We start from the raw sequence: 61,120 nt of genomic DNA on the forward strand, positions 1-61,120 counted from the left end.
TTATTTACTGCAGTGAAACAACAGAATATTTGTAAGTAGGAAACAAGTGATGGCATTAACAAACTTGATATGGAGGAATGAATGGAACTTTTAATTACAACATGTTTTTCTATATGTGTAATGTTAGTCTTTTCTTTATTCCTGAATCTCCACAGCCAAATTCTAGTAAGAAACAATGTAGTGAGAAGTTTTATAAGAAATGACAGACTGCATCTTTGGTTCCGGGGTCATCAAAAAAAAAAAAGAAGTGACAGACACAGATAAAGTTCACTATAAATTTTAATCTAGGATATAAAATATTACGTAAAGATATAATTGAACATCATGTATCAGAAAATAAAACATAACAATGAAATGCAATTTTGTAAATACTTCTATGGCACAAGGATTATTTTCCTCAGATTCAACCTTGTAATTGTGTTTTGTTTGCTTTCTGAAAATCACTTTATAAAGAACACAAGTAGAGCTTGTTAAAAATGATCATCACAGCTGTACTGTTTACTAATTCAAAGAACACTACATTCATTCATATCAATTTTATTAATTATGAAGAATATAATATTCCATGCTTTTCATGAAATAGTGGTTTCTTCTTCCAGTCTAATCAGGGAACTGATAAATGCTTAGTTCATGGGAAAACTTCCATTTGATTTCCATTGACTTAATTACTTCTTAGGGTCTAGCCTCATCAATGGAGAAAAAGCACTTTTTCTTGAGGCAACAGCAAATTAACAGCACTGATACAAAATATGGCAAATTCAATGGTTGCAGCATTGCTTTAGGAATTTTGAGACTATAAATAAAACTATAACCATAAATAAAAGGGCTTCTTAATATCTGCTTTTCAGGAGAGTGATACATTCTGAAGGTTTCTTGTTATTCTGTTGAATAGCAAGGACTTCCAAACTTAAATTTCTTAAGGCTGAAAATATTCCCCAGATTTTAGCCTTATTAATGAAATTCCAAAAGTATTACAAAATAAGATTCAATTTGTCTTGAAAATATAAATTTGTAACAGATATTTTTCAAAATACATGCCTTCAAACAACTTAAATGCAAAAATCATTCATTGTTAATAATACCTAGCAGTTCATGCCTTGCTTCCCAAAAGTACTATACAAACATGTGAATTTAAAAAATACATTTTCCTGTTCAAAAAATAAAGCTTCTGCCCTTTTAAAAACTTGTCAGTCTTTCACGTGCCACAATGTTGAAAACTGCACATATTCAAACATAGTTCCCATAGGAACACATATTCCTCAACTCTCACACCTTTGAAGACAAAGGAGACGGGCAATAGAAATGTTCCCTTCTTTCCAGCTAATGTTAAATAGTTAGGTTTGCTTCATGAGATTATCAGAATAAAGGGTTAAATTTTCATTTTCCATTACTCTGTCTAGTAAAATTAGACTCAAAAGTAGGTAGAATACTACCAGAAGAATTACACAGTGATTGGTAAACTGGCCTCAAATAATCAGGCTTTTTATTTCTAATTCCCTTTTTAAAGTTGTCATTTGACAATAGCTTTAATCTTTAACAGTAGGCAAAAGAAAATGAGGTGCCATGCTATATTAATTAAAATATTCCACAATAAAAGAAAATACAGAACCTGAAAATAACTTCAGTGCTATAGACATTTAAAAAGTTACAACTTTTAAAACTCTGAATAAAAAGATCTTGAGAACAGGTACATTTCAAAACAATCTTTTATACACTTTGGAAAAAAATAGGTATTTTTCAAATAACTTGATATATGGTTTACGTATTTCATACGGTCTCTTTTTTTTTTTTTCTGTAACACTGTTTTGCATTAAAGTCTCTCATGTTGTTTACCAGTAATTGTTTCCTTATGCTGAAATAAAACTTTGTTTGTTCATTAGTTTTCTGTATATCCCATTTGGTTTTGAAAGCAGCTCTTCATGTTTTCCATATTCAGTAATTTTTCCTTGGTCAAGAACAGCAACCATATTAGCATTCTTAATGGTGGAGAGACGATGGGCAATAACTAATACCGTTCTTCCATCCATCAGTCGATCTAGAGCTTCTTGAACAAGGTGCTCATTTTCAGCATCTAGCGCACTGACTCAGGAGCACACACGAGAAAGCAAAGACGTCAGTGACACCTACACTACAGGCTCATGTGCTTCCTGATACACACACTGCAGCCCTTCCTGAGCAATGAATTTTTACTGTGATCAAAATTTCAATTGTTTGGGACTTTCTGATCTCCATAAAACTATACTGTAATATAAGGAGAAAAGCATTCTGCACAGTTACGGCTTACAGAGTGATTGGGATTGATGGCAACCATGTCTGAAGTGGACCTAGAACCCTCAACTAGGACTCAGACTGCCCACCCCTTTTCAACTGTCACTATTAATTCAGCCTCCCTCACTTTAAAGTAAAGGGGGAAAAAAAGCATTTTCAGTTGTATCACTTTGAGGTACAGAATTAAAATGTTTTGGTGAAGAAGAATTTGGTTTAATATACATAGTCGCATATATTATTAAGATATCCTCACCTGGTTGCTTCATCTAGGAGAAGAATTTTGGGATTCTGAAGAAGGAAAAAAAAGGAAAAGATAAAACAATTTTATTGGAAAACATAAACTCTCAGCAATAAAAAGGAATACAATTCTGACACATGCTACAATGTGGATGAGCCTTGGAAACTTACGCTAAGTAAAAGAAGCCAGACACAAGGATCACACACTGTATGAGTTCACTTATATGAAATGTCCACAACGGGCACTTATGCAGATTGGTGGATACCTGGGGCTGGGTTCAATGCAGGAAATAAGGAAGGGGAGCTGCATGGCTGCTAAAGAGTATAGGGTCCCTGGGGGGGTGATGAAAATGTTCTAAAATTGAGATGATGGATGCACAACACTGAATAAACTAAAAACCAATGAATTATATTTTTTAAATGGGCAAATTATGTAGTATGTGAATTATATCTCAAACTGTTATAAAAAACTCCACAAATTATTAAGTGTCTGGGATAAGTACATAAATGAAAGAATTAGGGACTATTTTAAATGATCATCAGAGTAACCACTAGACCAGCTATCGTTTATAGCACAGTTTTATCCTGCTGGTCAGTGAGATGAGAATCTAAAATGAGTAAGGTGGCCGGGCATGGTGGCTCACGACTGTAATCCCAGCACTTTGGGAGGCCGAGGCAGGTGGATCACCTGAGGTCAGGAGTTTGGGACTAGCCTGGCCAACATGGCGAAACCCCGTCTCTACTAAAAATACAAAAAAAATTAGCCGGCCTGGTGGCGTGTGCCTGTAATCCCAGCTACTCGGGATGCTGAGACAGGGGAATCGCTTGAATCTGGGAAGTGGAGGTTGCAGTGAGCCAAGCTTATACCACTGCACTCCAGCCTGGGTGACAGACTGAGACTCTGTCTCAGAAAATAAATAAATAAGTAAATAAATAAATAAATAAATAAATAAATAAATAAAATGAGTAAGGCTGGATATGGTGGCTCACACCTGTACTCCCAGCACTCTGGCAGGCTAAGAGGGGAGGAGTGCTTGAGCCCAGGAGTTCAAGACCAGCCTGGGCAAAACAGCAAGACCCCATCCCTACCAAAAAAAAAAAGTCTTTTTAATTAGCTGGGTTTGGTATGGTATGCACCTATAGTCCTAGCTCCCCAGGAGGCTTAGACAGGAAGATCACTGAAGCCCAGGAGGTCAAGGCTACAGTAAGCCATGATCACACCACTGCACTCCAGCCTGGGTGACAGAATGAGACCCTGTCACAAATTTAAAAATTAATAAGATAAAAATAAAATTAGAAAGATACAGTCTATAACTTTCAAGGTTCTGCTTATAATTTAAAAATAATAAACTAACTTTGGGAGGCCGAGGCAGGTGGATCACTTGAGGTCAGGGGTTTGAGACCAGCCTGGCCAACATGGTGAAACCCCATCTCCAATAAAAATACAAAAATCAACCTGGTGTGGTGGCATGCGTCTGTGATCCCAGCTACTTGGGAGGCTGAGGCGTGAGTATCACTTGCAACCTGGGAGGCGGAGGTTGCAGTGAGCTGAGATCGTACCATTGCACTCCAGACTGGGTGATAGAACGAGACTCTCTGTCTCAAAAAAAAAAAAGCTAACACGTAAGATAAAAAAAAAAAAAAAACCACTAATCTGATGTCGATAAAACATTACAATTCTAGCTTAGCTTTGCAAATGAAAACACACACCCTCACAAAAAGGTGGCTACTATCCTTCATATATTATTCACAATAGCCCCAAACTGGAAATGACCCAAGCGTTCATCAGCTGGTGAACAAATCAACAAATAGGGATCCATCCATACTACTCAACAGTAGAAGGGAATAAAGTACTGATACAAACTACAAATTGGAGAAATCTCAAAAACACTCCACCTGTACTAAGTGAAAGAAGCGAGATGCCAAAAACCATATATTGTCTGATTCCATTTATCTGAAATGTTTGGAAAAGCAAATCTAGACAGAAAGTAGATTCGTGGCATCCTGGGGCTGGAAACAAGGAACGACTGCAAGTGGGCACCAGAGATCTTTTTAGGGTCATGGAAATGTTCTGAAACTGGACTTTGTGTGCAACCAACTCTTCAAATTTACTAAAAGTCACTGGAAAGTACATTTAAAATAAATGAATTTTACGTATGTAAATTCCACTTCAGTAAAGCTGCTTTTAAAAAAAAAAATCACCTATAAGTCTGAGGAGAACAGTTGTATAACAAAGGGAAGGCTATTGCTTCCTTAAAAAGAGAATGCCTGCCTTTCAGCTAAAATGGCTCTTCCCTTTCCTTCTAGGAATCTTGCCTAAGTACTTCAAGTCTGTACTATTCATTTTAGCAGCTGATTACAGATTGTACAAATATGCATACTTGTGCTGTTTTATATTTTGCACTAATAATCACTGTTTCACTGGCTAGAGTGTATGCTGCTTGATGCAGGGTCCATGTGTTAACATTCTTCTATCTCCAACAACCTTAGCACAGTACTGGGCTCATGATACCTAAGAAACACTTCTTAAATTTGGACAATATACTACACTAATTTACCTTTCACCAGAACTGTCACCCTCCCCCTCCAAGAAAAAAAAAAAACAAGAAAAGGAAGAAGATAAATACTAAATTACAAATTACAAAGTCCGTAATAAAAATAATCCCTAATTTTAAAAACATCCAAGTTGCTTCAGGCTTACCTTTAGCAGAGCACGGGCGATTGCAATCCGCTGTTTCTGCCCACCTGACAAAGACAATATTTAAAAAAAGAAAGCCTTAACAAAAAATCTTAGTAATAGGCTTTTATGATAAACCATATAGCAATTTGAAGGTAAGCTTCTTCTAGTTAGTCATAGCTGACACAGATAGACCAGAAACTTATTTTAAAATATAGGTTTAAAATATATCAATCCCAAAATTAATAATAACAATTATTATCATAGCCAACATTTATTGAGGACTTCCTATATACCAGGTATTTTCTTTTCTTTATTTTTGAGACAGGGTCTCGATCTGTCACACATGCTGGAGTGCAGTGGCGTGATCACTGCTCACTACAGCCTCAATCTCCTGGGCTCAAGTGATCCTCCCACTTCAGCCTTCCAAGTAGCTGAGACTACAGGTGTGCACCAACACACCTGGCTAATTTGTGGTAAAGACAGGATTTTGCCATGTTGCCCAGGCTGGTCTCAAGCTCCTGGGCTCAAGCATTCCGCCCACCTCAGCCTCCCAAAGTGCTGGGATTATAGGTGGGAGCCACAGTGCCCAGCCAACACCAGGCATTTTCTATATGCACTGCATGCATTTATCTCATTTAATGTTTTTATTTTAAATAATTTCAAACAAGGTCTTGCTCTGTCACCCAACTGGAGTGCAATGGCATGAACACAGCTCATCGTAGCTTCAACCTCCTGGGCTCAAGTGATCCTCCTGCCTCAGCCTCCTGAGAAGCTGGGACCACAGGCCCATACCACCACACCTGGCTAATTTTTAAAATTTTTTGTAGAGATGGTCTTGCTCTGTTGCCCAGGCTAGTGTCAAACTCCCGGACTCAAGAGATCCTCCTGCCTTTGTCTCCCAAAGTGCTGAGATTGTGAGCCACTGTGCCTGGCTAATCTTTTAAAAAATCCTATGCAATAGACCCTATAATTTTTCCCATTTTACAGATGATAAACTGAGATACAAAGTAACATGACCAAGATCTCACAGTTGGTAAGTAATGGAACTGAGATCTGAACCTACACAGTGCAAGGGGTATGCTCTTAAAAGCATGTAAAGATCTATGCTGTTCATCGCTACACATACTTCCTCCCTAGCAGAATATCCAATGTAGCAAGGAAACCAGAAACTCAAGATATTTGCAGGTTTCCAAAGTACACTTGAAATGTCTGGGAGCAAAGGACATCAATGGTGCTGAGACTGGTAATTCTAACATTCCCACATTATAGCAGTTATTTTTTATTTTTATGTTTTGAGATAAGAGTCTTGCTCTGTCTTCCAGGTGGAGTGCAGTAGTGCAATCATGGCTCACTGCAACCTTTCACTCCTGGGCTCAAGTGATTCTCCTGCCTCAGCCTCCCCAGTACCTGGGACTACAGGCAGTGCCTGTAGCAATGCCCAGCTAACATAGCGCTTATTCTTTATGATGTTCTTTTTTCCCCCTCCTTTAGAGGAACAAATAGTAGTATGTGTGTATGTATGACACTGAAAATTACAGTAGGCCACTTTAATCCTGTCTTTTTAAGCTCAAATTCTACTAAAAGTGAGGGAACAAACTGGAAGTAGGTGTGGGAGAAGGTGGGATGGAGCTGAGTCAGCAGGATCTGTGTTGATTCCCTCCCTATCTTTGTCTCACCCCATCCTCCCTCCTCTTCTCCAGGGACGCTACTCCTAAGTCACACTTGGAAAGTCTCAGAGCGCTCACTCCTCCCAACTTACATTGTTTATAAAACCCAATTCCACTTCTGGGGATAAAAAACATTCCTTTTTGGTTGATTTTATTGGCTGAAGATACTTATCAACAGTAGTTGCTGGACATCATTTTATTTCCTATAAGAGAGGTTCATCCTCTACATCTGAGGTGTGTGGTGCTGCTAAATGCTGCTCTCAAACAGGAAACCAGTGCACACAAGGAGAGCGTTGAGGAAAACCCTCTCCTGAGCCTCTGATTGGTGAGGATGCCTGAGTGCCCTGAGGTACATCCTTAGAGCAGCCTGCTGATGGCTTAGGTCCCCTCTGAGTCGTCTGTGGTGCCAGTCAGCACACTGGGAATCTATTACTAGGTGCTCTGTCTTCCTCCCAGAAAGTAAGAGCAGACTGGAACCTCTGGTTACTTCACTGAGAAACAGAGCTGGAGGATCCTACCAGAGGGAAAGACATGCAGAATCTGTTTCAAGGGAGGTGATGTGCTCTTGGGACAAGCCTCACACTTCAATGTTCAATAATTTCACCACGAGCAGTTTAAACTGGTTTTCTGCCCCGTTTCTCAGATACATTTCAGAGATGGAGTAGCAGTTCACTTTTACACAGCAGAGAGGAATTCTACTCCTGGAACATCTCAGATTTATCAAAAATGCCTTTTCATCTACTGCTTATGTATGTTTTTTAATCATATACAATAAGCTTAAAACCCTTTTGTATTTTCTGTGGTCTAACTTCAAATGAAAAGTTTAGCATTGGAAAAGACTACTGTTTTAGTCTCATCTGCCAGCCTTCCCTGTGACAAAGAGGCACCCACCCTCTGCTCAAGCAGAGACAAGGAGTTTTTTTTTTTTTTTTTTTCTTTTTAAGACAGGGTCTCACTCACTCTGTCACTAAGGGTGGAGTGCAGTGGTGCCATCTCAGCTCACTGCAACCTCTGCCCCGCTGGGCTCAAGCAATACTCCCACCTCAGCCTCCTAAGTAGCTGGGACCATAGGCGCACACCACCACACCTGGCTATTGTTTTGTATTTTTGGTAGAGAGACGGTCTCGCCATGTTGCTCAGGCTGGTCTCGAACTACTGAGCTCAAGCAATCAGCCTGTCTTGGCCTTCCAAAGTGCTGGAACTACAGGCGTAAGCCACCGTGCCTGGCCAGGAGCTTGTTATCTTGCAAGGAAACATTTCAATATTTGCATTGACCAAAAAAAAAAAAGTGTTTAGCTGAAAATTTATTTCTCTTTAAGTTCTACTCATTGGTTCCATTTCTGCACTTTAAAGAAATACAAAGTCAGTCTTCTCTCTCCTCAAAATATGGCACCCATAATGTGATCCAGAATGATAGGTGTGGTCTGACATCACAGGGAACCACTCACTTTGCCTTACAGCTGCGAGTCCACTTAGCAAATTATGGCCCACAGGCCAGACCTGAACCATGGCTTGTTTTTGCACGGCCCTCAAGCTAAGAATGTGTTTTACATTTTTAGAGTTGTTAAAAAAACACACATACACAAAGAAGAATGTGTGACAGCAATCATATGTGGCCCATAAAACCCATGATTCTTTTTTTTTTTTTTTGAGACACAGTCTTGCTCTGTGTCCCACACTGAAGTGTCATGGCACGATCTCGGCTCACTGCAACCTCCACCTCCTGGGTTCAAGCAATTCTCATGCCTCAGCCTCCCGAGTAGCTGGGATTACAGGCACCCACCACCACGCCTAGCTAACTTTTTGTATTTTCAGTAGAGACGGGGTTTCACCATGTTCACCAGGCTAGTCTTGAACTCTTGACCTCAAGTGATCCACCCGCCTCAGCCTCCCAAAGTGCTGGGATTACAGGTGTGAGCCACCGTGCCTGGACAAAACCCACAATATTTACTCTCTGGCTCTTTAAAGAAAAGTTTGTCAAACCCTGGTCTAGCATGTAGGGAGGAAATAACTCTTTCAGTTTCAGCTTTGTTCCTGATGCACATTCCCCGACTCCCTGAGCAAATCATCCTGCCACTTCTTATCTTACTTTCTTTAATCTTTGAGGGTCTCAGGTCGCAAAGTACAGTTTTTTTGTTTTGTTTTGTTTTTTTCCAGATGAAAAAAAGCTTGCTGTGGCTGAGTACTACTCAGAATTTTTGGAACACATATGGGGTAGAAAGTGAAAAAAAACACTGGGGAGTTTTCCACATGTAAGAGAGCAAGTGGTAAGGCTAATTTCAAAAACTCTAAAGATGAAAACCTAATTAGAAAATAATACTGCAATACAGAAACATGTGGGCCGGGCACGGTGGCTCATGCGTGTAATCCTAGCACTTTGCGAGGCCAAGGTGGGCGGATCACGAGGTCAGGAGATTGAGATCATCCTGGCTAACGCGGTGAAACCCTTTCTCTACTAAAAATACAAAACATTAGCTGGACTTGGTGGTGGGCGCCTGTAGTCCCAGCTACTCGGGAGGCTGAGGCAGGAAAATGGCGTGAACCCAGGAGGTGGAGCTTGCAGAGAGCCGAGATCGCGCCACTGCATTCCAGCCTGGGCGACAGAGCAAGACTCCGTCTCAAAAAAAAAAAAAGACAAAAAACAAAACAAGAAACATGTGAAAAGTTATTTGGATATAGAGATTTTGCTACAAAGCAGTAAAGAAATGCACCTGAGAGGAGAACACCCTTTTCTCCAACCACAGTGTTGAACCCTTGGGGGAAATTCCGGATGAAGGCCACTGCATTGGCCACTTCAGCCACTCTCTGGACTTCCTCAGCAGTCACAGAGGAAGGGTCATCAGCACCATAAGCAATGTTCTCAGCGATTGAGCAAGAAAACAAAATGGGTTCCTACAAATAGGAAATAAAACATATCACGAATTTCAAACAGACTTCCAACATGTCTAATAAATTGACACCTAGCAGTCTTTTTAAAAATTTATGTTTTGCCATAAACAGAATTTTATCATCTGTAGTTCTCACCATGCTGCAGGCAATGAGACCTCACAGCAGGTGCCCGTGAGGCACCTGGCACATAGTAGGAACTTCATAAATGTCAGTCCCCTGCCTTAGGAATCAGGAGGCACCAGGAGACCCCGACTCCCCCTTCATTTTCCAGCTGCTTGCCTTCCACTCAGGACAAAGTGGGGAATCCATCTCCATCCATTACTTTTTGAAATACACACAAACCAGATAGAAACAAACAATTCTGACAGAACCGTATAAAGTAGTCCTAAAAAATAAGCAAACTTCCAGGCTCTTTTCTCCATCACTAATAATATACACCACTCATGTCCCTACACTCCTGAGCACCCATCACTGTCCACCTGCCCTCACCCAAGTGCAGTGAGGAGAGGATGAGCTAATTGCAAAGAGTGGTTCAGAAATGGGGGGAGGCTCAGGTTTGTATGCTGTGTGCACAGCCTGTTAATAAAAATTAAAACAGCTGCAGCAACATTTCCCTGCCCCAAAGGGTCTTGTGAAAATGGCCTTATCAAAGTGACCACATTACATTAAACAGTCTGCTTTGAAATCTGCAAATTCTTTGCAGGGAGGACTCTGGCTCTTGCCAGTCTTTGCTCACTTCTCCCTGAAACTCATTATGCAGAATAGTAGACTGTGGCTGGTGATAAAAATGGGAAGTGGGGAAGAATCAATAAAAGCTAAAAAAGAGTCAATAAAATCTTCTATCATTTCCTCCCCATCCTCTAGACTATCTAGTAATGGCGGTCTCCAGCTTTCAATAACAAGTCAATGCTTTGCTCTTGCTCAAGGGTTTAGGGTTTTCAGGAAACAGTGCTACTTGCAAACCTAAACAACCTGCCATGTGAGATGAGCTTAATACATCCTGAAGACTTCCATTCCTTCTCTCTTGAGAAGTTTGAGACAAAAAAAAAAAAAAACAACAACAACAAAAGACAAAAGTAATTTTAAAAGAAAGTGAAATAGAAATGGAAGCCTCTCTTCTTACCTGACTCACTGTCCCAATCTTGGATCTCAGCCACACTGGGTTTAGCTGACGGATGTCATGGCCATCAAGACTAATATTTCCTTGTTGAGAGGAAAGGAAAGAGTCACTGAGTGTGATGAGGCTGATGATCAACACAGAAAAGATCCGGTGGGAACATTCCAGACTTATTTTTTAAAGATCAAAATGTATGGAAAATCTCCAGATGGACTCTAAAACTAACGTATTTCATGAAATTTCAAAGCTAAAAGGGTCTTTCTGGATTGTCCAACTTATTGCCTCCCTATAGTAGCTGGATGACTATCTCACCTAGTCCATCTGTCCAGCTTGCCTTCCTGTACCCTGGAGGTTGGAGGGAGTTTTCCTAAAACTCCCTAGTGACTTAGGATTCCACCGATAAGATGCACTTGTGCAAAGCTTTAATTAAGAAGGGAGGGGCAAGCCATGAGGCATCCACTTGCTGGCACGAATACTGGCAGAGGTGGCACAGTTCTGAAGCTGGTACTCATGATGGCAACTGCCTAAATTTGCAGCTTCCTGACCATGCAGTGTCAGCAGCTACCTTGAAGGCTTGGTTCTGGGGTGGAGTTCTGGGAACTGTCCTGGACGTACAATCTAGAATCTATTTTGTCACCCCTGTCAGTGATTTTTGAGCTCTTTTATTACTCCTTAAAATATCCCTTTCTGTATAAGCTTAGTTGGTGAGGAATCTGTTGTCTGCAACTAAGAGTCTGGTCGATACCATGGCAGAGCTTTTAAATAATCAGACGCGATCTCTACGACTTTCAGTAACGTAATTCTTCACATTGAGGGTGCTCAACAATACTTGGGGATGATGACAACAGTGACAGCGTAAGAAATGCCATTTTTTTCTCAGTTAATGTTGTGGAATTATAGCAGCCAGGGGGAAAGTTTCACAAACTGGCAAAAACTTGAGGTCTTCGATGAAAAAGCACAACGCTCTCTATAGACTACACGTGGCAGGCATTTAACTGCAGCTTGCTTTGTCCTGGATTTATTCATTGTGATGAAGAAACTAGAGACTCAGTATTTTTACTTAAATTACAGCAACCTAAATAGGCTTGTTTTTTGTCTTTTTTTTTCCTTTTTGTGGAGAACAAAGTCTCACTATATTGCCCAGGTAGGTCTCAAACCCCTGGGCTCAAGCTATCCTCCCACCTCTGTCTCCTAAGAGCTGAGATTACAGGTATGAACTACTGTGCCTGGCTAACTAGGACTTTTTTATACTCCAAATTTTATAGCAAGTCAATGGTGAACCAAGAAAGTGATTCCAGAGGCAAACAGTGTAGTAAGCCCCATTTTAACACAGGTGGTGATTCCGTGGGTCAGGATTTGTAAGTCACGTATTTATCTGACATGTAACCAGTTCCCACATTATTTTAACCAAGAAGCATAAGCACAAAGACACAAAAATTCTTTTCATTTTTTAAATTAAAGAATTTTTTTTTTTAAATAGAGACAGGGTCTCATTATGTTACCCAGGCTGGGCTCCAGCTTGTGGCCTCAAGTGATCCTCCCACCTCAGCTTCCCAAAGTGTTGGAATTACAGGTGTGGGGCTCCACATCCGGCCAAAATACTCTTCTAAATTCATGATTTGATTTTTACTAAGAGTTGTTTGCTTGCTGATATTGTTGTCTACTACAGGGAAGATATAAAGAAGTAAAATCATGACAATCTTTGTTCTTAAAGATCTTATAATCCCGTTAAAAATAAAATAAAAACCAGAATGAGAGAAATCATCCATTATGAAAATCCCTACTAGCTCAAAATAGTTTCAATGGAAGAGTCACATAGAAGCAAATCACTGGCCAGGCATGGGGGCTCACGCCTGTAATCCCAGCACTTTGGAAGGCCAAGGCGGGCAGATCACGAGGTCAGGAGATCAAGACCATCCTGGCTAACATGGTGAAACCCCAACTCTACTAAAAATACAAAAAATTAGCTGGGCGTGGTGATGGGTGCCTGTAGTCCCAGCTACTCGGGAGGCTGAGGCAAGAGAATGGCGTGAACCCGGGAGGTGGAGCTTGCAATGGATCGCTCCACTGTACTCCAGCCTGTGTGACACAGTGAAACAAAAAGAAGCGAATCACTCATTGCCAAGTTAACTGTGTTATAATAAGCACTCGATGGGTCACAGGCAGAGGCAGAGGTTCTCCAGGAGCTCCCCATCACTCCTGCGCCTAGCACGCAGGCTGGCAAACGGCGGTTCTCCAGGGTGCTGCTGGTGTGTAGGGATGTCCAGCAGCAGCCCCGGCACCTTCTCCTGGCTGCTGAGCACAGCCTCGTCCACCTGCTCCCAGTAGAGGGCATATCCAGAGGAGATACCCACATGGGAGATGAGGACGTAGAACTGGGGAAGTCACTCTGGGCATGAAGAGGTAGGACACATTATATACAAAATGCTCTAAAGGCCTCTGTATGAGCTGTCATGCCCCTGCAAATGACACCTTCTGTTTGAGGGATTTCTTTCCATTGGCACTTAGAAAAGAAAGTACTCTCACAAAAGAAGGTATCTGCACGGTTTGAGCATCTCCCAGGGCACAAAAGTGGGAGCAGAGCTCGGGACAGTCCCCTGGTGCTACAGCGTGGTGAACCACTTACCAGAAGCAGGGTCGTACAACCTCAACAGGAGCGAAAGCACTGTTGATTTGCCTGAACCACTTGGGCCAACCAGTGCCGTGACACATCCTGATGGAATGGAAAGGCTGAAATCCTGAAATATGGGCACCTCTGGGCGAGCTGGATAGGCAAAATGCACGTTCTTAAACTCCAAAGCACCCTGGAAGCTTTTATCATTTAAGATGACCCCCTCTGAAACATAAAATGGAATATTAATTACTTAAAGCAAAAAATTAAACTCACAGCTGAACTCGGTTCTCCTACTCATCTGGCTATGGATGGGTGACTCTATCACAGCTAGTCCTGGCATATGAGCTCTTAAAGGGCAAGTCAGAAGCAGGCTAAATGCTTACCATGCACCAACTCCGCACCTACTATATTCAAGGTACTACACATAGATGGTCTTATTTGATCCTGACAACCCTGCAAAGTAGAAATTGATTCTAATTTTGCTGATGAGGACACTGAAGACCACAGACAACAACCTGCTTAAGCTAACAAGCAGTGGAGTTAAGATCCACCCTTGTAGTCTGGTTTCAAACCCAATGGCCTTCTGTCTATGCCACTGCCTCTGTGTAGCTCCAGAGTTTATTTTACCTACCCCGAATAAATATTTTGAAAGTTATGATGAATAGGGGAGCGCTGCACAACAGCTGCAGAACTGGAGGGGGTCAGAGGTCTGTTCTGCCCTGGTGTTCACCTGCTCTGCTTTGGCAGACACCACTCAAACTCTCTCAGTTGGGCCTATTTCCTAGGCCTATCACATTGGAGAATATTTGGCTTTCACTTATGGACCTGGGGCTACCTAACAATGTCCTAGGAAGTCAACAAGCAGTTGGGAGTGGTTACTACTTAGCCATTTCTCCTGATTCCTGGCTAGTTGGTCTACACCCTACAGCTCCAGGGAAGTCACTGGTAAAAAGGAGATGGCTCCAGCCAACGAGCACCAGCCTCCTCTACCCCACCCCAAAAAGCCAAGAAACTTAGATATTTTCTTATGTCTGATTCCTCCTCCCTTCCTCCCACCCTAGCTCTCCTAGATGTCAGAATCACTAGGGAAGATCAATTTGGTGGACTAGCCGGGCCCCTTCCTAGTCACAGCCCTGGGCCACAATGACTTCCATCCTGCCCTTGGCAGTAATGCCCAGATGCAGGGAGGGGAACAGAGGGCAGCACACTATGTGGCCGGCCCATGCATCCAGGGGCATCCTGGCCCACAACAGCGCCACAGCAGCTGTCCCTCCCCTTCTCATAGAAAACCTGACCAGCCCCCTGCCCGGCCCGCCATGCAGCAGGACCCACACCTTTATTGTGGCTCATCCCTCACTCCCTTGCAGGCAGGGGAAGAGCTGGTTTCATTGTTCGAAGCCACATTTGTTTCATCCTAGCAAAGAAACAACCCATTTTGAGACCCACCGTTAAAAGGCAGCTTGGGCTCTCTCTCCAGGAGCTCCCAGAGGCGCCCCCCGGCACCCAGTCCTTTCATCAGCTCCGAGTAGAAAGAGCTCAGACCTGAGGACGAGAAGAAGAATCCACACACATGTCCACCACTGGCACCGGCACTGACCACCACTCCTCCGAGAGGAGTGACAATGATTGCTTTTAATATGAAATCTGTTATTAATATTTTCAAAAAAACAACTTGAAGCAGCTTCCTGGGAACTGATACTCAAAATTCCCTTGTCTCATACTCTAGTTTTCCTTTGGCTTTTCCTCCTCCAGTTTCATTGATTTTTTGTTTTTTGTTTTTTTTTTGAGACAGAGTCTCACTCTGTCACCCAGGCTGGAGTGCAGTGGCACAATCTTGGCTCACTGCAATCTCTATCTCCCCGGTTCAAGTGATTTTCCTGCCTCAGCCTCCTGAGTAGCTGGGATTATAGGCGCACACCACCAGGCCTGGCTAATTTTTTTATTTTTAGTAGAGATGGGGTTTCGCCAAGTTGGCCAGGCTGCTCTCAAACTCCTGATCTTAGGTGATCCACCCCTCTCAGCCTCCCAAAGTGTGGGATTATAGGCGTCAGCCACTGCGCCCAGCCACATTTCACTGATTTCTAATAAGGATTTAATGTTTGATCAGGGATTGAAAAACATATATAGTCATACTCATCAACCACTGGATTAAAATCATAATGCTGCAGAGGAAGTCTACCTAGTTAAAAGCATAGCAATTTAACTGTAATGCTATCTCATAATTTAAAAAAATACAAAATACTTCAATGCTGATTTTAAAGACAAATCCACAAAATAATACCTCACCTTCAGGCGATCAATAAATACAACTTTGATAAGCTACTCACATTCTCCCATATACTTCAAGTAATCTCTAGATTACTTATAATACCTAATACAATGTTATGTTATGTAAAATAAATAAATAAATAAATAAAATAAAAATGAGGCCAGGCAAAGTGGTTCCTGGCTGTAATCTCAACACTTTGGGAGGCCAAGGTGGGATGATTGCTAGAGCCCAGGAGTTCACACCACCCTGGGCAACACAGAGAGAACGCTGTTTCTACAAAAAATAATTTTAAGGCCAGGCCTGTTAGCATGTGCCTATATTCCTAATCAATTGGGAGGCTGAGGCAGGAGGATCACTTGAGTCCAAGAGGTTAAGGCTGCAATGAGGTATTACTGCACCCCGGCACTCTGGCAGCACTCAGGGCAACAGAACGAGACCTTGTCTCAAAAAAAAAAAAAAAAAGACTTTCACAGTAGCAAACACGGAAATAAATTTGGTTAATGTTAAACATTCCAGCAATCTCTTTATTTTTATTTTTTTTGTGGAGACAGGGCCTCACTGTGTTGCATAGGCTGGTCTTCAACTCCTGGGCTCCAGCAACACTCCTGCCTTGGCCTCGCAAAGTGCTGGGATTACAAATGTGCGTCTCCTTCCCTGGCCTCTAGCGATCACTTTTTAAAGTCAGCTTTGAACCATGATTTTTTTTTTTTTTTTGAGAGGGAGTCTTGCTCTGCTATGGTGTAATCTCTACTCACTGCAACCTCTGCCTCCCGAGTTGCTGGGATTACAGGCATCCCCCACCATGCCTGGCTAATCTTTGTATTTTTAGTAGAGACGGGGTTTCACCATGTTGGCCAGGCTGGTCTCGAACTCCCGACCTCAATTGATGCACCCGCCTCAGCCTCCCAAAGTGCTGGGATTATAGGTGTGAGTCACCGTGCCCGGCCTGAACTGTTATTTAACAATTAAAACCCAAATGCAATGGTCTACATCAAATGTGAGGACATATATTTGTAACATTTTCCCTCAGTGAGGATACTGGGGGAAAAAAAAAAAATTCGAATATTCTATGGTATGAATATTTATGCAAGATACAATGGACTAAAATGTTTAGGCTAAATTAAAAATGCATTTGGCAAAAATAGGACCCCACAAATAGTCAACTGATTTTTGACAAAGAAGTAAAGGCAATACAATGGAGATGCAACGGCAATATATGTATTGTCTTTTTAACGAATGGTTCTAGAACAACTGAACATCCACATGCAAATAAGGAATCTAGACACAGACCTTACACCTTTCCCAAAAACTAATATAGAGTGAATTACAGACCTAATGTAAAACACAAAACAATAAACTCCTAGAAGGCAACACAGGAGCAAGTGTAGATGACCTTGAATTTGGTGATGACTTTTTAGATACAATACCAAAGGTACAATCCATGAAAGAAAGAAGGTGGACTTCATTAAAATTAAAAATGTATGCTTTGCAAAAGACAATGCGAAAAAGAAGAGGACCAGCCACAAACTGGGAGAAAATATCTGTAAAACACATATCCAATAAAGGACTGCTACCCAAAATTTACAAAGAACTCTTAAAACGCAACAATACGGAAACATGAAGACTTATTTTAAAATGGTCAAAAGTCCTGAACAGACAACTCACCAGAGAAGATATACAGAGAACAAATAAGCATATGAACAGATGCTCAACATCATATGTCACCAGGGAAATGCAAACTAAAACAACAATGAAATATCATGCATCTATCAGAATGGCTAAAAGCTAGAACATCGATTCCACCAAATGCTGGGGTGGACGTGGAGCAACAAGAATTCTCATTTCTTGCTGGTGGGGATGCAAATGGGACACACACTTTGCAAGGCAGTTTGGGAGTTTCTTACAGAACTAAAAATGTTTTTGTAAGAAATTCATTCAGTCTCCATAGAGATGTCAAAGTTGCCAATGCTGGTCGGGTGCGGTGGCTCACACCTGTAATCCCAGCACTTTGGGAGGCCAAGGTAGGCAGATCACTTGAGGCCAGGAATTCAAGATCAGCCTGGCCAACACGGTAAAACCCTATCTCTACTGAAAAAAAAAAAATACAAAAATACAAAAATTAGACCAGGCGCGGGTGGCTCATGCCTGTAATCCCAGGACTTTCGGAGGCCGAGGTGGGTGGATCACTTGAGGTCAGAGTTCGAAACTAGCCTGGCCAACATGGTGAAACCCCTTCTCTACTAAAAATACAAAAAAAAAAAAAAAAAAAAAAAAGCTGGACGTGGTGGCACACAACTGTAGTCCCAGCTACTCAGGAGGCTGAGGCTGGAGAATCGCTAGAACCTGGGAGGTGGACGTTGCAGTGGCCGAGACTGCGCCATTACACTCCAGACAGGGTGACAGAGCGAGACTCCATCTCAAAAAAAAAAAAAGTCAGGCATGGTGGCGGATGCCTGTAATCCTAGCTATTTGGGAGGCTGAGGCACAAGAATTCCTTGAACCTGGGAGGTGGAGTGAGCCGAGATGGTGCCACTGCACTCCAGCCTGGGCAACAGAATGAGATTCCCTTTTTAAAAAAAAAAAAAAAAAACAAAACACCTTGCCAATGCTGACTACGTTGCAAGTCATCACAGCAGGGTATTGGGAAAAGTTTTCAATTAGCAGTAAGCATGCCTCGGATAAACCTCAGTGCCTATGATACTGCCACTGTGCTAAGCTGAACACATTCTTACCATCCAATCAAGCAGTTGTACTCCTTGGTATTTGCCTAAATGAGCTGAAAACTTCTATCTACACAAAAACCTACACATGGATGTTTATAGCAGCTTGATTCATCATTGCCAAAACTTAGAAGCAGCCAAGTGTCCTTTAGTAGGTGAATGAATAAACTGTTGTACATCCACATAATGGAATATTATTCAGTGCTAAAAATAAATGAGCTATCAAGCCATAAAAAGACATGGAGAAATCTTAAATGCATATTTCTGTGAAAAGAGCCAACCAAATGCTACATACTGTATGATTAAAACTATATGACATTCTAGAAAAGGCATAACCATGGCAACAGTAAAACCATCAGTGGTTGTCAGGGGTTTCAGAAGGGTGATGAATAAGCAGAGCTCGGAGGATCTTTTGGGCAGTGAAAATACTTTGTATGGTACAGTAATGTTGGATACATGTCATTTTGCATTTGTCCAAACCCATAGAATGTACACCACCAAGAGTGAACCCTAATGTAAACTGTGGACTTTGGGTGTAACGCTGTGTCAATGTAGGCTTTTTTTCTTCTTTTGAGACAGGGTCTCACTCTGTCACCCAGGCTGGAGTGCAGTGGTGCAATCTCAGCTCACTGCAACCTCCGCCTCCCGGGTTCAAGCAATTCTCCTGCCTCAGCCTCCCAAGTAGCTGGGATTACAGGCATGCACCACCACACCCAGCTAATTTTTGTATTTTTAGTAGAGACAGGGTTTTGCCATGTTGGCCAGGCTGGTCTCGAACTCCTGGCCTCAAGTGATCTGCCCGCCTCAGCCTCGCAAAGTGCTGGGATTACAGAAGTGAGTCACTGCCCCTGGCTGTAGATTCATTAATTGTATCAAATGTACCACCCTGCGGGGGATGTTAATGGGGAGGCTGTGCGTGTATAGGGGCATGGGTATGCACCCCTTTCTCTACACAATTTTGCTATGAACGTAAAACTACTTTGAAAATGGTATTAATTTTTAAAAAGAAGGGAGGGAGGGAAGAAAGGAAGAAGAAAAAAATTAAGGCTGGGCATGGTGGTACACATCTATAATCCCAGCACTTTGAGAGGCCAAGGCAGGAGAATCACTTGAGCCCAGGAGTGTGAGACCAGCCTGGGCAACACAACATAGCGAGACCCTGTCTCTACAAAAAAAAAAAAATTAATAATTAGCTGAGTATGGTTGTGTATGCCTGCAGTCCTAGCTACTCAGGAGGCTGAGGCAGAAGGATCACTTGAGCCCAGGAGGTCGAGGCTGCAGTGGGCTAGGATTGTGCCACTGCACTCCCTCCTGGAGACAAAGTGAGATCCTGTCTCTAAAACAAAACAAAACAAAAACAAAAAAGAAGTAAAGGGAAACAGTCAAAAGTAGTTTAACATAGTAAAGAGCTTTGACTCTGAAGAACAAAAGCACAACAGCCCTGGATAAACAAAATGTGATCTCTCTTTATAATGTAATATTCAACCATAAAAAGGAACGACCCACTAGCCCAGTAGTAGTGGCTCATGCCTGTCATCCCAACACTCTGGGAGGCAGAAGCGGGCAGACTGCTTGAGCCCAGAAGTTCAAGACTAGCCTGGGAAACATGGTGAAACTCTGTCTCTACAAAAAATACAAAAGCTAGCTAGGCATGGTGGCACATGCCTGTAAGTCCCAGCTACTCAGGGGGCTGAGGTGAGAGGACTGCTTGAGCCCAGGAGGTCAAGGCTGCACTACTGCACTCCAGCCTGGGTGACAGAGCAAGCCCCTGTCTCGGGAAAAAATAAAAAAAAATAAAAAAAAAAAAAAGGAATGACGTACTGATACGTGCTACAATGTAGATGAACTTTGAAAATATTATGCTAAGTGTAAGAAGCCAGGCACAAAAGGACATATATTGTGTGATTCCTTTTATATGAAATATCTACAATAAGTAAATACATAAAGACAGAAAGCAAACTGTGGTTGCCAGGAGCTGGCAGGAGGAAGTAATGTAGATAGATTGCTTAATGAGTATTGGTTTTCTTTTCAGTGATGAAACTGTTTGAGAGCTAGACAGAGGCAGTGGTTGCACAGCATTGTGGATGTACTAAACACCACTGAATTGTAAACTTGAAAATGGTTAGGTTTTGCTTTTCTTCATATCGTACTTCTGACTTCATTTTAGAAGAGAATGTACTTAGAATCACTGGGGTTTTTACCCCTAGTATGCCCTTCTAAGCCGAAATCAAAATAAAAATTATTTAATAAATAAAATAGAATTTCTTGTTTTGTAGATTTATTATAGAATCACTTTGGATAGTGATTCTATAAAAGTATAAAATTACTTTAAAAACATAAAAGCACGGCTAGGTGCGGTGGCTCACACCTGTAATCCCAGTACTTTGGGAGTCTGAGGCGGGCGGATTCCCGGAGTTCAGGAGTTCGAGACCAGCCTGGGCAACACAGTGAAACCCCGTCTCTACTAAAAAATCCGAAAAATTAGCCAGGTGTGGCGGCATGTGCCTGTAGTCCCAGCTACTCAGAAGGCTGAGGCAGGACAATTGTTTGAATCCAGGAGGCAGGGGTTGCAGTGAGCCGAGATCATGCCACTGCACTCCAGCCTGGGTGAAAGAGCGAGACTCCGCCTCTAAATAAATAAACAAACAAGCACTTAAAATCCAATTTAAGTTGTTGGGCATTGGTGGTTCAGTGGTAGAATCCTCACCTGCTAATTCAAGTTGCTGGATTACATTCCTATCACCTTAGGCATCTATGTTATAAATGTGGAAGAACCGGTGGCAACAGGTGTACACTGACCTACCCATATTTTCTTTCATCCCTCCTCACACCAGATGGCAGATCCTGAACAAGACAGTTGACCAGAGTTGTGGGCTGGCCTGTGGTTAAGAAAGCCAAATTACCCAATCTCTGCACGCAGACAAAGCCTTAGCAGCACCTCCTATAACCAGTGGTGGTCACCGACTATAGCAATGGATTAGAACTGTGTTTTCCAACCCATTCTGTGCAAGACACAGTTGTGAACTTGCCCCTTGTGAATAGAGAGAACAATAGAACAACCACAAACAGAAATAACTTCTATCATGCCAAGTGGTACAGAGGAGAGAAGAGGAGGGGCTGAGAAAGATTATGTCAAATGTGACAGAAAACATTAAGATGAGGGGAGGCCAGGGAGGAAATCTGGAATGTGAACAGAAAGGCCAGGGAGAAGGGAAGTGGGGTAGACAGTCCACTTGAAGGAGGACAGAAGACCTAAGGGAATAGGACCATAACAGGGTGTGAAACCTCCAGCCCAGCAGGCTTAATCCAAGAAATGGAGAGGGAAGGGCTACATACTGTCTGTGGGTCCTCCTGAACCAGTCCACCTCCTCACTTCCCAAACCATCCAGCACCCCAAAACATCTTAATCAGTTTTTATTTAAGACCAGCCGGCAGAACTAAAATGCTTTTTTCAGGGGTCTCTGAAAATATCATTCCAGAAAAAAATCTTCACTTGCCTGCAGATGTCTACAGAAATGCCTCTACCTTCAACAGTTAGACAAAAAAACCCTGAAAATAAAATCCTCTGGTTGAAGCAACACCATAGGATACCTGATAATATTCCATTAATCAGACCTTAAGCTACTTACCTGACCTTTCCATCTTGAGTTTCAAAGACAAGAAGGGAAACAAAAACTAGGAAATCATTTGCCCTAAGTTGACTGGGGATGCATTCCTGCTTTCCTTCATCCGGGAATGAAAAATAAAAGCTGAACTCTGACAGTCTTAATAAAAGCAAGCAACTCTGTTCCATGCACTTGATAATTTATAAATATTTTTTGATTGCTCATTAGTTTTGAATATGGTTGACTTTGTACAAAAGGAATTTTATTCTCCACTGATTTGCTAATCACAAAACCATCACTAACACAGGACTATGGGTTTCTGTGCCCACACTTGCTCAGCGCCGCCCTCCTCCTGCCTGCACCTGTGAGCAAGTGAACAAACGGTCTGAAGACACAGGCGGGGAAATACCACTCCAAAGCAATGCTGAGCTACAAGAGGCCTGCAAAGATCCCCAAATTTCCCAACCAAAGAGGTGTTTGCTCGTCTGCTGCGGAGGGTCACACTCATTTTACTTCTTTCAAAGCCCAGTTGGAACAATAACATTCTAGGAAATCTTTTTCAGTCGAAGTTAATTGAAGTAGTGTGAAAGTTCAGTTTCTATTTCAGAAATGATGCTCTGATTTTTAATTTGTAACACCCCAAGCCTATTTAAATTATTTACCTCCAATGCTTATTCCAACCCAGAAAGCATACATTAGGAAGGAAGAGAGTTCACCCACGGTCATGTGGGCACTGCCCATCAGCAGCCCTCCTTTGTACAGGACAGAAAGCACAATCAGGTTTCCAGAGAGCCCAGTCTGTCGAATGAACAAAACACAGAAGTCAGGTGGGAATCAAGGACCCAGAATGCAAAAAGCGTGAACACAGCCTGTAATGTACCTTTTTCATTCAACTGTCACAGCAAGATTTTTCCAAAATAATAATTTCACCTGAATTTCAAATTAAAAATGGTTTTGTAATATTGCAATAACGAAGAAAACAATCTAATCACCACGAAAACCTGTAAGCTAAGTCTCTCATCAGATCCCAATTTTATCCCATCTACTCAGTTTGCAAAGGATAAAAGTAATACTAAAGGTTCCTTCCCTAACTAGAGGAAACAAATAAATATTTACTACGTGGGTTTATATAATACAATGAGATGTTCTGGGCAAGGACACAAGCCTGAGGAGCTGGCCTCCTGTATCTGTGGCCTGCTTTTACCTTGGTAGCATATGTGGTTGTCTTAGGCATAGGGGCAGCCTTCTCTGGGCTGCTGCTCCTTATCTGTTAATCATAGCAATGATGGAACTGTCTCTGAAGTTCTTTTCAGTTTACACGTATCATGAATTTGCCTTCATGGTGATTTTCTATTTCCATGTCCTATTTAAGTGCATTGTGATTGATTTTTTTATACTTCTTTCTTGAAACACATTGAGGTGATTTTGGTTAATCCTCAGACTTTGGGGCATGAGAATGACCCAGAAGGCCTGTTAAACAGATTGCTGGCCCCAGTTTCCTACCCAGCAGATCTGCGATGGAGCTGAGTCTCGGCGAGGCTGACCAGGGCCCAGGCAAAGCTGATGCCACTGGCCTGCACCGCACAAATAATCAGTGCCCGATTGCACCATGCACTGACTTTTCTCTAAGGACATTTACTTGTTTCTTCCTTTTTCACAAAAATATTTTAAAGAAAGTCATTCTCAGCCTTGAAATTAAGACTAAAATTTTAAAAATTAAAATCATTTTCTACTTACGCTGAACACCACAGAATAAAACTCTCACCATTCTAACATCTGCCACTTTCACTTTTTCCAAAATGATCTACTTACTGCTCCAAAGAAGCCAGCCCGAGCGAATGCCTCTTTCCTTGCTAACTGCATCACATAGTCTACTTTGCTGGCATATTTGTCTCTTTCAGTCATTTCTTTCCCAAAAGCTCGAACAGTTCTTACATTTCCAATACGTTCCTCAGCTAGCTGGGAGAATAATAAATACATTTCAGGAGGAGAAGGGTCATATTTCAAGAGCTTCTAGAAGCAAAAATAAAATGTGGTTCTCATTTCATTTATTTACTTATTAAAAAGAAAAGAAAAGAAATAGTGATAGTAAGAAGTGAGAACTCCCTACAAGACACTATCAATGGAAAACCACTCTTGATACATGACTAAGTCAAAAAAGAGTGACAGCAGAGTACACAAAGCAATCCTAGTTTTGGGGGAAAAAAACTATACCTAAACATATCATATATATAGACAGAAAAATAGGAGCATATGTAGATGCAGAAATACATTTTTATGCAGAGAAAAACACAGACTCCAAAATGTTAATTCTAAAAGACAGGATTATGCGTATTTTTATTTTCTCTCTATTTTCAAAATTTTCAACAATAAACATGCATGGTTTTTTTTGTGTTTTTTTGAGACAGAGTCTCACCCTGTCACCCAGGCTGGAGTGCAGTGGCTCAATCTCGGCTCACTGCAAGCTCTGCCTCCTGGGTTCACACCATTCTCTTGCCTCAGCGTCCGGAGTAGCTGGGACTACAGGCGCCCGCCACCACACCCGGCTAATTTTTTGTATTTTTAGTAGAGATGGGGTTTCACCACGTTAGCCAGGATGGTCTCCATCTCCTGACCTTGTGATCTACCTGCCTCGGCCTCCCGAAGTACTGGGATTATAGGCGTGAGCCCCTGCACCCAGCCCCATGCATGGTTTTTGTACCATGAAAGTATAATGGTTATTTTTAATTTTTCTTTTTTTTTTTTGGAACGGAGTTTCACTCTTGTCACCCAGGCTGGAGTGCAATGGCACAATCTTGGCTCACTGCAACCTCTGCCTCCTGGGTTCAAAATTCTCCTTGTCTCAGTCTCCCAAGTAGCTGGGATTACAGGCAGGAACCAGCGCGCCCAGCTAATTTTTGTATTTTTAGTAGAAACAAGGTTTCTCCACGTTGGTCGGGCTGGTCTCAAACTCCTGACCTCAAGTGATCCACCCGACTTGGCCTCCCAAGGTGCTGGGATTATAGGCATGAGCTACTGCACCGGGCCATTTTTAATTTTTGAAAAGATAATGTTGTACAGCATTGCAAAGCCAGATTTATTAATGAAACACAGTGTTATCTAGTAACTATTTTCAAAACCTGATTAACTGTTTTGTCCCATAACAAATAGTGATAGTGGCTAGGTATGGTGGTTCATGCCTGTAATCCCAGCACTCCAGGAGGCTGAGGTGGGAGAATCGCTTGAGCCCAGGAATTTGAAACCAGCCTGGGCAACACAGTAACACCCTGTCTCTACAAAAAATTTTAAAAATTAGTGGGCATGGTGGCATGTGGCTATAGTCCCAGCTACTGAGGAGGCTGAGGTGGGAGGATCACTCGAGCCTGGGAGGTTAAAGCTTCACTTAGCTGTGATTATACCACTGCACTCTAGCCTAGAGTGCATGAAAAAGACTTTTCTCATGTACCCTATCTTAAAAAAAAAAAAAAAAAAAAAAAAGGAAGAAAGAAAGAAAAGAAATAGTGATAGTAAGAAGTGAGGACTCCACAAAATGTTTGAGTTGGATCTGCTTTGAGATATGGGTAGAAACCTAGTCTAGAAAACAGAGTAGTTTAAGTTTCTGGGATCTTGGGGTAATTTCTAGTGAAAGGAAAGGAAGGCACTTTATTGAAAAACCTAAGCACATCCCTTAGGATCTGACGTCTAGGATCCTGGCTGTGACCCCATTCTGCTGGAAACCACGCGGATGAGAAGGGGCTTTTACCTGAGTGGCTTGTGCCAGGGAATCCTGGGTGACTTTGGTCAGTTTCCGTAGATATCGTCCATAAATTACAGCAATGATCGACACTGGAGGCACCACGCTCAAAACAAAGGTGGCCAGATTAGGTGAGATAAAAAACTGTCAAAAACAAAAAAAAATTGAGAGGTGTTTGTTACATAGGGTGGCAAGAATTCTCATTACCTACGATAGGGGAGTGTGTGTAGGGGTGTGTCTGTGTGTGTGTGAGTGTGTTTAAATTAACAGCAGGCTTGAAGGTACTGTCCCCAAGTTGTTACATCCTGTTTGGGTGGAATTTTTCAGACATCTTTATTCTTCACAAAACCCCATAAATATTCAGCATGCCACACGGAAGAAATGTGACAAGCAATTGCTGAAGAAAGAATCCTCAGGCCAATACTAGATCAGACCATGCTGTTTAACAACAGAGTGGGTAGAGACAGGATGAGTGTGGCAGAGGCCTGTTCTGCTCCACACTCCAGACCATATCAGGAGTTGTGTATTCAGGTCCGAACCACCTGCAGGCACTGAACAACCAGAGCAACACGTCCCATCAAAATGACCAAGACGGTGAAGTCACCAAAAAACCTCATACTGGGTAGGGTGTGGTGGCTCACGCCTGTAATCTCAGTACTTTGGGAGGCCAAGGCAGGCAGATCACCTGAGGTCAGGAGTTCGAGACCAGTCTGACCAACATGGTGAAACCCTGTCTCTACTAAAAATACAAAAATTAGCCGGGTGTTGGGGTGCACGCCTGTAATCCCAGGTATTCGGCAGGCTGAGGCAGGAGAATCACTTGAACGCGGGAGGTGGAGGTTGCAGTGAGCCAAGATTGAGTCACTGCACTCCAGCCTGGATAACAAGAGCAAAACTCTGTCTCAAAACAAAAACAAAAACAAAAACCACATATTGTATGACAAACAGTCAACAGACGACTTGGAGGACACAACCAACAAGTCGAAGAAGAATTAAAGCTGCTTTCATGGTTCAGTGGACTGAAGTCTGCAGGATGGATCTGGGCTCAACATACCGAGAAGCTTCTAGCACCTGGTATTGCTGAAAGAATAACCTAACTTCTAGAAGTAAGTAACAGAGGGTTTCCCTGTCAACCTTGCAATTTGGTGATTGTACTTTCAATAGTACTAGCATCTCTTTGACAAATTACTAAAATCTACCATATCTCATTTGCACAGAAAATAGTATAATCAGTACAAGGCTAAATAATACTAACGAAAAGCTGCAAACTGAAATGTAAGTGGATGGATCAACCAATCATTCACTCATTCATTTACTCATTCAACAAGTTGTTACTGAGTGCCTATGTTACTGAGTGCAAGCACTATTCGAGGCACCTGGGAGATAACCAACCCTCACAGAGTTTTCATGCAAGAAAGAAGAGATAAGACTTAGATAATAGACAAGTATAAGAGAGAGAAAGTATCACTTCAGATGTAACATGATCTTGGAAGACCTCTCCACCAACAGGGAAGAGCCATTGCATAAAGGCCCTGAGGCAGAAAGGAGGTTGGCACCTTCACAGAGGAGCAAGCAGATATGTACACAAACGTCCCACCCTGAGAAGACAAGTCCATCAGGACACCTGGGGTGAGCCTCGGGGAGCATAATCATATCTCTGATGGTCACTATCAGGACATGAGACCAACAGGACAGGTGTAACACTTCTGGGGCCTGAACACAACTGATGTCAAATGAACCAACTGGACAGGTGTCCTCTGTGTGGGGCAGGCACAGTCCATCAAGATTCTCCTAGAACTGTCCCAGAACCACCCCCTTCCTTCACTGTGGTTCCATACTTAATGAAAAACCTTCTGGCCAGGCGCGGTGGCTCAAGCCTGTAATCCCAGCACTTTGGGAGGCCGAGACAAGCGGATCACGAGGTCAGGAGATCAAGATCACCCTGGCTAACACGGTGAAACCCCGTCTCTACTAAAAAATATAAAAAACTAGCTGGGCGAGGTGGTGGGCGCCTGTAGTCCCAGCTACTCGGGAGGCTGAGGCAGGAGAATGGCCTGAACCCAGGAGGCGGAGCTTGCAGTGAGCTGAGATCCAGCCAGACAGAGCAAGACTCTGTCTCAAAAAAAACAAAATGAAACAAAACAAAAAAAATCCAAAAAACCTTCTGATGACTAATACAGGGTCCTGGCACCATAATGAAGTGTTTTGAATAGCAGAAATGGGCTAGGCGTGGGGGCTTACGACTGTAATCCTAGCATTTCCGGAGGCTGAGGTGGGTGGATCGCTTGAGCCCAAGAGTTCAAAACCAGTGGGCTGGACAACATGGTGAGACACTGTCTCTATAGAAAAAAATACAATAATTAGCCGGGCATGGTGGTGCACGCCTGTAGTTCCAGCTACTCAGGAGGCTGACGTGGGAGGATTGCTAGAGCTCAGGAGGCGGAGGGTGCAGTGAGCCAAGATGACACCACTGCACTACAGCCTAGGCACCAGAGTAAGACCCTGTCTCTCACACACACACACAAAATTGGAATAGCAGAAACACAATACTAGGAAGGCCCACTATGTAAATTAATAAATTGGCAGTATGGCATACACAGTATCAGGTTCTCATAATTGGACGTCCCCTATGTCAGGTCCATGAGTTTGTGCAGGAGAAACAAAGTCACATTTCTGATCCTCTAAAGCCAAAGATCGATCCTAGGTGAAGCCACTTCCTGAGGCCCTTTTATAGACTGAATGTTTCCCCCTGAAATTCATGTGTTGAAGACTTAACCCCCAGCATGGCTGTATTTGGAGATGGGGCCTCTAAGAAAGTAACTAAGGTTAAATGAGGTCTTAAGTGTGGGGCCACAATCCAACAGGATTAGTGTCCTTATAAGAGACACTCTAGAGCACACTCTCTCTCCACTATATGAGCACATGGCAAGATGGCAGCTGCCTACAAGCCAAGAGAAGAAGCCTCAGAATGAAGCTATTTTGCTAGTACCTTGACCCTGGACTTCCAACCTCCAGAACTGTGAGAAATACATTTCTTTTGTTTCAGCCACCCAGTCTGTGGTATTATTATGGCAGCCCAAACAGACCCCTTTGAATTGCTCATCTGATCCTACACTGAATTCCCTTTCCTTGTTACAAAAAGTACCCCAAGTGATTTTTTCCCAGCTTCAACTCTTCCTGATTCCCCAAACTATTCATATTTGGAAAATGGCATGTTAGTGCAGGAAGGGTCCTCTTCCAGAGGTTTGCTTCTCTCTTAGCTGGAAAATCATGAGTTTTCAAAGCTGTTTTTCATTCCGTAAGTCAGATCTAATAGGCAACACACCCTTCCTCTCTGAACTGAGTGCTTCATGGGACACAAAGGACAAAATCCAAGCTTTTCCACTTGCGAGAAAGGATTATTTACAGTTCTTATTCTACAGGTCTAGAACTGCACTGCCCAAAACGACAGCCTTACATGGCCACTGGAAACTTGAAATGTGGCAGGTATGACTGAGACACTGAAGTTTTAACTGTATTTAGGTTTAATTAAAATTTAAAAGCCTATACTCCATTCAGTTATTGGCAAACTATTAAGTATGTCTGGAAAAACTGAGTATGTCAAACTACTTTTTCAATTGTACATTTTATAAAATCTAAATATAGATCAAGTACTTTCAATGAAAATTTAGCATTCGAAGAAAGATGCTCCATAAGTAGAGAATACACACCAGATTTGGAAATGCAGTTGACTTTTGAACAACATAGGTTTGAACTGCATGGGTCAACTTAAACATAGATTTTCTTCCATCTCTGCCACCCCTGAGACAGCAAGAACAACTTTTCTTCCTCTTCTCAGTGTACTTAGTGTGAAAACAATGAGGATAAACACTTTTATGATGGGCCGGGCGCGGTGGGTCACGCCTGTAATCCCAGCACTTTGGGAGGCCGAGGCGGGCAGATCACGAGGTCAGGAGTTCAAGACCAGCCTGGCCAACATAGTGAAACCCCATCTCTAATAAAAATACAAAAAAATTAGCGAGATGTGGTGGTGGGCGCCTATAATCCCAGCTACTCGGGAGGCTGAGGCAGGAGAATCACTTGAATCTGGGAGGCGGAGTTTGCAGTGAGCCAAGATCCCGCCATTGCACTCCAGCCCGGACGACAATGCGAGACTCTGTCTCAAAAAAAAAAAAAAAAAACCTTTATGATGATCCACTTCCACTTAATAAATAATAAGTATACTTTACCTTCCTTATGATTTTCTTAATAACACTTCCTTTTCTCTAGCTTACTCTATTATAAGAACATAGTATATAATACATATAACATACCAAATACATGGTAATTGACTGTTTACGTTATCAGTAAGGCTTCTGGTCAACAGTAGGCTATTAGTAGTTAAGTTTTCGGGGAGTCAAAAGTTACACTTTGATTTTTGACTGTGTGGGGTTCACTGTCCCAACCCCTGCATTGTTCAAGGGTCAACTATAATATGAAAGAAATAATATAAAATACCTCATTAATAATTTTGATATTAATTACATGTTGAGATGACAATAATTTGTTTATACTGGCTTAAACAAAACATTAAAATTAATCTCAGCCAGATATGGTGGCTCAAGCCTGTAATCCCAGCACTTTGGGAGGCCAAGGCAGGAGGATCACTTGAGGCCAAGAGTTGGAGACCAGCCTGGGCAACACAAAGAGACCCTGCCTCTACAAAAAAAAAAATATATATATATTTTAAATTAGCCAAGCTTGGTGGTGTGTGCCTGTAGTCCCAGATACTTGGGAGACTGAAGTAGGAGAATCACTTGAGTCCAGAAGTTTAAGACTGCAGTAAGCTATGATCTTGCCACTGTACTCCAGCCTGGGTAACAGAGTAACACTCTGTCTCCAAAAAAAAATAAAATTAAAAAAATTAAATTAATCTGATTGGCTTCTTTTTGCTTTTTTTAAATGTGGCTACTGAAACATTAAAATCACACATGTGGCTTGCATTGCCTCTCTACTGACCTACAGCATTGGGCTAAATAGAAATACTGGTTGAAGAGGTAAGGCAAGCAGACAGGACAGGCACAAGCCACCCAGTTAAGGAAAGGAAAAAAGGACGTGGGAGTGAAGAGCTCTCCCCTTAAAAGAGCACAGTTCGACTTACACACACAGAGGAATGGAATTTAGTCACTGCTTGGTGCCACCCACAGGATAGTACCCAGTGCTCCTTCTACCTAATGCTCTTTTCTGTCTTAATACCCTGGGTTCACACATCTCGGAATACCCAGCAGTAACACAAGAGTCCATTTTCCAGATAATCACTCATTCTGGAGAAATGAAGGTATAAGAGGCCATGCAGGTAGAGGCAATCCCCATGTTCCAGCAGCCTCTGCAATAACACTTTTGGCTCTAGGCACTTACAGAATGATGCGAATCGCTCACCTTGAGCTCATCTCACACTTAGGAGGCCTGGTGCAAGCCAAGCCCTGGCAGGAAGGTACCAAGGGGAACCAGGCCAACATACCATCATGCTGATGCCTACAGAAGCCTGGGCCCCGGCCCTGAGCCCATCTGAGAGGTTTTCAGTCACTGAGCGCCCCAGGAGTTCAGTGTCTGATGAGAGGCGGTTAATCAATTCTCCTGTGCGAGTCTTGTCAAAGAAAGCAACCTCCTGCCTCAGGATGGAGGAGAATAACGAAGTTCTCAGCCTATTCACAATGCGCTGACCTGCAAAAGCAAACACGAACAGGCTCACCAGGGGTAAAGACATCCATTACCATTATGGGGCAGCCACCTACTGTGCAGCGGCTTGGCCTGGAGTTGTAACCCTTCTGAACAATGCAGCCTCTGAGCGTGTCTGCTGCACTTTCTCCCACGGGGATAAAGAGCCTTTCCCAAACCAGGCACATTAACTGTCACGCACTACCAACACTACTTTTCTCTTATTAACTACAGACTGTGGGGGCTAGTGAGAGGATACAGGAATAAAATAAATATAACACGACTCAGAGGCTTTTTTTTTTTTTTTTTTGAGACGGAGTCTCGCTCTGTCGCCCAGGCTGGAGTGCAGTGGCCGGATCTCGGCTCACTACAAGCTCTGCCTCCCAGGTTCACGCCATTCTCCTGCCTCAGCCTCCCGAGTAGCTGGGACTACAGGCGCCCGCCACCTCGCCCGGCTAGTTTTTTGTATTTTTTTTAGTAGAGACGGGGTTTCACCGTGTTAGCCAGGATGGTCTCGATCTCCTGACCTCGTGATCCGCCCGTCTCGGCCTCCCAAAGTGCTGGGATTACAGGCTTGAGCCACCGCGCCCGGCCTACTTTTTTTTTTTTTTTTAAGAGACTGGGTCTTGCTCTATCACCCAGGCTTGAATGCAGTGGCACGATCATAGTTCACTATAGCCTCAACCTTGTGGCTCAAGCCATCCTCCCACCTCAGCCTCCTGGGTAGCTGAAACTACAGATGACTGCCACTACACCCAGCTAACTTATTTTTAGTACAGATGGAGTCTTGCTATGTGGCTCAGGCTGGTCTCAAACTCATGGGCTGAAGCAATCCTCCTGCCTCAGCCTCCCAAAGTGCTAGGATTACAGGTGTGAACCACCACACTTGGCCAAGAGTTTTTTTAAGGTATTATTTACAAAGAAGTTTTATTACATTAACTTCCAAAAGCTCATTTTGTTCCTCCCTGGAAACCTTTTCCTGTATTGAACCTTTAAATGGCAAAAACGGTTAATCATCCACAGAGTTAAATGGAGAGCAACCGACTTCCAGTTGGTGTCCCGGGTTCTCTCATTATTGTGGCAGTGACCTACCTGTACCAAGGAGATCTCTTCACAGAAATACTAACAAAGTTATCATCCCAGCTGCTACTTAAGGAGAAACACAAGCATGGGGCATGTAAATGGGTTTCTGAAGCCTTCAGGAAGCCTCAGAAGTCCAGCTTCATGGCCAGGGGCCTCATTTTCTTTTTTTCTTTTTCTTTCTTTTTTTTTTTTTTTGAGATGGAGTCTCGCTCTGTCCCCCAGGCTGGAGGACCCCCAGCAGTGGTGTGATCTGGGCTCACTGCAACCTCCGCCTCCTGGGTTCAAGTGAGTCTCCTGCCTCAGCCTCCTGAAGTAGCTGAGATTACAGGCACACGCCACCATGCCTGGCTAATTTTTGTATGTTTACTAGAGACGGGGTTTCACCATGTTGGCTAGCCTGGTCTCAAACTCCTGACCCCGTGGATCCACCTGCCTCGGCCTCCCAAAGTGCTGGGATTACAGGCGTGAGCCACCACGCCCAGCCTGAGGGGCTTATTTCCAAACCTCCCGTAAGACCGACATGATTGCCCTTACAGCTCAACTTCAGCTGGAAAAGAAGAGTTGAGAACAGTGCTTGATCTAAAATAATCTGTACCTCCGACATCTGGGCAGTCATGGGCTCTGTCCCCACTTAACAGGATGCCATGAAGAGAACGGAGCCTGGAGCACATGAGATGCGAGCCCGAACCAACCCACAGGACTCTACATCTTGTTCAGGATGACTCACATCCCTGAGAGGAGAGACTGTTACCTGAAGTTTGCATGAGGTAGACACGAATGGCATTGGCGGCAGCACCACACAGAAACACACCACTGAGCCCAAGGCAGAGGCGGGTCAGGTTGTCGCTGTAGTCCACAGTGGGGTTGGTATAGATGACATCGATGATCTTCCCCAGGAAGAAAGGGGCAGACATGGAGATAACACTGGATATCGTGAGAAATCCAACCGCAGCTAGAAAACACAAGCACTCTCAATGCTCAGGGTGCTTCAGCAAAGGGGCTGTTGCTGGGGTGCTGAGCCCAGGAGGCTTCCTTGCCAAATAAGCTGTTTTCAGAGTATGCGTTGATCTCAGTCTCTAGCAGTTTCCTCCCTTTTGCTCCTCGACCCCTGACTCAAGGGAAGAACCAAATGGTTCCAGGTGAGAACAAGTAGGTTGACTAAGGAAGTGAGTGATCATATCTGAACCAGAGAAGATGACTTCTTGGTCTGATCAACTCTTCCTCACCAAGAAAAACTGGGAGCCAACTACGGAACCCGTTCTGGCCAGCCCCTCCCTCCCTGTCTCTTGATTTTGGTGTTCATCTCAGATCATATTTTTCCTCCATTCGTGCTATACATGCTATACTCCTTGGCATCTAACTATACTGTAACTTGAAGATCAAGCTGTCTAGTTAAAGCCCTTGATTACATCTAGTATCTCAAAACCCTCTTGTCTACGGCCATACACTCCAAACGCACCCAATCTTGTCTGACCTCAGAAGCTACGCAGGGTGGGGCCTCATTAGTACTTGGATGGGAAACTGCCTGGGAATACAAGACGCTGTAGGCCTTAAGCAAACAAACAACCCACTCTAGATAACTTTTGGAAAACAGTTTCACGGATCATTACAAAGAAGCAAATGTCAATAAAACGTGATATATTGCTTCTTAATATTATATTATTGCTTTGGGAAATATCAACATGATATGAAAATAAATACAAACAGAATTGTTCATGCACCCAAAAAAAAGGCAAACAAGATAGAGTCTTATCAGAAGAGAAATATTGGCTTGGCACAGTGGCTCACGCCTGTAATCCCAGCACTTCGGGAGGCTGAGGTGGGTGGGTCACTTCAGGTCAGGAGTTCAAGATCACCTTGGCAAACATGGTGAAACCCTGTCTCTACTAAAAAAAAAAAATACAAAAAATTAGCCAGGTGTGGTGGTGTGCATCTGTAGTCCTAGCTACTTGGGAGGCTGAGGCAGGAGAATCGCTTGAACCTGGGAGGTGGAGGTTGCAGTGAGCCAAGGTCGTGCTTCCAGCCTGGGTGACAGAGCAAGACTGTCTCAAAAAATAAAAAAATAAAAAATAGAAAAGAAAACCCAATTAGTAACAACACATATCACAGATAACTGCATTCATAATAAGAGAAATGAATTTTTTTAAAAGATAGTGACGGGGATCTCACTATGTTGCCCAGGCTGGTATCAAACTCCTGGCCTCAAGCAGTCCTCCCATCTCAGACTTGCAAAGTGCTGGGATTGCGGGCATGAGCCACTGCACCTAGCCAAAAGTATTATTTTTATATAACCTTAATAAAGAGTCCAGAGCAAACTCAGTGCCAACTGGACATTTAGTCGACAGAGTTCTAGGAAAAACATAGGTCTTTTTAAGTGGGGAACATTTCAAACAATTGCTCTTGCCTCTCCTTAAGGTCTTTATTCTAAAGTCCCCTCCCCAAAAAGGCCTGCTCTGACAGCCTCACTTAAAATACAGACACCCTACACTGCCCACCTCACTCCCTCTCCATTTGTGTTCTCGAAGCTCCTACCTTTCAGCATTCTAAACGTTTCATTTGTTTATTTAGTTTCTCTCTCCATTAGGACAGAAAAGATTTTGGCCTGGTTTGTCACCGATTGCCTACATTGACAGGCACATAGGAAAATCTCAATCGCTATTTGTTGAATGAACAAACAAATAAATTGAACTTTGGCAATAGAGCAATAACATCTATCAGATCAAAATTATTCAATAACCTAAGCAGAAATGTGAGCTCTGGCAGCTCATAAAGTCCATATGCCTGGCTTAAAAACCCATAATCACAATCTAACTGAATAATAGGAAGCTGGGCAAGGGCCACTTCATTTTGACATAAAGCCCGGGGTCTTGTTTCAAAGCACCATGCTTCTTACAACAGTGCCCAAGGGGGCCTGAAGGCCCAAAGCACGGGGAGAGTGTCTAACTTGAGGTTCCGAATACCTCAGCCTCGATGAACTGGCAGCTCCAGAAGGAGTCATCCTGGCAAATTCGGGATTCAGCAGAAAATTCTTTTTGTCCTTCATCAGTAGCTAATCTCTATTCTTTCGCCTCAGTGAGTAACTCCGAAAGCACAGTGTGCATGACCTGCTATATAAAGGTCCACCTCTTCCCTCCTCCTCTAGTTTTCTAAATCAGTTATGATTCTACAATAAGAATCTACATGACATGAATGAAATGCCCCCTGATTATGATTCTGAGTCTTGTTCTCACATAGTAATGATGCTGATTACAAAGAGAAAGCAATTTAGCTGAATCAAAATTAATTTCAGGATATCCCTCCACACTTTTACTTTTTAATAATCATTTAAAAATTATCAGCTTGTTTTGTTGACATTTGCTTCTTTGTCCAACTTGAATAAGAAAAGTAAAACAAAAGATATTTTTCAGCTTTTAGTTAAGTGGATTCTTGTTAATCAAGATCTGACTACATATCACTGTCTTCTGATATTAATGAATACTTTAGACTTGCTCCATAAACATCATTTCAGATTCCGCCATAAGCCCTGGACACAACTGAGCATACTGCAATTCTGAAATTCTCCCACACCTTTTCTCCAGAGTTAAGCCTCTTGCTTGCCCCCACCCTTGCCTGATGTGGCCCCAGCAACTTCTCCCATTATCTATTTCTTGAGAGATACCTTCAAGTATTTTTCTGTTACCTCATTCTACTGAATTGCAGCAAAGATGGAAACAAATATCCTTCAAAAGAATGGGGAAGGAAAATCTGAAATGCAGATTGCTGGACAACAGGGCTGGATAGAAGGACAAAGGTTGGGGGTGGTTGGAGGAGGCTGTACACTGTGCCTACCACCTGCCACTGCTGAACACAGCACCCATCTGGTTGTATCAGGCAGGTACAGCAATTCCCACTGTCATTCAAGGACTCAAAGGCAGCACTTCAGAGCCCTCGCCATTATCTGAAGGATCTGGCATTCATCATCTTAAATCCTCCCTTTCACCCTCATCTTATCCTCGTTTTTCAGAGAAGAATCTCAAACACAGAGAGAGGGAGCCTATGCAAGGTCTCCCAGTTTACACAATGCAGAACCACATTCTGCGACAAAGCCTGTCCTTGGTATCTTCCCATGTCCCAAGCAGAGGAAGCAGCACAGGTCTCACCTGGGAGTCAGGGAAGGGAGCAGAAAGCCTGGCAAGATGGAGCAGGGGCAGAGACCTCATGGGTGCACAGGAAGGAGAACTGAGAAATGAAATGAAGGCTCTGGATTATAGAATAGAAGGATTTTTTGGCAAGGTCGGCCTAAAAAGGCTTTACACTGGGAAACGATACAGCCAGATTTGCTTTTTGTTTTTGAGATGGAGTTTCACTCTTGTTGCCCAGTGCAATGGCATGATCTCAACTCACTGCAACCTCCACCTCCCAGGTTCAAGTGATTCTCCTGCCTCAGCCTCCCGAGTAGCTGGGATTACAGGCATGCGCCACCACGCCTGGCTAATTTTGTATTTTTAGTAGAGACAGGGTTTTTCCATGTTGGTCAGGCTGGTCTTGAACTCTCGACCTCAGGTGATCTGCCTGTCTCAGCCTCCCAGAGTGCTGGGATTACAGGCGTGAGCCACCGTGCCCGGCCAGATTTGCATTTTTAAATGATCCACTCCGGCTACAGAGTGAAAGGAGTCACCATGAGAGCACTGTTCCAGAACCCTAGGTGAGAAGCAAACTTAGGGTGAAGTAGGTTGGGGACAGAGGGATAAAGGGCAGAGAAAAGGACTGGAGAAATTTTTAAGAACTAGGACGTGATGACTGGTTGGATGTGAGCATTTTTCCTCTCTGAAAAATGAGGATAAGATGAGGGTTAAAGGGAGGATTTAGGATGATGAAGGTCTAACCAAGGAGGGCCGTTCCCAGGTTGAGTGGTTAGGATTGGGTTGGAACCCTGACTAACTCAACCTCAGAACCAGCCCTCCTAGGTTAGGCCTTCATTATCTTAAATCCTCCTTTTAAGCTCTGCCATCTAGCTGTCTGACCTTGCTTAAGTCACTCCATCTCTCTGTGCCGTATCCTCATCTGAAAAATGGCAATAAAAACAATCCCTCCCTAATAGAATTACGAGTCAACTAGACACATATGCAAAGCATCTGGTACAATGCCCAGGGCTGAGTACACAAGACATATTAACTATTATCTTAACTACTATTGTTATCATTATAAGAATGACCTGTGTCTCTGGTCAAGGCCAAGAGGTTCACACTGCAGTCTCTCTCACTGAGCCTAGAGACAGAAGAGGAAAGATGCTTTGTGGAGAAATGTAACTTTGGTTTTTAGACATGTTGGGTTTGCTGGAGTCTGGGACACATTTCCACAGATGTAGGTGGGTGTGATGGAGAACACAGGAGTCAAGGGTGTGGGGGAGATGGAGGCTGAGTGAAGGGACTCAGCATTAGCGCTGGGTAGAGAATAAGTGAGGACATGAGGGGCTAACAGACGAGAAGGGAATAGAGGAAGAAGCCAGAGACTCCAGGTTCTGGAAATCTGAAGAAGAAAGATCTGAGCCCCCATGGGTCTGATGCGAGATCAGACTGTCTCTGTCCATGCTATTAGCATGCTCTAGAGTTAGGGGTACCCCAAAGACAAAATTTAAAAAAAGTTAGGGGTACCTGCCCCATGACCCACAGGGGGCTCGCCGTGAACTCTAACAGACAAATGATGGGAGCCACCTAGGTAATTTAAACTTCTCTAGCTGCCACATTATACAAAGGAAGATGTAAAATTAATTTTAATGACATTTTACTTGACCCAATATATCCAAAATATTATCCACACATGATCAACATAAAAAATTGGTAAGGTATTTTACATTTTTTCTCTCTGGAATCTGGTGTGACAGCACAGCTACAGAAGGCTCAGTTTCTCTGAAACAATGTATTTCCATAGCACACTCACATCCCTGGCTTTCGGGGGCAGTTCGGATTTCAAAGGTTCATCCTCCCCAGCCCCCACAGGGCACTGTCCCTATGGGATCTCCATCCTCACTGGGCTTCAGGAAGTAGCTACTCTGGCCTCCTCGCCCACCATACCCACTGCTTTTGTCACTATATTCACTGTGGTCACTCATGGTCCATCTTCATGAAAGGTAACTACAAACTCAGCAAAAGCTGTCAGCAGGCTTCAGGTTCTCAGAGCAGTCCTGCCTTCAAACCACACACCCTTATCAGTAACTGCAGTGAGAGGAGCCCTCCGGAGTCCTCCACACAGGCACCAACTGAACACGCCCCAGTGGAGGGGATAGACGTGTACAGTCCAGTTTAACGAGAAGCCTGCCTGGGAGGTGTGGGGAAGGCATGCTGCCCCACCCCGGAAGTCCCCCACACAAAGAACCTCCAGGAGGCAGCTTTGCCCTAATCTCACAGTACTGTAGGGGCCCACATTTGTTCCTAAAACCCTGCCCCTAACTCATTCAGGTCAGAGTCTATCTGCCAGGCACAGCCAGAGGGTTCTGATGAAGTGTCACTTATCCCATCAGTCCATACCCTGCTCCTCCTCAAGCACCTGCATCTTTTAAGATTTCTTCTGGCCAGAGTGATAAGATGGAGAATTATCAGTGAAAAGGGACCTTACATCTGTATGAAGATAACTGCGAATCCCTCCCCAAAGGGGCGGCTTAGGCCTGCCTTAGGAGAGGAATGGAACACAGTTATGCTAAAGCTGCTTTCGGCACACGTCTGTACATAGTTCATGGTAGACGGCGTTTTTAAAGTTTCTGATACAAACTACTTATCAAAGTTTTCTGTTCACAAAATTTAGGAGGCATACTCAGCAAAATGCTGAGACAGATGGAGGTATTATTATTGAAGTATAAAGTTGTGTTTTTGAAAAAAGATTTTTATATTTTTTTTTCCAAAAATTAACAAATTAACATTGGAATTCCTTTTCAGCTCAGCTTTTTTAGTGTTTTGATTAGAAAATACACACACACAATTGCTCTTTACCTCCAGCATTTCAAAGAGATGTGCCAACACCTCAGGCTGCTCTTAGAATTACACATTTTTTTTAAATTACAAATTAACAATGACCCCTACTTCCTCTTAATTCTAACTGGCTTTAATATATAATGACTTCTCAGGAAATCATACATCTAAATAAGAGCTTTTTATCAGATATCCTCATAACATACAATATGTATTTATCTGTTTGAAAGGGCAAAAAAAAAAAAAAAAAAAAAATAGTGTGACAACCCTAGGCTTGTTTCTTCAAATTATACATTCATAATTTCTCAATGTGGTGGAACAAAATATATCCTGTTCTTAAAATAGAAAGAAGGCTGGGTGCGGTGGCTCACACCTGTAATCCCAGCTACTTGGGAAGCTGAGGCAGGAGAATTGCTTGAACCTGGGAGGCGGAGGTTGTGGTCAGACGAGATCATGCCATGGCACTCCAGCCTGGGCAACAAGAGCAAAACTCCAGCTCAAAAAAAAAAAAAAAAGTACAAGCTGGGTGTGGTGGCACATGCCTGTAGTCCCAACTACTCAGGAGGTAGAGGCAGGGCTGCTTGAGCCGAGGAGTTCAACACAAGTCTCAGCAACACAGTGAGACCCCTATCCCAGAAAAACAAAAGGAAGAAAGAAAAAAGGAGGCACAGTCTTGCCTTGTTTAAGGCTGTCACCAAAACATACCAGTATGGCAGGATATCGGGGGACAGAGTAAGGGCTCACAGGAACAATGGTCATGGGATAAGCAAGACTGGGCACGTGTAGGCACCACCAAAGTCTGACATCTAAACACCATTCCTGACATCTAGTATTTCACAAACAAAACAGAACTGGAGTCCCTTACACTTACTTTGAGTCACATACAGAAGTGGTGGGCGCACCCTATGATGCTTAGGATTTCTAAAGGCCTCACTCTGTGCCTGGTGGTATGGTCATTTATTCCTTCACTGAAGGTGCTCTGAGTGCTTGCTCTGTGCTGTGCACATGCTAAGAACTGGAGACAGAAAGATGAATCAGACAGTCCCTGTCTCAAGCAGCTCAAAGTCCAGTGAGAGCTCCTAGTCTCCAATGTTTTTAAAAAGACAGAGAAAAAGAAACATTTTTACATCAAAATCTACACTCAACCAACTGAACAATGAAATAATTCTCTTTATACCCGAGCGATACCAAGAGTTCCCCTAAGCTTTCATAGTAACTGGCAGATGACAAGTCGCCACCCTAACTGCTCTCTTCCACTGTGCAAACCTACTCTAAATCCCAAATCACTACTCAGGAGGGTCCTTTCTAAAGCAATGGATTGGCAGCAAAGAATGCTTTTCTGGTGTTGCACCTGACAACCTCACAGGCCCCTTTCCACAGCCCACAGGTGCAGGTTGACCTCTACACATATGAATAGTTCATAGATGCTTCTCCCCACTAAGCCAGAAGCCCCAGCAGAAGCGGGAGCCATGTTTCCTTGTGCATGCCACTGTAACCCCAGGGCCCCGTTCAGAATGAGGGCTCAACAAATGTTTATACAAGGAATGAAAATTTAGAGAAATCAAAAAGTTTAGATCTTACAAGGCCCTTGCATCTAAACACTCCTCCAATTAATGGTTAAAAAATGAGGAGTTATAGAAAACCGTACTATTTAAATTTTATTTCTAAAAACATTCATTTTGGCTTCTTTAAAAAGTTACTCAATTACTGAACAGATAACTGGTTGGTGTGGACTGCTGAACACAGCGCTAGAACTTCCTGCTTACCACTTAGCACAAGAGACGAGGGTGAAAGTTCTGCTTTCCGTTGTGAAAGCATTGGTGACTGCTTGACAGACTCGCTTAAAGCAAATAATTTTTTTTTGGGTTAACAAAAAAAGTATAAATGCCTAATAACAAAATAGGCATATTTTTGGCTACAATTTTTTTTTTCCCAAGGAAAAACCTCCAGCTCATTTTGCTGCCTAAGCCAAAACAGATGCTCCCACTAAGTTGGTGACGGAACAGACCCAAAGATTCCAATAAGGACATATACAATGTGTGTCAACAAGAAAAAAAGTGTAAAATCTGCAAACGAGTCCCCAGCTAAGGCGAAATCTTGACGACGCTACTCCGAGGAGAGCTATCCCCTCCCTCCTCCGGGGTTAGGAGTGGCCCAGGAGAGGCGGCGGTGACAGGCGCTCTGCGGCCCGGCCGTGTCCCTTTCGGCGCCCCGGGATCCCGCGCGTGGAGAAGGAGCGGCCCGCCGGAGGGAAGTGGTCGGGGAGGGCCCTACCTGCCAGCCTCCGGCGCTCAGGGTACGCCAGCCCCAGGAGCTTCCGGGCTTCCGGGAGTTCGGGTGCCCCGGGGCGCAGCCGCCCGTTGTCCCCAGGAGGCGCCGCTTGCCCGCGCCGCCAGGCCTCGTCCCCTGCCCAGGCAGCGGCTGCCGGACCGCCAGGGAACCCGGCTCGCGGGAGCCGAGGAGCGCCCAGCCCAGCAAAAGCCCCGCAAGTGCAGCTGCCAGGGGCCCGAGCCCACAGCCCCATGAGCCGCGCGAGGCCCAGACCGCCCCCCGAGTAGCCCGGACCCCCGCCCCGGCAGCCGCTCCTCCAGCGGCGCGCGGCTCCAACGCCCCCGAGCAGCGCCGGCCCCGCGCCCCATAGCCGTGTGGGCCTCAGGCCAGTGAACGGCGATAGGGATCCAGGGGCGCGGATGGCCGGGGTCCACACGCAGGCTACCGGCAGGAGCCGACCCGGCTCGGCTGGGCCCGGTGGCGCGAGCAGCCGCAGCGGCCAGGCAGGGGGGCCGCGCATGGCGCTGCGTGCGACCCGTACGCCTCAGCCCGCGGGCCAGGCGCGCGCAGAGCCCGAGGACCCTCCCGGACCGGCCCCGAGCAAAGGGCGTGGACGCAGTGGCGCCCGCCCCTCCCTGCTGGCTGTCAGTCGCCTTATCGTGCCTGCATCCCTGGGCTGCGCCCGCCCCCGCCCCATCCTCGTCCGCGCGGTGCTGCGCCCCTCCGCCCCACCCCGGGGACTGCAGCTACCCGGACCATGCAAGCCACCCTTCCAAGCGCCCCTAACCCGCTCGGGTGCCCTCCCTGCAGCGCCCCCAACTGCCCGCTGGCGGAGTAGCGCCGGGCGCGCCGACTGGGACGAGGCCCAGGAAGCCCAGGAGCACGGCTGCGCCTGCGTACTGGGCGCAGGGAATTTTTTTCGCGCTTCGCCGTCCCCTCTGGTCTGAACTCGGGAGCTACACGAGCTCTTTCTCACGCCGGCAGACCGGCGGAGCGCGCAGACGCGACTACACGATGGCCGGCACAAGGATGGGGCGGGAGGACAGCGCGCTGGACACGGCGTGGGGCGGGTCGGCGGCCCGGGAGACCCATGCTGGGGCGGCTCTGTCACCCGTCTCGCTGCCAAGCACAGGGCTGAGGTGCGGAGGGACCACTGAGAGGACTTCGCTGCGTGTCAGCTCAGCTCTGGACGACTTGGAGGAGGTGGTTGGCGAATAGTGAAATGTATATAACTTTCAGAAGGGAAGAGATCGTTTCCTTTCTTTTCTTTTTTTTCTTGAGACGGAGTCTTGCTCTGTGTCTTAGGCTGGAGTGCAGTGGCGCGATCTCGGCTCACTGCAACCTCCGCCTCCCAGGTTGAAGTGATTCTCCCGCCTCAGCCTCCCAAGTGGCTGGGATTACAGGCATGCGCCACCACCCCCGGCTGATGTTGTATATTTAGTAGAGACAGGGTTTTACCTTGTTGGTCAGGCTCATCTCGAACTCCTGACCTCAGGTGATCCGCCCGCCTCGGCCTCCCAAAGTGCTTGGATTACAGGCGTGAGCCGCCGCTCCGGGCCAGAGATCGTTTCTTAACTAGAGCAGAAATTTGAAAACAGACGTGGTCCAGGCGTTCCCGCTGCTCAAAGTGGAAAACACCAATCAGAAGGCAATGCATCTTAATACACGTGCATGGAAAGACAGGAGAGAACATTAAAACTCACTGGGACACTTTATGGAGACTTCATGTGGGGGATATATACCTGGGGCACAGTAAGTCTTGGGTAGATTTTTGTAGACTTCTAGGTATTTTTACTGGACCTGGACAGGGTACTGTCAATTGCAAATTTTATGGGTTCACAAAACAAAAAAACCTCAATAATCAACATAAATATTTTCGTGCAATATTTTTAAAACTCAAAATTAATTTTAAAAATCCATAATGAACAAAATATCAAAAATTTTAATTGAGTATCCACTCCTGACCTTTCACAATCCTGCCTCTCTTCCCTCGCTCTAATCCCAACCCTGGAAACTATTTACAAAAACTGCAGCAGCTGCCATTAGTTTGGCAGCTGGACAATGGGAAAGAGAAAGTAAGAGGAAGATTAGATTTGGGTTAAAGTTGTCACTTTCTCTTCAACTGGAGAGTATCAATCCTTGATTTTTCTTTAGTTGGGCTCAAAAAGGAAGTAGCAGCCGGGCGCAGTGGCTCACACCTGTAATCCCAACATTTTGGGAAGCCGAGGCAGGCGGATGACGAGGTCAGGAGTTCAAGACCAGCCTGACCAACGTGGTGAAACCCCGTCTCTACTAAAAATACAAAAATTAGCCAGGTGTGGTGGAGCGCGCTTGTAATCCCAGCTACACAGGAGGCTGAGGCAGGAGAATTGCTTGAACCTGGGAGGTGGAGGTTGCAGTGAGCTGAGATGGTGCCGCACTGCACTGCAGCCTGGGAGACAGAGCAAGACTGTCTCAAAAAAAAAAAAAAAAAAAAAAGGAGGTAGCGGCTGGGCGGTGGCTCACACCTGTAATCCCAACATTTTAGGAGGCCGAGGCAGGCGGATCCCTTGAAGTCTGGAGTTCGAGACCAGCCTGGCCAACATGGTGAAACTCCATCTCTACTGAAAATACAAAAATTAGCCAGGCTTGGTGGTGCATGCCTGTAGTCTTAGCTACTGGGGAGGCTAAGGCAGCATAATCAGTTGAATCCAGGAGGTGGAGGTTGCAGTGAGCTGAGATGACGGCACTGCACTCCATGCACTCTAGCCTGGGTGACACAGCAAGACTGCATCTCAAAACAAAAACAAAAACAAGAAAAAACAAAGAGGAGGTAGCAAGATGCATGATGAAAACAATCCCATTTCTTTTCAGAAGTCTCCTCATAAAACCTGACTTTTAAAAATTTTTCAATTAAAATAAATTTTGCATTATTTGATTAATGAGACTTTTTAGCACATCTTTAAATTTTGTCCCCAGTAGAGTGCCTTAAGTATATGGTCCTGGTAGGTAAGGAGTGAGATGGGGAAAGGATTGATAATAGAAAGTGTGGGGTTAATCGGGCCTTAAGTGGGCCTGTGAAGTGAGCAGGAAGCATGTAATCGTCTAAAATCCAACCTCTTAAACCCAGGGGACATGGAGTCTCGCCTCCCTCCCCCACAGCCCCCTCTACTTTGCTGCCCCCAAGGTGACTACAATTCAAGCTAGTCTCATCAGTGCAGAAGTTCTAGAATTGCAGGTGTAGTGTGAAATCTGCTCCACTGATATTTATGAGTAAGCATGTTCCTTTTAGCAAATATGTTATGCAGTGACTTCTGAAAAGAAGTGGGATCATTCCTCATCATGCATCCTGCTACCTCTTCTTTGAGCCCAGCTGAAGAAACATCAATGAACCACACTCTCCCAGTTGGAGAGAAAGTGACAATTTTAACCCAGACCTAAGCTTCATCTTTCTCTTACCCACTTTCCAGAAAACTCCTGCTGCTGCAAGGGCCAGGAAATGTCAGACTGGCCTTCCCTTCCTGCCTTCCCCGGCGTGGCATCCCACTGCCTTTTTCTGCCATTGCTCTCTAGGGCCTCCAGTCAATAGAAGAATAACTCAAGTGTAGCTCATTAAAAGACAAAATTTGGCCAGGTGTGGTGGCTCACGCCTGTAATCCCAACACTTTGGGAAGCCAAGGTGGGAAGATCATTTGAGGCCAGGAGTTTGAGACCAGCCTGTGCAACGTTGGGAGACACCCCCCCGCCATCTGTACAAAAACTAAAAACGTAAAAATTAGCTGGATGTGGTGATGTGTGCCTGTAGTCCCAGATAGTTGGGAGGCTAAAGTAGAAGGATTCCCTGAGCCCAGGAGGTCAAAGCTTCAGTGAGCTGTGATCGGGCCACTGCACTCAAGTCCGGGCAACAGAGTGAGACCCTGTCTCAAGAGGAAAAAAAAAAAAAAAAAGCCTGTAATCCCAGCACTTTGGGAGGCCGAAGCAGGTAGATCACCTGAGGTCAGGAGTTTGAGACCCGCCTGGCCAACATGGTGAAAACCTATCTCTACTAAAAACACAAAAATTAGCTGGGTGTGGTGGCAAGTGCCTGGAATCCTAGCTACGGGGGAGGCTGAGGCAGGAGAATGGCTTAAACCCAGGAGGTGGAGGTTGCAGTGAGCAGAGATCACACCACTGCACTCCAGCCTGGGTGACAGGGCAAGACTCTGTCTCAAAAAAGAAAAAATAAAGTCAATGGCTCTTAAAAGTACAATGGGGGATGAATATTAGCAAAAGGATCACCTGGACCTATATAGCCATCATACCAAAAAAAAAAAAAAAAAAAAAAGAAAAGAAAGATGACCTACTCTAAATATATATATATGTTTATATAACATATATAATTCATATATATGAATTATTGCTTTGTATTTCTATGACCTTCTCTTCTCACTTGAAAATAGGAATACCTTCACTGCCTCTTTTTTATTTTTTTGAGACGAAGTCTGGCTCTGTCGGCCAGACTGGAGTGGAGTGGCACAATCTCAGCTCACTGCAACCTCCACCTCCCATGTTCAGGCAATTCTCCTGCCTCAGCCCCCTGAGTAGTTGGGATTATAGGTGCACACCACCACGCCTGGCTAATTTTGTATTTTTAGTAGAAAAGAGATTTCACCACGTTGGCGAGGCTGGTCTGAAATTCCTGACGTCGGGTAATCCGCCTGCCTCAGCCTCCTAAAGTGCTGGGATTACAGGCATGAGCCACCACGTCCGACCCTTCACTGCCTCTTTAGAAATTAGGATAAAGTTCCTAGGCCTCTGAAAAAAAAGAAAAAAAAATGCTGTAGGGGGTGTTTGGAAAAGAATAAAACAAGCCAGTTAGATGTGATTGGATTAATACAATACCAGAGCAAAATAAGAAAGGGCTGTGTATTAATGCCAAGAGAATAACGAACAAAAGTTTAAGTCCTGCCCACAAGAAAGACACAGAAGGCTCTTGGTGGAGGTGTGACTGAACCAAGAGGTAAAATCTGGCCCTCTGAATAGACTCTTAATAGGTTTAGTGGCTAATAGGTATTGAATTCTAAAGGGACTTCTTTTGATGTAACTTGAGAGCTGTTGGGATTATTTCAAGAGCAATTCCACCTGTGGGTGCTTGTCCCTCTCTAAGTGTGGCAAAGGAGGGAGCCCATGTGGACAGCAGGAACGGTACACGATAGCACAAGAAGCAAAACAAAGGCTCTCTGGTTGGAGTTTGCAAGCTGATTGGGGGTGTCATTTGACCCTTATTGGTACATTCTTTTTCTTTCAACTGAAGCCTGCAGCTCATCATGTCAAAGGTAGGGTGTCAGGACTGTGGCGGAAGATGAAGCAAGCAGCTCAGTAAAGCATGCACAGCAAAGGCGTGCAATCCACATGGGGCAGGAGTGCTTTGTCAATTCCTCTGAAGAGGTTACGATCGAAGCTTTTGGTAACTCACCTGTACTGTGTGATTACAGTGAATGCTGAGGCTGTAACCTTAACCTCTTAGCTCCATGACTTAGGCAGGTGAGTGCACTGTAGCTAGAAGGCTTCAGCATCTTTAGCTTTTACATGTCTTTCTCTCACCTTCTCCCAAAAGAGCCCAAAGAAAGGTTGATGTGGTTTGAATTGTGTTCCCCCAAGTAAGATATGTTGAAGTTCCTAACTCCCCAGGACCTCAGAATGTGACCTTATTTGGAAATCAGGTCATTGCAGATATAATTAGTTCACATAAGGTGAGGTCATATTGGAGCAGAGTGCCCTTATAAGACAGCTATGCAAAGACAGACGCACACAGGGAAAACGCCCTGTGATGAGGAAGGCAGAGGTGGTGGGAGTTATGCAGCTGCAAGCCAGGGGGAATGCCAGGGATTGCCAGCAAATCACCAGAGGCTACGAAGAGACACAGAAGGACTCCCCTGCAGCCCTGCTGCTAATACCTTACTCTCTTTTTTTTTTTTTTTTTTTTTGAGACTGAGTCTGGCTCTGTTGCCCAGGCTGGAGTGCAGTAGCTCCCTGCAAGTTCCACCTTCCGGGTTCATGCCATTCTCCTGCCTTAGCCTCCTGGGTAGCTGGGACTACAGGTGCCTGGCACCACGCCCAGCTAATTTTTTTTTTTTTTAGTAGAGACGAGGTTTCACCGTGTTAGCCAGGATGGTCTCGATCTCCTGACCTCATGATCCACCCGCCTCAGCTTCCCAAAGTGCTGGGATTATAGGCGTGAGCCACCACGCCTGGCTGCTAATACCTTAATCTCGAACTTCTAGCCTCCAGAACTGTGAGACTTTTTTTTTTTTTTTTTTTTTTGAGATGGAGTCTCACTTTGTTGCCCAGGCTGGAGTGCACTGGTGCCTCTCAGCTCACTGCAACCTCCGCCTCCCGGGTTCAAGCGATTCTCCTGCCTCAGCCTCCTGAGTAGCTGTGATTACAGGCCTGTACCACCACGGCCCGGCTAATTTTTGTATTTTTAGTATTTTGTAATTTTGTATTTTTAGTAGAGACCGAGTTTCACCATGTTGGCCAGGCTGGTCTCGAACTCCTGACCTCAGGGGATCCACCTCAGCTTCTCAAAGTGCTGGGATTACAGGCTGAGCTACCTGCTTGTTTTTTTAAGCTATCCAGTTCCTGGTACTTTGTTATGGCTTATGGCAACCCTAGCAAACGGATACAAAGTCCTGACATCAGTATCTTGAATAATACTGCAGTAGATGTTCAGTATTTGTCTATTTACTCACATTTGGCCAAAAGAGCAACTGAGTTACTGAGGGTGCTTTGGATAGTCAGTTTGCTGATCATATCTGTTACAATACTTACCTTCATTTTACCGCAAGTATGTTCAACAGCCATCCAGATTTCAGACTACACAAAGAACCTTGCAGGATGTAATGAAATGTAGCTCCGGACTCTTCTACTACAGACAAGACAGTGAGCCTGCTTCTATATGTTTTACAATATTTAGATACATAGCGGGGTGGGCGAAAAAAATTAGATACAGTATTCTTTCATATGTTAAGATTCTGAGGTTGGACTCAGACAAATAGAAAAAGCATCCATGCCCTATCACTTGTTTGTTTTTTTAAATTAATGTTATTTTTAATTGACAAGTCATAATTGTATATATTTATGGGGTACAATGTGATGTTTTGATAAGTGTATACAATGTGAAATGATTAAAAGCAAACTAATTAACATTTCCATCACCCCACTTATTTTTGTAGTGAGAAATTTGAAACTTACTCTTAGCTATTTGAAATATACATTATTATTAACTGTAGTTATCCTGCTGTGCAATAGAGCTCAAAAATTTATTCATTTCTAAGGGAAACAAATGTGTTCACCTTGAGAGTATCATACAGAGCAGTTGCACTGCCCTAAACATTCTCCCTGCTCTGCCTATTCACCCTTCCCTTCTTTTGTGTGTGTGTGTATATGTGTGTGTATGTGTGTGTATATATATATATTTATGAGATGGGGTCTTATATGTAAACCCCCATCTATGTTGCCCAAGCCAGTCTTGAAATACCGGGCTCAAGCGATTCTCTCACCTCGGCTTTCCGAAGTGTTGGGATTACAGGCATAAGGCACCACACCCAGCCCTTCCCTTCTTCTTAACCTCTGGCAACCTTTATTCTTTCTACTGTCACTATGGTTTTTTCTTTTTAGAATGTCATACAACCGAAGTCATATAGCCTTATGAGAGTTGCTTCTTTTACTTAGTAATATGCACTTAAGTTACTGCCATGTCTTTATGTGGCTTGATAACTAATTTTCTTTTTAGCACTGAATTATATTTCATTGTCTGGATGTACCAGTTTGTTTATCTATTCACCGACCGAAGGACATCTCGGTGACTTTCAAGTTCTGGCAATTGTGAATGAAGCTGCTATAAACATCTTTGTGCAGGTTTTTGTGTGGGCATGAGTTTTCAGCTCATTTGGGTAGATTACATGGAGTGTAGTTACTGGATCATATGGTTAGTGTGTATTTAATTTTATAAGAAACTACCAAACTGTCTTCCAAAGTGTCTGTACCATTTTGGGTTTCCACCAGTAATGAATGAGAGTTCCTGTTGCTCCATATACTCACCGGCATTTGGTGTTGTCAGAGTTTTGGATATGAGTCATTCTAAAAGGTGTGCCGGCTGGGTGTGGCGGCTCATGCACCCTCCCAAAGTGGTGGGAGGCTGAGGCAGGTGGATCACCTGATGTCAGGAGTTCGAGACCAGGTTGGCCAACATGGTGAAATCCTGTCTCTACTAAAAATACAAAAAATTAGCTGGGCGTTGTGTCAGGCACCTGTAATCCCAGCTACATGGAAGGCCGAAGCAGGAGAATTGCTTGAACCCAGTAGGCAGAGGTTGCAGTGAGCTGAGATAGTGCCATTGCACTCCAGCCTGGGCAACAAGAGTGAAACTCCATCTCAAAATTAAAAAAAAAAAAAAACGAAAAAGTGTGCCACTTCTAGGAATTTAAGGTACATTTAAACTCCCACATGTGTAGAATGATAAATATATACAAAGAAACTTTTCGTAATATTGTTGGTAATAGCAAAAGACTGGAAAAAGACTGGAAACTACTTTCCAGCATTAGTGCATTAGTTACGTAGCTTGTAGTATACCCAGGCAATGGAAGACTATGCAATCCTAAGAAAGAACGAGGCAGCTGTACATGTGCTCACTTGGTACCATACCCTAACATGTACAATGAAAAAGCAAGGTGCAGGACTGTGTGTACAGCATGCTGTATTGTACACACAGGATGAATAGGCAAAACACATATTACACAAATACAGCTATATTTGTGTAAAAAATTAAAAATGTATCAATGTACACATACTTGCACTTATATTCATGTGTTCATTGACTATCTTTGGGAGGATACACCAAGACCTCTGGGGGGAAGTAAATATCTGAAGTATAAGGGTATGTGTTCCTTTGTAGCTTTCAAATTGTATACCATTTATTCAAAAATAAATGAATTATTGATTTAAAAATAAAAAATAATAAAGGATAATCTCCTATATATTATAGTAAAAAGGGAAGAAAAGTGTAAAGATATCAAAGAATTGCTTGAAAAATACAAAGATTCCTAAATGCCAAGAGAAAATTTTAAAATAGAGCAAAGAAAACACATCACATGGGCGAAAACAAAGCAAACAATCATGTACACAGTAAAATTTTAACAAAAAATAAATAAATGGGAATGGATTTAATCTACGAAATGAAAATATTTCCAATTTGGATACAAAACAAGACCAATTATATTCTACATGTAAGAAAAAGGCTAAAAATAAAGGAATGGGGAAATGAAAACAAACGCTGTGGTCTTTTCTGGGGGGGAGATGCGGGGAACAGGGTCTCGCTTTGTCACCCAGGCTGGAGTGCAATGGTGCGATGACGGCTCACTGCAGCCTCAACCTCCTAGGCTTACGTGATCCTCCTGCTTCAGCCTCCCAAGTAGCTGGGACTATAGGCACACACAACTATGCCTGGCTACGGTTAGTTTTTATATTTATTTTGTAGAAATGGGGTTTCACCATGTTGCCCAGGCTGGTCTCGAACTCCTGGGCTCAAGTGATCCACCTGCCTCAGCCTCTCAAAGTGCTAGGATTACAGGCATGAGCCATCATGCCCGGACTCTGCTGTGGTCTTGATATTAAAGTAGAACTTAAGCCAAAATGCATCAGATATGAAGAAGTACATGTTTTAAAGCTAAAGCCACAATTACTAACAACGAGTACCTTTGGAAGGAAAAAGAACAGGAAATGCAAGGAGAAACGGAAGTATGCCAACGATAGCATGCTTTAACACGTCACTCTTTAGAAGACAGACCAAGGTCGACTAAACGTGAATGAGGACATAGAAAATCTAAACAACAAAATCAATAAGGTGGAGTTTATGGATATATATATTTAACTTTATACCCCAATATAATAGAGATTCAAGTGCAAATAGAATCACCACAAAAAATAATCATATGTTAGGTCACTAAAAAGCATAAGTTTCATAACAACACACTCTGATTACAATCCAATTCAGAATTAATAACAAATCAGAAAATAAAAGCACACTTAACAGTGAAAATTTTTTTAAAAAAAACACGTTTCTATTAAACAACCCTTGAAAGGGAAACTATGAATAAAAGTTACAGAATTTAAATAAATAAATTATAATTTACATACAAGTTGAGCATCCATAATCCAAAGATTTTAAATTTGGGCTAGGCATGGTGGCTTGCACCTGTAATCCTAGCACCTTGGGAGGCTGAGGTGGGAGGATCATCTGAGGTCAGGAGTTTGAGTCCAGCCTGGCTAACATGGTGAAACCTTGTTTCTACTTAAAATACAAAAATTAGCTGGGCGTGGTGGCAGATGCCTGTAATCCCAGCTACTTAGGAGTTTGAGGCAGGAGAATCGCTTGAACCCAGGAGACAGTGCACATGAACCCGAGAGATGGAGGCTGCAGTGAGGGAAGATGAAGGGAGAGGATTGCTTAAGCCCAGAAGGTTGAGGCTGCAGTGAGTCATGACTGTGCCACTGCACTTTAGCCCAGGGAAGAAAGCAAGACCCTATTTAAAAAAAAATTAGTAAACAGACTCTAATACCTCATTAAGAAAATAATGCATCATATCCAAATACCATTTGATCCTGGAATGCAAGGTTAGTTCACTATTTAGAAATGCATTAATACCATATACTATATTAACAGATTTAAGAAAAAATATGATTACCTCCATAGAATCTGAAAAATAATTCAACACATTTCTGATTTTTGAAAACATTAAGAAAATAAAAATTGATGTATACTTTTTCTTTCTTTCTTTTTGGAGACAGAGTTTCTCTGTGTCACCCAGGCTGGAGTGCAGTGGCATGATCTTGGCTCACTGCAACCTCTGCCTCCTGAGTTTAAGCAATTCTTGTGCCTCAGCCTCCCAAGTAGCTGGGACTACAGGCATGCACCACCATGCCCAGCTAATTTTCTTTTGTATTTTAGTAGAGATGGGGTTTCACCATGTTGCCCAAGGTGGTCTTGAATTCCTGAGCTCAGGCAATCTGCCTGCCTCAGCCTCCTAAAGTGCTAGGATTACAGGCATGAGCCACTGTGCCCAGTCTGATATACCCTTTCTTAATGTGCTAAAATACATATGTCTTAGTTCCTTTTTTTTTTTTTTCAAAACAAGGTCTGGCTCTGTCACCCAGGCTGAAGTGCAAGCGGCACAATCTTGGCTCACTGTAACCTCCTAACCTCCATCTCCTGGGCTCAAGCCATCCTTCCACCTCAGCCTCCCGAATAGTTGGGACCACAAGCACATGCCACCATGCCTGGCTAACTTTTGTATTTTTTTGTAGAGATGGGGTTTTGCCATGTTGCTCAGACTGGTCTTGAACTCCTGAACTCAGGTGATTCACCCACTTTGGTCTCCCTCCCAAAGTGCTGGCATTAAAGGAGTGAGCCACTGCATCCAGCATATATGCCTTAGTTCTAAACCAGCATTTTAGAGAGAAATGCTAGAGGCATGTTTATTAAAATCAGGAACAGGAAAGGGCACTGAGTGTCCATGAAGATGAGCCCATGTGTGGCGTCCATCTCTGGCAATATGGCCACTCCATTTCTGTGCCTATGTTTCCACTCGTGGGGTGGCTGATGACAAGGGTTGGCTAATGTCAACAGGGAAAGTCATTTTGTCTGTGCAGTTATCGGTGCGTCTTCAGAGGTGGACGCTTTCCACTGAGCACAGCATGTACTTCAGAGATCGTCCCTCTTTTTACCCATTCCCATATGCCCACCCAAATGCCTTTTCCCCAGACCTCCATGTCCCTGGCCTTCCAGGTCCCTGACACAGGTCACTTGCTGCTTCCCATGAGTCCAGATGTGTTTTTATCTTGGGCTGCTTTTCTTTCTACACAACACACATACCCAGGTGCATGCCCAATGTTTTGCCCATTGGGAAGGGTTCCTCTCTCCACTGTCTTTCAAGGTCACCCCCGAGTGTGGCTACAGTGGTGTGCCATCCATCTGTGGCTAGAGCCAACGCAAGATAAGTCAATTTCATGCATTTTCTTCCTGCTTCAAGTGGTAGTATGAGGCCCTCCCCTCTGCATATGGCCATTAGTGCGAGTTGAGGGAAGGGTACTGGTGTGACCATGGTGGATGATCAACATCTAGCTACCTGCTCACGTGGCTCACCTGTACCCTGTTGTCCTGCTTGAGCTCAGTCCAGATGTATGATTTCCATTTCATGATAGATTGTCTCTGGGCTTCTCTGATCTTATGATTTAATGAGTTTGTCAGAAGCCAGAAGTCATGACTAGCAGTTCTGGATTCACAGGCACTTGCTGTTCCATGGTCAAACATTCAGTCTCTTCCAGGACCCAGTAACAGACAGGATATCCTTGTTCCAGGTCCCCTGAGCCTGCACTGTGACTCTCCCTCTAGAGCTTGGCATCAACTCCTTACTGAATCTCCTCCACTATTGGTACCTCCAGCATCTTTGGGCCTGCCGAACCATATGGTCCAAAGCAAGGCTTCTTTGCCGGCAGCCTGGGCCTGCGGCAGAGCTCCTTCCTGTCTAGGCCGCATTCAAAGTGAGGAGTGTTCTGTCTCACTTGGCATGTGGACTGGAAAAGTAGTCCTGAGTGTGGAACTGTTGCCTCCAGGATCCAGTGAGACTTCATTCTTTGTGGTGAGGGATGCAAGAAGTAGCAATTTGTCTTTTGCTTTGCAGGAGTATCCCAGTATGCCCCAGACCACCATACCCCTCAATCCCGTATTGATGAGGCAAGCCCCTCAATCTTTCTGTGGTTTATCTCTCACCTTCCAAAGCAGGTCTTACAGAGACCTTACAGCATGCCTCCAGCATGTTTGCCACTTCTTGCTCATCCTGCTGGGAGCAGCATGATGTCATCATTTTAATATACCAATGTTTTGAGGGATGTAAATAACTCTGCTGCAATCTCTTTTAAGCATAGACACTGTTGTTAGAGAGAACTTTAGTTAGACGATGAATTATGTCCCCTGCAAAAGTTCATATGTTGAAGTCTTAATTCCCAGTACTTCAGAATGTGACTGTATTTGTAAAGGGCCTTTAATGAGGTAATTAATGTTAAATGAGGCCATTAGGGTGGGCCCTAATCCAATATAACTGGTATTCTTATAAAAAGAAATTAGGACACAGATGCACACAGAAGGAAGCCCATGTGGAGACACAGGGAGAAGATGGCCATCTGCAAGCCCAGGAGAGAGGCCTCAGGAGAAACCACCCCTGCTGACACCTGGATCTCAGACTTCCAGCCTCTAGAACCTCTAGAGAGAATAAATTTCTGTTGATCAACCCACCCAGTCTGTAGTACTTTGTTATGGCAGCCCTAGACTAATATAGCGCTGATTACAATCATCAGGCAGCAGAAAAAAACATCTTCTTTCAGTGGATTACTTAAGAGACAGCATTTAAAATCACAAACTTAAGAAAGTACTGATACTATGTATTGTTTTTTATATATTTTTGTTTGTTTTGACATAGCGTCTCACTTTTTCTCCCAGGCTGTAGTGCAGTGGTACTATCATAGCTCACTGCAGCCTTAACCTCCTGGGCTCAAGTGATCCTCCTGCCTGTAGGTGTGTGCCATCATGCCTGGCTAACTTTTAAAAAAATTTTTAGTAGAGATGAAGTCCTCCTTTGTTGTCTAGGCTCTGATACTGTGTATTGGAATAGAGAAAAAGCGACGCCTATCAGTTCTTTGCTTGTAGTGGTGTTATTTATAACCAGACACTTTGATTATAGCTGAAATAGACTTTAGACATGATTGCCCAAACTTTCCAATTCACATGTGAGGAAATGGAAGCCCAGAGAAGTGACTTTTGCTGGAGTGATGCTATCAATGGTAATTTACTGAATGCTTTTCATAAGTTAACCCATTATATATCTAATATAATTTGTTTATTTTTTTTTTCTTTTTTGAGACAGGATCTCTCTCTGTCACGCATGCTGGAGAGTCTCGCTCTTTCACCCAGGCTGGAGTGCAGTGGTGCGGTAATAGCTCACCGTAGCATTGAGCTGCTGGGTTCAAGCAATCTTCTGCCTCAGCCTCCTAGGTAGCTGGGACTACAGGTGTGCACTACCACACCCTATTATGACCCAGGTGTGACCCCCATCATCCAGGCATGACCCTGTCATTTTTTTTTTAGAGACAAGGTCTTGCTATGTTGCCCAGGCTGGTGTTGAACTCCCAGCCTCAAGTGATCCTCCCACCTTGGCCTCCCAAGTACTGGTATTACAGGTGTGAGCCACTGAGCCTGGCACTTATATAATTTTTATAATATCATCAGCCTGATAATCTGCATTTTACAGATGAGGAAACAGAGGCACAGAAATCATGCGTGGTTTGCTTAAGTAGGTAGTGGCCTTGGGATGTAGATGGGTCTGACTCCAGACAAGTGCTGTCAGTCACAGTGCGCCCCAAGTTGCTCTGCAGTGAGGACCTTGCTCTTCCCACCCCGCCTCCCGCCTTTTCAGGAGCTGTAGCTTGAGTTAGGGAGTTTATAATTTAATAAATGGATTCCTTGAGGCCTTAGAACATTCAAAGACCTGGAAAGGTTGGCTGCCTCCTCACTGATTGGATCAGGCTCATAGAAAGGCAGAAAAGGTGCAAATATCTCCACCATAAGATACGTGTTTTTTTTTCTTTCTTTCTTTTTTTTTTTTTTGAGATGGAGTTTCGCTCTTGTTGCCCAGGCTGGAGTGCAATGGCGCAATCTCGGCTCACCACAACCTCCACCTCCTGAGTTCAAGCGATTCTTCTGCCTCAGCCTCCCAGGTAGCCGGGATTATAGGCATGCACCATCATGCCCAGCTAATTTTGTGTTTTTGGTAGAGATGAGGTTTCTCCATGTTGGTCAGGCTGGTCTCAAACTCCTGACCTCAGGTGATCCGCCCGCCTCCGCCTCCCAAAGTACTGGGATTACAGTTGTGAGCAACCGTGCCTGGCCAACAATGTGGTCTTAAAGCACTACAAGAGTGATTAAGGAAAATATTTGGCCATGCTGATGTTTGGGGCCATATCATCTGATCGGACCACATGAAACATGACAAAAATCAGAGTTACATTTCAGACTAAGTGATGAAGTTTTTCATAAAACTTGATTTTGAGCAATGTTTTAAAGAAATTGAGTTTAAGAGAGGAAATTTGTGTATCCTTATTAGTCTAGATCCAGGGCATTAATGTTAATGGGGATTTCTTAAACTGTTGGGCATTTTTATCAAGAAACAGCAAAACCCAAACAATTTATCAGGCAGGCTTAGCAAACATTTCAATTTAACAGATGTCTGAGTAGCTATCATGTGCAAGGCTTAGCCTCTCTGTTAACTGAAAAATGGAGGTACCAATTGAACAAATCTGCATGTGTGAAATATTCACTCTCCATCAAATAGGCCTCATAAACTTCTTCCTGAAGTGGGTGCCATCTAGGAACAGTTGGAGGGCTTAGTTGAAGTAGTGCTAAGTGTAACAGCATTTTATATTCTCTCATAGTTTTTGAACCGCACTTAAACACTCTCCTCTTGCTAGGCGCTGTGGCTCACGCCTGTAATCCCAGCACCCTGGAAGGTTGAGGTGGGCGGATCACCTGATGTCAGGAGTTTGTGACCAGCCTGGCCAATGTGGTGAAACCCCGTTTCTACTAAAAATACGAAAATTAGCTGGGCGTAGTGGTGGGCGCCTGTAATTCCAGCTACTCAGGAGGCTGAGGCAGGAGAATCGCTTGAACCTGGGAGGCAGAGGTTGCAGTGAGCTGAGACTGCACCACTGCACTCTAGCCTGGGCAACAGAGACTCCGTCTCAAAAAATAAAATAAAATAAAAATAAAATAAAATAAAATAAAATAAAATCTCTCCTCTTTGAATTTGCAGAACACTGCATCTAGAGGTAGGAGGCTATGCTCCGCCTCCTAAAGTGATTGCCAGTTTCTCTACCAGGAGTACTTTGGGTATTCTTCATTAAGAGGCTAGATCCATGGTATTACTGTCCAAAGGAATTTCTTGAACTATTGTACACACAAGCGGGAGAATCTAGAGCAAACATTGCTGATGTTCAACCTACTAGCAAACATTTCTATTCAATGATGTTGAGTCTCCACTATGAGCAGGGCATCTATTAACTGAAAAATGGAGTTATCGGGTGAACACCACCTCTACCTAACTTATCAATGAATATCTGGTATCTAACACAATGCCTGGCACACAATATGTATTTTTACAAGTGGTAGCTTTTATTATTCCCTGATTTCTTCATTTCTTCTTTTCTTTTCTTTTCTTCTTTCTTTTTTTTTTTTTTGAGACACAGTCTCACTCTGTCGCCCAGGCTGGAGTGCAGTGGCACAATCTCGGCTCACTGCAACCTTCGCCTCCTGGGTTCAAGTGATTCTCCTGTCTCAACCTCCCTAGTAGCTGGGATTACAGGCATACGCCACCATGCCCAGCTAATTTTTGTATTTTTTTAGTGGAGGTGGGGTTTCACCATGTTGGCCAGGCTGATGTTGGCCAGGTGATCCGCCCGCCTCGGCCTCCCAAAGTCCTAGGATTACAGGCATGAGCCACCATGCCCAGCCCCTGATTTCTTCTTGTGTCTACTCCCACCCTCCCTCTGAAAATGTCCCAGAGCCCAAGAATCGATTAGCATTTTACTATAGCTTTATTTTGGCTTAACATTGATTGTAACCTAAGGGCAAATCTGCTGCCACAGTGTGGCAGCAAAGAAATGAAATGTCTGGAAGAGCAGGGGAGAAACTGTGTTTCCTCCTTCTCAAAAGGTTCACCTTTCTATTTCACCTTCATCATTCACAAGAAGGTGAAAGGATGCCAGGAGCGAGGTGGATCTACAGGACTTTTGAAAAGAAATGTACTGACCTTTGGCTGTAAAAACTGTGTCATGAGAACAGAAAGCCCTGGGAGAATCAGTCAGAAAATAGAGAAAAGGGGAAGGGAAAATAACTCCTGGCCTGCCTCCAATTCATTTAAATATTGCTCAGAGCTCAGCAGAGTGGGATGAGAAACATTGGCAAGAGGCTGTGCTGCAGTTAATGAGAGAATCTCAGGTGTCCTTATAATGGCACTGTTCTGGATCGCGGCTTGGATGGGCACTTCACATAAATGCAAGGCCATTTCAGGACTCCCCAGCTGCAGTCAGCAGGCCCTCTGTGTGCTTTGGCGTCTGCAGCTGGAAGGAAGCCTGCACAGCTCCCTTCTGTCCTCTCATTGTTCACAGGACAGCCATTCATGGGATCTATGGCGCACTCTGTGCTAGGGCAGAACGCCAGGGAAGAGCTGCCTGTCTTCAGTGCCCTTGCTGGGAACCACAGGCCAGAACTCGACCTTGCCATGCTTTGTGCTTCAGGCAGCAGGACCCCACCCCTAACAGAGTCTCAAGTCAGACACTAAGCGATGATCACGATTTGGGAACTCAGCAAGGAAAGAAAAGACATACAGCTTGAAAACAATGTGGGAAATGGCGGAGAAAGAGAGGAAGATAAGAAAGAAAGAGGGCTCTCCAAAGAGTGAGCTGACCTTTGGTTGTGACAGGTTCTCAACAGCACCAAAATCCATAAACTTTTTTTTTTGAGGATTCAAAAAAGTTTATAATGAAAGAGAAATGTTTCTAACTAAAGAGACAGTTTTCTGTCCTTTGGGAGACGGGGTTTGTTTGTTTGTTTGTTTTTGATTTCTCTGTTGTGCCTTTATATAACTAGCCCTTAGCAAAGGTAATAATCGTGAAGTAGATTACTACGTGTACAGCACACTATGCTTCTGGGCATTTACTTATAGCTTGATATCTCCCCAAATTGCTTTACCTTTTTCTTCTTAGCTTGAGCAGAAATTGCAGTATCTTGTCCCTTGTTATACTTACCTATGGTTTTATGTATTTATTTAATTTTTTAGATGGAGTTTCACTCTTGTTGCCCAGGCTGGAGAGCAATGGCGTGATCTCGGTTCGCTGCAACCTCTGCCTCCCAGGTTCAAGCGATGATTCTCCTGCCTTAGCCTCCTGAGTAGCTGAGATTATAGGTGCCTGCCACCATGCCCAGCTAATTTTTGTATTTTTACAAATCGTTTTACAAATGGTTTCGCCATGATGGCTGGGCTGGTCTCGAACTCCTGACCTCAGGCGATCCACCCGCCTCAGCCTCCCAAAGTGCTGGGATTACAAGCATGAGCCACCATGCCTGGCCTATTCTTTTTTTAAAATCTAAATTTTATTTTTAGAAACAGGGTCTCACTCTGTTGCACAAGCTGAAATGCAGTGGCACAATCATGGCTCACTGCAACCTTGAACTTCTGGGCTCAAAAGCTACTCCCACCTCTAACTCCTGAGTAGCTGGGACTATAGGCACATGCCACCATGTCTGGCTATTTTTAAATTATTTTATTTTATTTATTTATTTTTTTTGTAGAGACAGGGTTTCACTATGTTGCCCAGGCTGGTCTCGAACTCATGGCCTCAAGCAATCCTTCCAGCTCAGCCTCCCAAAGTTCTGGGATTACAGGCCACTGCACCTGGTCTGGTTTTATTCCGGGAGGCAAAAGTATTTTACCAACATAAATTTATGAGCCATCAGAACAACTTGTGAGTTAGTTCAGATTTGAACATTGTTTTATAGAAAGTCACAAACTTTGAGACATTGATAAATCCAGTAATACTGGCTTAATCAAGAAGAGCATTTTATGGCACGGAGTAGGTAGGCATTAAAAATTGCCTTTCAAAAAAATTTTGGACACACTTTTAGAAGCATAAGTCTCATTTTAAAAAACATCAAAAGAAACAAGAATAATTCAAAACACAAAAGTTGGTGCATTGAGTTAATATTTGTGATCTTCTTCCAATAAATTCATCCTTAAAAGTCCTACAGGTAGTTGAGTTGAAGTCTCCTCAAAGTCAAAAGGAACCCAGACTGCAGTTTTGTTTCATGAATGAATAGCTATCTTTTGCCATACATTCATTTACTCCATCATTCGATAAGCATTATTGAATTATTGCTAATTACAGGCCATTGCATCTTACTTTTTCAATTTTGGGGGCTAAAAGGCTTTATTGAGGTTGAATTCACGTACCATACAATTCCTCCTCTTAAAATGTACAACTCAGCCAGGCACAATGGCTCATGCCTATAATCCCAGTACTTTGGGAGGCTGAGGCGGGCAGCTTACCTTAGGTCAGGTGTTCAAGACCAGCCTGATCAACATGGCGAAATCCTGTCTCTACTAAAAATACAAAAATTAGCTGGGCCTGGGGGGTGCATGCCTGTAATCCCAGCTACTAGGGAGGCTGAGGCAGGAGAATTGCTTGAACCCAGGAGGCGAAGGT

At 43.8% G+C, this 61,120-nt stretch overlaps 1 protein-coding gene and 1 pseudogene across 1 annotated transcript; both read right to left on the bottom strand.

Moving 5' to 3' along the window:
• Positions 1-261: 261 nt before the first annotated feature.
• Positions 262-42,406, bottom strand: ABCB10 (ATP binding cassette subfamily B member 10). The gene is made up of 13 exons (XM_007989748.3): positions 41,798-42,406; positions 33,331-33,531; positions 31,300-31,502; positions 25,809-25,943; positions 23,879-24,025; positions 22,729-22,864; positions 14,919-15,014; positions 13,485-13,694; positions 10,865-10,944; positions 9,564-9,744; positions 5,207-5,250; positions 2,522-2,556; positions 262-2,079 (listed from the first exon to the last, which is right to left on the bottom strand). The coding sequence occupies exons 1-13, from the start codon at positions 42,312-42,314 to the stop codon at positions 1,848-1,850; spliced, it is 2,217 nt and encodes a 738-aa protein (XP_007987939.3). The 5' UTR covers positions 42,315-42,406; the 3' UTR covers positions 262-1,847.
• Positions 18,309-18,459, bottom strand: LOC119619904 (U4 spliceosomal RNA; annotated as a pseudogene).
• Positions 42,407-61,120: the final 18,714 nt, after the last annotated feature.

The sequence above is a fragment of the Chlorocebus sabaeus genome, chromosome 25 (assembly GCF_047675955.1).
Source record: "Chlorocebus sabaeus isolate Y175 chromosome 25, mChlSab1.0.hap1, whole genome shotgun sequence".
In the NCBI taxonomy this organism is placed as follows: domain Eukaryota; kingdom Metazoa; phylum Chordata; class Mammalia; order Primates; family Cercopithecidae; genus Chlorocebus; species Chlorocebus sabaeus.

Excerpts from the sequence above, each read along its gene's own strand:
- ABCB10 (XM_007989748.3), bottom strand. The coding sequence starts at position 42,314 with ATGCGCGGCCCCCCTGCCTGGCCGCTGCGGCTGCTCGCGCCACCGGGC. Across the intron at positions 13,695-14,918 it reads GCCCAAGCTGCCTTTTAACG|AGGGGGTCATCTTAAATGAT; the intron begins GTGGGTCTCAAA and ends TTTATGTTTCAG. Across the intron at positions 2,080-2,521 it reads CTCCTAGATGAAGCAACCAG|TGCGCTAGATGCTGAAAATG; the intron begins GTGAGGATATCT and ends CTCCTGAGTCAG.